This window comes from Ovis aries, chromosome 1 (genome assembly GCF_016772045.2).
Source record: "Ovis aries strain OAR_USU_Benz2616 breed Rambouillet chromosome 1, ARS-UI_Ramb_v3.0, whole genome shotgun sequence".
NCBI lineage: Eukaryota > Metazoa > Chordata > Mammalia > Artiodactyla > Bovidae > Ovis > Ovis aries.
The window spans coordinates 236818236-236886553 of record NC_056054.1 but is presented as its reverse complement, the minus strand read 5'-3'; the positions used below and the strand labels follow the sequence as shown (position 1 = coordinate 236886553).

The following is a 68318-nucleotide window of genomic DNA, read 5'->3' as shown; positions in this document are numbered from 1 at the left end:
ATCGTTATGATCTATACACCTCCAGCTTCTAGCTCTTGCTCTCTATTACATTTTCTCATCTGTCTTTTCTCTTGATCTCTTAGTGGAGTGTTTCTGTATTTTTTTTTTTTCACCCATAGTCTCTTCTCTGGTGATATCAGCTAGTCTCATGGCTTTCAATAATCTGTAAATTGAAATCCCAATTCACATCTCTGGTCTGAATCTTCTTAACTCCAGATTCGGTATACATATACATCTATATACATACTTTACAATCCCAGTTTGATTTAAATAAATACCTCGAACTTAAATTTCTGATCTTCTGTCAAATAACTACTGATCTTTTTTTGTTTTGTTTTGTTTTTTTTAAAAATTTATTTATTTTAATTGGAGGTTAATTACTTTACAATATTGTATTGGTTTTGCCATACATCAACATGAATCTGCCACAGGTATAACTGCTGATCTTCATCTGTCTCATTTCTGCAGATAGCATCTCCTTATTTCCAGTTATTCAGGGGAAAAACAAACAAAAGCAAAGTAAAACCAAAACAGATAAACAAAAACTCACTATTATTTGTCCCTTTTTTTTTCTGTCACAGATATCATTATTAAATCCTCTTAGCCAAAATATATCCTGTATCCAACCCTTTTTAAAATTCTACTTCCATTGCTAACACCCTGATCTAAATCACTATCAATTTTTGCTGGAAATAGTCCAATAGGATTTTAATTTCTCTCTCCTTTTTCATTTTGAATCCTTAGAATCAATTTGCAAGATGTTAAACAGAATGATCTTTTAAAAAATGAAAGATCATGTTACTCCTCTTCTCATGGTCCCCCAAGATGTTTTGTCTTCACTAGGGCAGTAGCCAAGATGTCTGAAGAAAACTTTTAGGTACATATGCCTCAAACTGCTAAATGAAATGTGTAATTACTCTTTCTAAATTATGAATCGGTTGAGGGGAAGAGTAGAGGAAATTTCAGAGACAAAAGTGTTCATAAAACACAAACCCAGAGATTCCTACTTGAGATTTCTCTGATATTGTAAGTGACATATTAAGTAGCACATATCTTAGGTTATCAGAGCACCTTCTGTAGCAGGAGCTATTTGTCCTATAGCCCAGGTACAGGAAAGTAATTTTGTTTTACAAGGTAGGTTTTGAATCTATAATCTGACTTGAAAGCATAGATTTTATTATTCTTCTTCTGTGGCAAAGAGATCAGGAGATGACTGCCAATTAAAAGAGTTTCTCACAGGTGCTGCAAGGAGGAGGCATGTCACACCATGCGGGTACCACATGTTGAAGCACCAAAGTTGATCAGGATGCACAAGAGGCTTATTGTGGTTTCCGTGGGAAAGAGTATAGGCAAGGCAGGATAAGCAAGGTTAGGATTGGCTAATTTGAACAATTTCAGGGCACAGTTGGGTATAGGGGCTGTCCCTGGCTGGTACTTGGCCCTGTAGTGATTAGGTGATTAGGCCCTGGGGTAATTAAGATAAAGAGACTTCAAGGGAATGGATTCTGAACTGACTGGTTTGTATATGAAAAATGTGCTCACAGGCAAGTTGGTGGCTTGTCTCTGTGTATTAGCTGACCCTGAGAGGGGTAGTCCCTCCATGATCAGAAAGACCTCAGATATTGAAACACCAATATACAGAGAAAAGGAAAAAAAAGAAAGACAGAAAAAACATGCTTATTACAAGTCCCAAAGTATGCCACTGGATAGCAACACTTCAGTTCTTCCACAGACTGAATCTGCAATTGACCAAATAGTGGGCTCCTCCAAAATCATCCTTGCAATGGCTACAAAAAGTTTTGTTTTCCCTCATTTTTGGTTTGTTTGTTTACTTAGCTAGTTCAAGAGTTGAGTTTTTGTTTTTGTTTTTTTTTTTTTTAGTTGGAGGGTAATTACATTACAATATTGTGATGGTTTTTCCCATACATCAAAATGAATCAGCCACAGGTATACATGTGTCCCACCCATCCTGAACCCCCTTCCCATCTCCTTCCCCACCCTATCCCTCTGGGTTGTCCCAGAGCACTGGCTTTGGGTGCCCTGCTTCATGCATCGAACTGGCACTGGTCATCTAGTTTACATATGGTAATGTACCGGTTTCACTGCTATTCTCTCAAATCATCCCACCCTCACCTTCTCCCACTGAGTCCAAAATTCTGTTCTTTACGTCTTGTCTCCTTTGCTACCCTGCATGTAGGATCGTTGGTACCCTCTTTCTAAATTCCATATATAGGCATTAATATCCAGTATTTATCTTTCTTTTTCTGACTTACTTCACTGTGTATAATAGGCTCCTGGTTTATCTACCTCATTAGAACTGTCTCAAATGTGTTCCTTTTTATAGCTGAGTAATATTGAATTGTGTGTACGTAACCACAACTTTCTCATCCATTCATCTGCCAATGAACATCTAGGTTGCTTCCATGTTCCAGCTATTGTAAATAGTGCTGCAATGAACATTGGGGTACATGTGACTCTTTCAATTCTGACTTCCGTGGGGCATATGCCCAACAGTGGGATTGCTGAGCCTCTGTGTATCCTAACTGAGAAGAAAAATACACCAGATAGAAGTTAATGAATGTTCTGTGCTTAGTCGCTCAGTCGTATCCTACTCTTTGCGACTGCATTGACTGTAGCCCTCCAGGCTCCTCTGTCCATGGGGATTCTACAGGCAATAATACTGGAGTGCGTTGCTGTGCCCTCCTCCAGGGGAATATTCTTGACCCAGGAATTAAGACAATATCTCCTGTGTCTCCTGCATTGCAGGAGGATTCTTTACTGCTAAGCCACTGGGGAAATTCCAACAGCAAAATAAATTGAATCTAAAATATATTTTCAATATATATTACCATACCAGAAATTTAAAAATAATTCTGACTGATTAGAAAAAGAGCAGTGTTCCTGGGATGATCTAAAGGAGAAAATGTATGAAACCTTTAAAAGTGCAATTCTAGGACACAAAAAGGAAACATTTCTGTATTCATTTTATGGGATAGTTTCTCCAAAGTTAGAAGGATAGTAGAAAAGGAGAACCTACAGATTGAATTTACTTATGCATAGCAATGAAAAATTCTAAAAACATATAAGCAAAGAGAATACATTACAGAGTATAAGAACAATATATCATGACTTGTTTATATTAATATTAGGAATAAAGGAATTATTCAATATCTTTGTTAGTAGTAATGAGAAAAATCATATGCTTGTCTCTAAATATCTCAAAGAGAAATAAAAGTTCACATTCACTTTTTAACCTTTAAACAATATTCATGTAATAGTAATAGATTTAAATGGCTAAACAAGTTATTATAATCCAAAATTAACTTCATGATAATATCAAAATTAAATAGAACTTATGAATATCATTACCTTTACTATATTTCATTTTCTGGGTAGATCCTATCCATCTTAATTAAATAAGAAAATAAAATTTAAAAATAAAACAACTGGAAAGGACTTAAATTGTTATTGTTTCATATGACTTGGGTAATTTAAGATAACCAAATAAAAAGCTATTAAAATAGATATGCAGAAAGGTGTTTAGAAAAGTTTAGAAAATTAATGAAAATTTTTATACTTCATATAAACACGAAGAAAAGTTAGAAAATATTTACCAACATTATCCTTTCTTTTTCAGATTATTCCCTGACCTCATTTCCTCTTCCTCCCCATTTCTCAACCAAAATGAGCAGTGTGCATATTTTATTAAGTCTCTTCATTTGAGTAAGTTCTATGGTCTACTAAAAAAAATGGAAGCAGTGACAGATTTTATTTTCTTGGGCTCCAAAATCACTGAGAATTGTCTCTGCAGCCATGAAATTAAAAGATGTTTGCTCCTTGGGAGGAAAGCTATCATAAACCTAAACAGTGTATTAGAAAGCAGAGACATCACTTTGCTGACAAAGGTCCATATAGTCAAAGCTATTGTTTCTCCAGTAGTCATTACCAATGGTAAGAGTTGAACCATAAAGAAGGCTGAGTGCTGAATAATTGATTCTTTTCAATCATGGGGCTGGAGAAGACTCTTTAGAGTCCCTTGGACTACAAGGAGATCAAACCAGTTAATCCTAAAGGAAATAAACCCTGAATATTCATTAGCAGGACTGATGCTGCAGCTGAAGCTCCAATACTTTGGCCATCTGATGCAAAGAGCCAACTCACTGGGAAAGACACTCATGCTGGGAAAGACAGAAGGTGAAAGGAGGAGAGGGCAGCAGATGATAAGATGGTTAGATAGCATCACTAACTCAATGGACATGAAATTGGGGAACTGCTGGGAAGTAGTAAAGGACAGGGAAACCTGATGTGCTTCAGTACATGGGGTTGCAAAGACTTAAACAAAATTTAGCAACTGAACATCAACAACAAACATCTACTATGACTCTTACAGAAGCTTCAACTTTGGGATATTCTTTCTCTTTTGAGGAAGTAGGTAATTTTACTTCAGTCTCAGGCCCTTCAGTTTATTCTCTCTTTTGTGTAGTTTTTTCATACATACTCTCACATTCCCCATTCTCTGTAAAGTTTTGACAAGAGCTTTTGAAATAATTCTGCTGTAATGTAGAGCTTACTTTTCTATTTACAGGTAATTTGGAGTTTGAGATTGTGTAGTATTATTTGTTATACTCAATGAATTGTATGGTTTTTTGGGAGGATATTTCCTGATGTTTGAAACTTACATGGTCACCATTATTCTTGACTACTTGGAAGACTAACAGTTGAAAATTAAAACCTAAAAGATGGCTTTAACAACATATCAAACTCAACTGAAGTGAATATTAGAATAACAGATAGATATAAAGAAGTAGAGTGCATCAAAGAGAGAGAGAAAGATATGGAAGATTTGAGACAGAATTAAATGCATGAAGACTGAAGAGAATAAATACTGGGGACCAATTTGCATTTTTTCCATGATGTGTGAAATATGGTTATGGCATATTTATTTTCCCATAGCTGTTCATAATTTTCTTTCTATATCTATTGTCACTGCTGTTTTTATTATCAATTTGTAGCAATGTTGCATATAGTAAAGAAATTAATCTTCCATTGTTGAGTTGTCATTTTCTTTTGAGATGGTCGTTTTATATTTTGACAAAATGTGAGTGCATTCTACAAAATTTGCTATTTTAAAACTGTTAAGTATTCTTAAGAAATTTGCATGTCTGATTCTATATTTGCAATCATAATTTTTGAAGGCTTGGTAGAAAAATATCTTAGTATTTTATATTGATAATTGTATATTAATAAAATTAATTTAAACTGTTTTTACTTTTTATTAATGGTTATACTAGAAAAAGTTTAATTACATAAATGGCATTTGTGGTTCATGTAGTTCTAATAAGAAGGATATAGATTCCATATTTAGATATATTCCATATACATTTTACTATCCTATTTATGATTGAATATTTCATTATATGTGTAACTACAACTTATTATTAAAGAAGATACTAAGAAGAAAGCAAACATTGAAAAGAGTTTTAAATTCTTTGCAAAAGAGACATTGTCATTCCTTTACAGTTAAAGAAAGTTTTATTTATTGACCAAGCATGTACTGTATGGCTACTCTGCACCAGCCTCTGGGTTTGAGATTGGGCATGTGGCCACAAAACAAGCTCTCAGTGTTAAGTCTCTGTTTAGAGAAGAAAGAGAATAATTAATTTTTCTTTCTTAGAAAAGAAAGAAAAAGATTTTTCATTGTTAGTTTATAGAAATGCAAGTGATTTCTGTGTATTAATTTTATATCCTGTGACTTTACTAAATTCATCGATTAGCTCTAGTAATTTAGTATTTTCTAGGTATATCATGTCAGAAAGAGAAATTAAGACAACAATCCCATCCACTACTGCAACAAAAAGAATAAAATATCTAGGAATAAACCTACCTAAGGAGACAAAAGACCTCTATGCAGAAAACTATAGGACACTGATGAAAGACATCAAAGATGACACAAACAGAAGAAGAGATATATTATGTTCTTGGAGCAGAAGAATCAATATTGTCAAAATGAATATACTACCCAAAGCAATCTGTAGATTCAATGTAATCCCTATCAAATTACCAGGGACATTTTTCACAGAACTAGAACAAAAAATTTTTACAATTTGTTTGGAAACACTGAAGACCCCAAATAGCAAAAAACAATCTTGAGAAAGAAAAACAGAGCTGGAGTAATCAACCTGCCTGACTTCAGACTATACTACTGAAAGGGTTAACTGCTAGGCAGGTCTCCTAGGGAGGCCAGAGGTCCCCAGGCCACAGGAGGGAGAAAGGTGCAAGTGGCAGACTTTTTTTTTTCCCCCTATATTCCTTCACTCCCACTTTAGTCAGGATTTAGGAGGTTCCTTTAATTCTGTGTTGCTATGATGACAATGGGTTCCACCTGAAAGTGACTTTTTTCCAACCTTGAGCTACTAACTGCCCCCCAAAACAATACATCTTACTCATGAAAAAAAAATTTTTTTTAAGCTATGTTAATGAAATTATGTGTCTTGTTTGGAGTTGTGTCTTGTTTGGAGTTCTGCTTTCTTTCAAGACTTATACAATATATCTCACCCAGAGATGTTTTGTCCACTCCCCTTGGGCAGATATGTATGTTGTGGGAGAGAAGCCTGGTGCAACTCTCTCAGTCTTGAGGCGTTTCTTTTTTCTATTCTCAACAGCTAGCAGAAAAGTATATAATTCCCTGCTTAAAACTAGCAAGATGAGTCATCTTTCTACCTCCTTCTGATGTCTATGTCAGAAGCTTTTTCTGTCACTATTACTTTAATAAAATTTCCACAACACAATGCTCTGGGTGATTTAGACTGTCTTTGGTCCTGGAGTTAAAGCTTTTGCTTCAGAGACCACAAATTCAGCAGAACACCATATGCTTTCATCTATCATCTTGGGGGCTAAGCTATAAAGTCTATCACTACAAAGCTACAGTCATCAAGATAGTATTTTTCTGGCAAAAAAAAAAATATATATATATATATATAGATCAATGGAATATGATAGAAATCCCAGAGATCAATACATGCACCTATGGGCACGTTATCTTTGATGAAGGAGGCAAGAAATATACAATGGAGAAAAAACAGCCCCTTCAATAAATGGTCCTGGGGAAACTGGACATCTGTGTGTAAAAGAATAAAATTAGAACACTTCCTAACACTTTACATGAAAATAAACTCTAAATGAATTAAAGATCTAAATGTAAGACCAGAAACTATAAAACTCTTAGAGGAAAACATAAGCAGAACATGTTGACATAAATCGCAGCAAGATCCTCTTTGACTCATCTCCCAGAGTAATGAAAATAAAAACAAAAATAAACAAATGGGACCTAATTTAACTTAAAAGCTTTTGCACAGCAAAGGAAACTATAAACAAGATGAAAAGATAACCATCAGAATGGAGAAATTAATTGCAAATGAAGCAACTGACAAAGAATTAATCTCCAAAATATACATGCAGATCAATATCAGAAAAACAACCCAATCAAAAAATGGGCAGAAGACCTAGACAAACATTTCTCCAAAGAATATATACAAATGGCCAATAAACACATGAAAAGATTTTCAACATAGCTCATTATTAGAGAATGCAAATCAAATGAGGTATTACCTCACACCAGTCAGAATGGCCATGATCAAAAAATCTATAAACAATAAATGCTGGAGAAGATGTGGAGAAAAGGGAACCATATTGCACAGCTGGTGGGGATATAAATTGATATAGCCACTATGGAGAACAGTATGGAGATTCCTTAAAAAGCTAGGAATAAAACTAGCATGTGATCCAACAATTCCACTATTGGGCATACATCCTGAGAAAACCATAATTCAAAAAGAAACATGCATCCCAGTGTCCATTGCAGCACTATTTACAATAGCTAGGACATGGAAGCAACCTAAATGTCCATTGACAGATGAATGGATAAATAAGTTATAGTACATACATACAATGGAATACTACTTAGCCATAAAAAGATATGAATTTGAGTCAGTTGTAGTGAGGTGGATGAACCTAGAGCCCATTATACAGAGTGAAGTAAGTCAGAAAGTAAACCAAATATTGTATATTAATGCATACATAAGGAATCTAGAAAAATGGCACTGATGAACCTATTTGGTAGCACAGTGGTAAAGAATCTTCCTGCCAGTTCAGGAGATGTAAGAGATGTGGGTTTGATCCCTGGGTCAGGAAGATCCCCTGGGATAGGAAATGGCAGCCTGCTCCAGTATTCTTGCCTGGAAAATCCCATAGACAGAGGAGCATGACGGGCTACAGTCCATTGGGTTAGCACAGCACAAGGAAAGAAACCTATTTCCAGAGGAGGACTAGAGATACGTAGAAAACGGACTTGTGGATACAGTGGGGGAAGGAGAGGATGGCATAAGTTGAGAGAGTAGCGCTGACATATATACATTACCGTGTGTAAAATAGATAGCTTGTGGGAAGCTGCTATATAACACAGGGAGCTCTATACTCTGTGCTCTGAGCTCTGGTGTTCTGTGATGACCTAAAGGGGTGGGATGGGGCTGTGGGAGGAAGGTTCAAGAGGCAGGGGCTATATGTATACTTATGGCTGATTCATGTTGTTATACAGCAGAAACCAACACAACATTGTAAAGCAATTATCCTGCAATTAAAAATAAATTTGAAAAATAATTAAAGCATGCCAAGTACTTTGATAGAGTTGAGTTTGTAAAGGTATAGATGCACAGCTCAGAGTTCAGCTTGTTTTGATGCTCTTTTCAGAGAAGCATAGATACTACCTCATATTGTAAACCCACTGCACTCATCACTTTTCCTGTCGCAAAACTGAGAGAACTGCAAAGAACAGTGATAGCATTCACTATTTCTTCTTCATGCAAGCATTCCAGGTCTTGGCACTCAGAGGTTGCAGCCTGACATAAATTAAAATCCTGACTGTGGGAAAGATGTTTCCCAAGATTTTTTATGCTCCTTTATCTACAGCCATGTGGGCCAGTCCATGGAGGAAGTAGTTGATTTGTCCACTTCTTAACTCACAATTCTCTCCTGCTTCCCATCATACAACCCATGGCTCTGCCAGGTTGAGACACTAATTTGCAATATTGCCTTATTTCAAGTGACTTACGTGTATGTGTCATAATTTATGTTACGTTTGCTTGTGTCTTTCTGAAGCAGTAAATATTGCTTTAGCTAAATCCCTTTGGTCCATCAACAACTAATGAGAGCCTAATTGATGAACAGATTGCTTGAGGTCAAGGCATTGTTCCTAGATGGAGTGAGAAGATCAAGGGGAGTAAATGCAACCACTTTCTTTGTGGTGTTCTCTCTCCATGAGATCTTTCACAATATCCACAATATTTCAGAGCAGATTACTGAATCCTTGTAAAAAAAGATTGGTATTAATAAAAACAAAAATAAACCTGAGATCAATTTTGTGAGAATCACATACAGTTTCCTCAAATCACAACCATTATCTAAGCATGTGAAAAACTCCTTAATTTGCTATTGGAAACCTATTTAAATTTTAGCACTTAAATAGGTCACAGAAAAGAGCCTAGATTTAGTTAAATTCCAAAAGCTTTTCCACAAACATTTTGGAAACTTCCTCATGGCTAAAAATTTGGAAATCATATGCATCTCCTGCCTTGCTGAATATAAGTGAAAATGAATATCCGAAAAAAAGTCAAGAATTTAGTCCATTGACAATCTCTTCTGTGAGTATTTTTACAGTGTTGTGTGTGATGCTCTGCTGTGCCATTATTTTAATCTCCTTTTTCTGTTTTATAGTGTACAGATAGATCAATGTAAGGGAAACATATCCTTTTCCTAGCGCTTAACATTGCTTCCTAGCACTTGCCTTGTGCACAGTGCTTGTCTATACTCAGTGTTTTCTCCCAGATAAGGAAGAAGATTTTCCCCATCAGCTCACTCTTGAGAGCCTGACTTGTTTGACTCTTACAGAGTGTGCATTATCTAGAAGAGAGTGATCCAGGTGGAGAGTAAGGAGAAAAATCAACATATTCATGTAAAACCTATACTCCTTTAATTCATAGAATTCTGACTAGAATTCTTTTTCTCTACTTTTCAGTGGATTAATAATCCTTCAACAGCCAAGAAGATTTTGACTCTCATAGTTGATTATACCTTTATTCTACTATACTGTCTGCTCTGGTTATTCTTGGCCTTTTCTATGTTGCCACCCACTTTGCTAGAGCAGTGGTTTTTTAGGGTTCATGCATTAAATTGCTGTGCTTCATATTTCAATCCAGCAATTTAGGCAGCACCAAGGAGTAAATTGTTTTAAGTAGAGGATGAGTGAAGTGACATCTATCTGGGCATGAAGTGACATCTATCTGGGCATGATTTTTTTTTTTTTTTTTTGCCATACCTCATGGCTTGTGGGATCCTATTTCCTGATGAGGAGTTGAACCCAGATGCCCTGCAGTGAAAGCACAGTGTCTTAACCACTGGACATGAATTTAGATTGTATTCCTTTCTTACTGTAATTTTAATAATAATATGTATATTGATAATAACAGTAATGATAACATTCAATTTAATGAAGACCTCCAAGATGCCAAAATTTGTGCTTAGATCTCTATACTTAATAGTAATTTAATTCAAGCAACAGCCCTATTATATAACTGACAGGCTTTTATTATAAATGAAATTATTGCATCAAGAATAAGCTTACCTTTGACCATACAAGTAGCAATTGAGTCAGTTTCAATGACCTTATCTTTAAGATTATAAACATGATATGCTTATTATATTTTAAAAATAAATACCTTTATTACATAGGTTATGATGTAACTTAGCCTTCTCTACTTTGATCCCTACTCAGAATCTTCAACTTTTTGCTCTATAGCATATAATTGTGAAAGAATTCCCTCCCTTAATCAAAACATCCATCACCCACACATTTACCTTTTTTTTGTTGAGAACATTTAAGTTCCCTCAGCTAATTTCAATTGTATAAGTGTCAATGATAGTCATCTTTGTAGCACATTATATCTTCAGATCTTATTCATTTTATATTCTTCCTATTGTGAAAATTTCTACCATTTTACCAACTTTGCCCTTTTTCCTTCACCCATGTCAGTCCCTGGAAAACACTTTCTTGTTCTCAATATGGCTTAAAAAAAAAAAAAAAAAAGAAAGAAACAGATTCTACATATGATTGGTACTATGCAGTGTCTGTCTTTTTCTCTCTGGCTTATTTTACTCAGCATGATGCATTCCAGATTCATCCATGTTTTGTAAATGATAGGATCTCCTTTTGTAAAGGCTAAATATGTGTATTTTTTCACATTTTTTGATCCATTTATTTGTTGACACTTAGGTTATGTAGAGTCTTCTCTTGTGTTGTTGGAAGAGGATGTTGGCTATGACCAGTGTGTTCTCTTGAGAAAACTCTGTTAGCCTTTGTGATGCTTAATTTTGTACTCCAAAGCCAAACTTGCCTCTTACTCCAGGTACCTCTTGACTTCCTACTTTTGCATTCCATTCCACTATGATGAAAAGTAGATTTTTTGGGGGGGTGTTAGTTCTAGAAGGTCTTGTAGGTCTTCAAATAACTGTTCAACTTCAGCTTCTTTGGGATTAGTGGTTGGGACATAGACTTGGATTACTGTGATACTGATTGGTTTGCCTTGGAAATGAACAGAGATCATTCTGTCATTTTTGAGATTGTACCCAAGTACTGCATTTCAGACTCTTTTGTTGAATATGAGGGATACTCTATTTCTTCTAAGGGATTCTTGCCCACAGTAGTACATATAGTGGTCATCTGAATTAAATTCACACATCCCAGCCCATTTTAGTTCACTGATTCCTAAAGTGTCTATCTTCTCTCTTGCCATCTTCTGTTTGACCACTTGCAATTTACCTTGATTCATGGACCTAACATTCCCCTTTCCTATGCAATATTGTTCTTTACAGCATTGGACTTTACTTCTGTCATCAGTCACATCCACAACTGGGCTTTGTTTTCACTTTGGCTCCATCTCTTCATTCTTTCTGGAGTTACTTCTCCACTCTTCTCCAGTAATATATTGGGCACCTACTGATCTGGGGAGTTTATCTTTCAGTGTTGTATTGTTTTCCCTTTTCATTCTGTTTCTTCTTCTCAAAGCAAGCATACTGAAGTGGTTTGACATTATCTTCTCCAGTAGACCACATTTTGTCAAAACTCTCTGCTATGACCCACCTGTCATGGTTGGCCCTACACACAGGGTTCATAGCTTCATTGAGTTAGATGAGGATGTGGTCTATGTGATCAATTTGGTTAGTTTTCTATGACTCAGATCACGAACTCCTTATTGCAAAATTCAACTTAAATTGAAGAAAGTAGGGAATACCACTAGACAATTTAAGTATGACCTAAAGCAAATCCCTTAGGATTATACTGTGGAAGTAACAAATAGATCCAAGGGATTAGATTTGATAGACAAATTTCCAGAAGAACTATGGCTGGAGGTTCATGACATCATGCAGAAGGCAGTGATCAAAACCATCCCCAAGGAAAAGAAGTGCAAAAAGGCAAAATGATTGTCTGAAGAGGCCTTACAAATAGCTGAGAAAAGAAAGGGAGCTAAAGGCAAAGGAGAAAATGAAAGATATACCCATCTGGATGCAGAGTTCCAAAGAATAACAAGGAGAGATAAGAAAGCCTTCTAAGTGAGAAATGCAAAGAAATAAAGGAAAACAATAGAATTGGAAAGACTAGAGATCTCTTCAAGAATAGTAGAGATAACAAGGGAACATTTCATGTAAAGATGGGCACAATAAAGGACAGAAATAGTATGGACCTAACAGAAGCAGAAGATATTAAGAAGAGGTGGCAAGAATACACAGAAAAACTATACAAAAAAATCTTCATGACCCAGATAACCAGGATGGTGTGATTACTCACCTAGAGCCAGACATTCTGGAATGCAAAGTCAAGTGGGCCTTAGGAAGCATAGCTATGGACAAAGCTAGTGAAGATGGGGGAATTCCAGCTGAGCTATTTCAAGTCCTAAAAGATGTAGCTGTGAAAGTGTTGCAACAAAACTGCCAGCAAATTTGGAAAACTCCACAGTGGCCACAGGACTGGAAAAATGTCACTTTTCATTCCAATTCCTAAGAAAGACAATGCCAAAGAATGTAAAAACTACCCCTCCATTGCAGTCATCTCACACACTGGCAAAATAATGCTCAAAATTCTCCAAATGTGGCTTCAACAGTATGTGAACTGAGATCTTCCAGATGTTCAAGCTGGATTTAGAAAAGGAAGAGGAACCAGAGATCAAATTGCTACTATCTGCTGGATCATAGAAAAGCAAGAGAGTTCCAGAAAAACATCTACTTCTGCTTTATTGACTATGTCAAAACCTTTGACTGTGTGGACCACAACAAACTGTGGAAAATTCTTCAAGAGATGGGTATACCAGACCAGCTACTTGCCCCTGAGAAATCTGTATGCAGGTCAAGAACTAACAGTTAGAACCAGGCATGGAACAACAGACTAGTCCAAATTGAGAAAGGAGTATATAAAGGGTGTGTATTGTCACCCCATTTATTTAACTTATACGCAGAGTACATCATGCAAAATGCCAGGCTGGATGAAGTACAAGCTGGGAATCAAGATTGCCAGAGGAAATATCAATAACCTCAGATATGAAGAATACGTCATCTTATGGCAGAAAGTGAAGAGGAACTGAAGAGCCTCTTGATGAAAGTGAAAGAGGAGAGTGAAAAAGTTGGTTTAAAACTCAACATTCAAAAATCCCTAATACCCAAACCAGAGAAAGATGCTACAAAAAAAGAAAACTACAGGCCAATATAACTGAAGAACTTAGATAAAAAAAAATCCTCAACAAAATTCTAGCAAACAGAATCCAGCAATGTATTAAAAAAGATCATACTTCATGACCAAGTGGGCTTCATCCCAGGGATGTAAGGATTCTTCAATATTCACAAATCAATCAATGTGATACACCACATTAACAAATTAAAAGGTAAAAGCCAAATGATTATTTCAACAGATGCAGAGAAAGCTTATGACAAAATTCAGCATCCGTTTATGATTAAAAAAACCCAAACAAACAGAAAGCTGGCATAGAGGGAACATATCTCAACATAATAAAAGCCATATATGATAAAACCACAACAAACATTATCCTCAATGTTGAAAAATTGAAAGCATTTCCCCTAAAGTCAGGAACAAGACAAAGGTTCCCACTCTCATCACTACTATTCAACATAGTTTTGGAAGTTTTGGCCACAGCAATCAGAGCAGAAAAAGAAATAAAAGGGATCCAGATTGGAAAAGAAGAAGTAATACTCTCACTGTTTACAGATGACATGATCCTCTACATAGAAAACCCTAAAGACACCACCAGAAAATTACTAGAGCTAATCAATGAATATAGCAAAGTTTCAGGATACAAAATTAATACACAGATATCCCTTGTGTTCCTATACACTGACAATGAGAAAGAGGAAAGAGAAATTAAGGAGACAATTCCATTCACTGTTGTGATGAAAAGAATAAAATATTTAGAAATAAATCTACCTAAAGAGACAAAAGAACCATACATAGAAAACTATCAAACACTGGCAAAAGAAATCAAAGATGACACAAATGGATGGATAAATATACCATTTTCATGGATCAGAAGAATCAATATAGTGAAAATGTGTATACTACCCAAAGCAATCTATAGATTCAATGCAGTCCTTATCAAGCTACCAATGGTATTTTTCACAGAACTCGAACAAATAATTTTACAATTTGTATGGAAATACAAAAACCTCGAATAGCCAAAGTAATCTTGAGAAAGAAGAATGAAACTGGAGGACTCAACCAGCCTGACTTCAGACTGTACTACAAAGCTACAGTCATCAAGACAGTATGGTACTGGCACAAAAACAGAAATGTAGATCGATGGAACAAAATAGAAAGCCCAGAGATAAATCCATGCACCTATGGACACCTTATCTTTGATGAAGAAGGTAAAAATATACAGTGGAGAAATGACAATCTTGAACAAGTGGTGCTGGGAAACTGGTCAACCACCTGTACAAAAATGAAAGTAGAACACTTTCTAACACAATACACAAAAATAAACCCAAAATGGATTAAAGATCTAAATGGAAGACCAGAAACTATAAAACTCCTAGAGGAAAACATAGGCAAAACACTTTCTGACATAAATCACAACAGCATCCTCTATGACCCACCTCCCAGAGAAATGGAAATAAAAGCAAAAATAAACTAATGGGACCTAATTAAACTTAAAAGCTTTTGCATAATGAAGGAAACTATAAAGAAGCTGAAAAGACAACCTTCAGAATGGAAGAAAATAATAACAAATGAAGAAACTGACAAAGAATTAATCTCTAAAATATACAAGCAGCTTATGCAGCTCAATACCAGAAAAATAAACAACCCAATAAAAAAAAATAGGTCAAAGAACTAAACAGACATTTCTCCAAAGAAGACATGCAGATAGCTAACAAACACAAGAAAAGATGCTCAACATCACTCATTATCAGCGAAATGCAAATCAAAACCACAATGAGGTACCATCTCACACTGTTCAGAATTAGTACAGTTCAGTTCAGTCACTCAGTCGTGTCCTACTCTTTGTGACCCCATGAACCATAGCACACGAGTTCTCCCTGTCCATCACCAACTCCTGGAGACTACCTAAACTCATGTCCATCGAGCCAGTGATGCCATCCAACAATCTCATCCTCTGCTGTCTCCTTCTCCTCCTGCCCTCAATCTTTCCCAGCAGCAGGGTCTTTTCAAATGAGTCAGCTTTTTGCATCAGGTAGCCAAAGTATTGGCATTTCAGCTTCAGCATCAGTCCTTCCAATGAACACCCAGGACTGTTTCCCTTTAGGATAGACTGATTGGATCTCCTTGCAGTCCAAGGGACTCTCAAGAGTCTTCTCTAACTGGTCAGAATGGCTACCATCAAAAAGTCTAGAAGCAATAAATGCTGGAGACAGTGTGGAGAAAAGGGAACCCTCCTACACTGTTGATGGGAATGAAAACTAGTACAGCCATTGTGGAGACCAGTATGGAGATTCCTTAAAAAACTTGAAATAGAACTGCCATACAACCCAGCAATCCCACTGCTGGGCACACACATTGAGGAAATCAGAACTGAAAGAGACGCATGTACCACAGTATTCATCACAGCACAGTTTACAATAGCTAGGACATGGAAGCAACTTAGAAGTCCATTGGCAGACAAATGGATAAGAAAGCTGTGGTACATATACACAATGGAATATTACTCAGCTATTAAAAAGAACGCATTTGAATCTGTTCTAATGAGGTGGATGAAACTGGAGCCTGTTATACAGAGTGAAGTAAGTCAGAAAGAGAAACACCAATACAGTATATCAACACGCACATATGGAATTTAGAAAGATGGTAACAATGATCCTATATGCAAGACAGCAAAAGAGACACAGATATAAAGAACAGACTTTTGGACTCTGTGGAAAAAGGCGAGGGTGGGATGATTTGAGAGAATAGCTCTGAAACATGTATAATACCGTATGTGAAATAGATCACCAGTCCAAGTCCAATGCATGAAACAGGGCATTCAAAGCTGGTGCACTGGGACAACCCTGAGGGATGGGATGGGGAGGGAAGTGGGAGGGGGATTCATGATGGGGGACACATGTACACCTATGGCACATTCATGTCAATGAATTGCAAAAATCACTACAATGTTGTAAAGTAATGCCTCCAATTAAAATAAATTAATTAATTTAAAAAAGAACAAGAAACTAAAATTATGGCATCAGGTCCCATCACTTCATGGCAAATCGATGGGGAAACAATGGAAATGAGAGAGTCATTTCCTAGGCAGGTTGATAAGAAGTCTAGGGGTCCCCAAGGAGAGAGGGGTCTGGAATTCTCAAGGAGGAAGAAAGGACAAACTTTTTTCCTTCTCTACATTCCTTAGGATTATATAACAACAATGTATTATATATTCTGCCTGAGGACAGTCTCTGGATTAAACCTTCTGGCTAATTCTGTAAATTATGAGAGTAGACCTGCTCTTTACAAGGATTATATAACAACAATGTATTATGTATTCTGCCCGAGGACAGTCTCTGGATTAAACCTTCTGGCTAATTCCGTTATCTTACAATGTAAACTTGGGAGTAGGTCTGATGAGGTCTTTACAACCTCCAGACATTCTTTTGATTTACTGGAGAGTATATAACTGCATTGCTAACATTAGCAAGTGGGTACTCGTTCTACCCCCTTCTGATGCCTATGTCAGAAGCTTTCTCTATCTCCTTTATACTTTAATAAAACTTTATTACACAGAAGCTCTGAGCGATCAAGCCTTGTCTCTGGCCCTGGATTGAATTCTTCTCCTCCGGGGGCCAAGAATCCCGGTGTCGTGATTCAACAACAACCTTTCATCTTGGGGGCTCGTCCGGGATCCTTCAAGACAAGGTAAGGATGCTTGAAGCTCTAGTTCTTTGTTCTCTTAGCAAACACGTTTTCTGCTGTGCTTTACTAACTCTACGGTGTGCTTGTGTGAATGAATGACATGCCCTGTGCGAAGCAAGTGAGAAGCCCTGCTCTGCAGTTCCAAGGTGATCTCATATGGCTTATGGCAAAAACCTGTCTGGGGTTTCTACCGACCTGCCAAGGCCAAGAGGCACCCAATGTCTCTTTTGGGAACAGACCAGAAATGGGCAAAGCATGTGGACCGAACTCTCCTTTCTCGGTCAAATCTTTCAGTCTCTTTGACCATTTCATAACTCCTTGGGAATTAGAAGTACTAACCTAATGTATCGGATCATAGACTTTCAAGGGACTTGTGATCTATACTGTTACTGTGTACTGTGGCAAACTTGGACTGGTAGTCAAGAAAGCGCCTAGCCTCGCTAGGAATCGAAAGTTTGGAAGCTAGATGGAGCTTTAGCCCCAAGAACATCTCTGAGGTTAAAGGTTACTCAGATTGGGACTGCAATGGGTTTTTTCCTTTGGTAACGCTGGTTGTTAGCAGACCAGGGGAGGCTCTCATACTGGTGTGGTGATGCTTGAAAAGAACATCTCAGCTTTATGTTCATATCGGTCTTATTGTGGTCAGGAATATACTCAGGGTCATGCACAGGCACTCAGGTGATGAACATTTCCCCCAGTGGTCTTAGCTTGGGAGGCATTCTGGAAGGTTAATCTGATTGCACCCCGGGTGGCATCAGAGGCAAGCACGGTTAAAGGTGAAGAGCTGGACATCAGATAGAGATGTTATCAGGTCTACCCCTGGTACATCCCCACCCCATCTCGGTGGTAGAACCGGGAAGGTTGAGACGGCGCCTGCGTCGGTGAGGGACAGACTAAGTCTGACCAGGAAGGAAAAGCTTTTGGTGTAAAGTCTGTCTACACCCCCATCTAGAGCAGGGAGGGAAGCCTCCGGTAGAAAAATGGCCCTAGTCGCTTTTTTTCTCTTACAGATGGGAGCTAACAATCCAGCATCACTCCTTTGAACTGTATCTTGAAAAACTGGGGTAGATTCGATCCCCAGGGCTTAAAGAAGACACATCTTGTCTTCCTATGTGATACTGCATGGCCACGGTATCCACTGGAGGATGGCGAACAGTGGCCGGTTGGAGGGTCTCTTAAGTATAATACTGTTTTACAATTAGACCGGTTCTGTAAGGAACAAGGGAAATGGGTAGAAGCAGCATATGTGTTGTCCTTTTTCTCTCTGCAAAATATGCCAGACTTATGTCCTAAGGGTATAGATTTGGGCGTGAAACCTTCAGCTCCCTCCTGTCCTCCTACTTTGCCCCTGTACCCGGGGTTCCAAGCTGAGCTAACTGAAAGCCAGAAAACCCCCCCTCAGAACAGCTGCTTTGACTCAGTGGAAACCCAAACTGAGATTCAAACTACTTTGGTCTCAGTGGAAATCCAAACTGAGATTCAAACCGCTTTGGTCTCAATGGAAACCCAAACTGAGATTCAAAGTGCCCAAGTGGAGGTCCAAACAACTCCTGTCTCAGTACGACCTCAGACTACTCTGGTTTCAGTAGAAACTCAGACCATCGAAGTAAGAGATGAGATGGAGGACAGGAGACAAAGAGAAAAAAAAAACCAAACATGTTTCTCCAGTCTATCCCTGGGATCATATGTGCAGAGCAGCCAGAGAGACTGAGGAACAGCCACGCAAGCTGTTGCCTCTTTATGAAACACCCACCAGGAGAAATAATCAGTCTATGAGAGTTAATAAGCCTTTTTCTTATCAAGAAATACAAAGAATCAAGGAGGATCTGGGAGACCAGAGGACCCAGCTTTTAAAGGTGTTACTCTGCTTTATGACCTTACTTGGAAAGATGTGATGTATATCTTGGGACAAATGCTGACTCCCGACTCAAAGACTCGAGTTTTGGGAAAAGCAGTTGCTTATAGAGATGAATGGCTTGGTAATGAATCAGTAGGGAAGAGGGAGGACTAGATAGCGGCCCTCCCCACTGGCAATCAGGCGGTCCCAACTATAGAACCAGACTGGGACTACAACACAGCTAAAGGAAGATGGGATCAGAGTCATTTTGTCAGATGCATCCTTGAAGGACTCAGGCAGGCACATTCTAAGCCTTTAAACTATAGCAAATTGGCAGACATAGAACAGGAGGAGAAGGAAGCTCCTAGTAAATTCCTAGATAGACTAAGAGAAGCTCTTCACAGATTCACTGATTGATCCCGAAAGTGAAGAAGGAAAAGTGATCTTAAAAGATAGATTTATCACTCAGCTCCAGATATCAGCCATAAGCTAAAAAATGGGCGTATGGACCAAATCAGTCTTTAGATACTCTGTTACAACTGGCTCAGATGGTCTATTATGGTAGGGAATATGAGGAAAAGAAAGAAAGGCAAAGAAAGACAAAGGAAACTGGAAACCTTCACAATGGCTATGAAAAATGCTCTTAAGCAGCTGGAGAAAAATGCCCAGAGGGACCCAGGTGAAAAGGGATAGGCTTGCTATTGCTGTGGAAAGGAGGGGCACCTCAAGCGGGATTGCCCTCAGGCACCTAAGCTGCCCCTGGCTCCATGTCCGGTCTGCAAAGGACCACACTGGAAGAGAGACTACCCTCAGAGGCGTAGGTCTCCGGGGTCGGACTCTCAAGACAATCAGGACTGAAGGTGCCTGGGGGTCCCCACACAAGCTCCGGCCCTAATTACACCTGAGGAACCCCGCGTCTTAATAATTGCGGGGGGCCAATCCGTCGATTTCCTTTTAGATGCTGGGGCAACTTACTCTGCTTACTGAAGCCCCTGGCCCACTTTCTTCCCAATCCGCTTCCGTAATGGGACTGTCTGGACGAGCCAAAAGATATTATTTCAGTTATTCTTTATCTCGCAACTGGGATTCTGTGCTATTTTCACACGAGTTTCTGATCCTGCCAGAATCTCCCTTACCCCTTTTGGGGAGGGATATACTGAGCAAGGTCCATGCCTCTGTTTTTATGAATATGGAGCCCTCCCTTTCTCTTCCTTTAGTTGAACAAAATGTAAATCCTAGAGTATATGGGCTGATGGAAAATCTGTGGGTCGAGCACAAAATGCTGTTCCTGTAGTTGTCAAGCTCAAAGACCCACACTTATTTCCACATAAAAGGCAGGGTCCTCTGAAACCTGAGGTTAAGGAAGGGTTAAAACCCATCATTGAAAATTTAAAGGAACAGGGACTACACTCCTATTTTGGGTATAAAGAAATCAAATGGTAAATGGAGACTAGTTCAAGATTTACATATAATAAATGAGGCTGTAGTTCCTTTACACCCCTTGGTGCCTAATCCTTATACTCTATTGTCTGAAATTCCTGAATGAGCCAAATATTTCTCAGTAATTGATTTAAAAGATGCCTTCTATTCAGTGCCTTTGGCAGAGGAAAGTCAATTTTATTTGCCTTTGAAGACCCTACGCAGCCAGCTTCTCAGTTAACCTAGACAGTTTTGCCCCAGGGATTTCATGACAGTCCTCACTTATTCGGACAAAGTTTGTCACGGGATCTACAAAACATTAATAGCTCTGAAGTGGTGGTGTTACAATATGTAGAGGATATTTTGCTCTGTGCTGAGACAGAGGAAGCTTGTTTGCGAGCCTCAGAAGATTTCTTAAACTTTCTGGCAGGCTGTGGTTACAAGGCATCAAGAGAAAAGGCTCAGCTGTGTCAACAATCAGTTAGACATCTGGGCCTAATCATATCAGAAGGGACTAGGGCTATAGGCCCGGAGAGAATTAAGCCTATACTAAATCATCCCCTACCTATGACTTTAAGACAATTGAGAGGATTTTGGGGAATCACAGGTTACTGTCGCATTTGGATTCCGGCTTATGGGGAACTTGCCCGGCCTTTATATAAACTTATAGCTGAAACTCAGCAGGCCCAAACTGACAAACTGGTTTGGTCACCAGAAGCTCAAAAGGCTTTTAAGGTTCTTCAAACTGCTCTCCTGCAAGCTCCAGCTCTGAGCTTGCCCACAGGGTCAGAATTTAATTTGTTTGCCACTGAAAGGAAAGGTATGGCGTTCTGAGTTTTGACACAACCCCGAGGGCCTCACCAGCAACCTATTGCTTATCTAAGCAGAGAATTAGATGTAATTTCACGTGGGTGGCCCCACTGCCTAAGAGTAATTGGGGCAGCGGCTTTATTAGCACCTGAAACTTTAAAAATAATTAAAGGATGAAACCTTACTGTACTGACTTCTCATGTGAGTGGAATCTTAAATTCTAAGGTTAATATTTGGATGACAGACAAAATCTCTCCCCTTCTGGATTATAATGAAGTGGGAAGTATCCTGGAGAGGACTGGGAAATTGATTTTACTCATATGCCAAAAGCTAATGGATATTCTTGCTTACAAGTTTGGGTAGATACTTTTACAGGATGGATTGAGGCTTTTCTCTGTCGTAGTGAACAGGCTAAGGGGGTTATAAGGATTCTCTTCATCAGTGGAAGGCTTCCCGTGGTGGACATCTCCAAGAAAAGGACTTTCTCCAAGTCTGTGAATACCTTCGACAACAATCACATGCGATGCCTCTTCTTCATCTGATGACATCTACCAACCCTAAAATGGACTGGTGCAACACGTTGCACTTTAACTATGGACATAATGTGACTTTTAATTTTGATTTTAACTTGTTTTAATGACTATGTTGCCTTACATCTGTAACTGTGTAACTGGATTTGTTTCTAGCCGCATGAAAGCTTTTAACTTACAAATGGTTGCTCAAACTCCTGCTACTGCTGCACCTTCCTCCAACTACTATTTGGGGCCCCTGGATCAGATATCCTCAATATGAGGATTAGGAGAATATGTTGCCTCGCCAATTTAGGGACAATGCCCCTTCTCAGCTGGGAAGCAGTTATGGAACCAGAATGATGCCCCTTTTCCCTAGGCAACATAATTCTCCTAAAAGAAAAGGGGGAATGAGAGAGTCATTTCCTAAGCAGGTTGATAAGAAGTCTAGGTGTCCCCAAGGAGAGAGGGGTCTGGAATTCTCAAGGAGGAAGAAAGGACAAACTTTTTTTCCTTCTCTACATTCCTTAGGATTATATAACAACAATGTATTATATATTCTGCCTGAGGACAGTCTCTGGATTAAACCTTCTGGCTGAAGTGAAGTGAAGTGAAGTGCAGTTGCTCAGTTGTGTCCGACTCTTTGCAACCCCATGGACTGTAGCCCACTATGGGATTCTCCAGGCAAGAATCCTGGAGTGGGTTGCCATTTCCTTCTCCAGGGGATCTTCCTGACCCAGGGATCAAACTCAGGTCTCCCGCATTACAGGCAGACGCTTTAACCTCTGAGCCTAGACCTGCTCTTTACAAGGATTATATAACAACAACGTATTATGTGTTCTGCCTGAGGACAGTCTCTGGATTAAACCTTCTGGCTAATTCCATTATCTTACAATGTAAACTTGGGAGTAGGTCTGATGAGGTCTTTACAACCTCCAGACATTCTTTTGATTTACTGGAGAGTATATAACTGCATTGCTAACACTAGCAAGTGGGTACTCGTTCTACCCCCTTCTGATGCCTATGTCAGAAGCTTTCTCTATCTCCTTTATACTTTAATAAAACTTTATTACACAGAAGCTCTGAGCGATCAAGCCTTGTCTCTGGCCCTGGATTGAATTCTTCTCCTCCGGGGGCCAAGAATCCCGGCATCGTGATTCAACAACAACCTTTCAGAGACAGTGACAGACTTTATTTTCAGAGGCTCCAAAATCACTGCAGATGGTGACTGCAGCCATGAAATCAAAAGACACTTGCTCCTTAGAAGAAAAGCTATGATAAACCTAGACAGCATATTAAAAAGCAGAGACATTACTGTACTGACAAAGGTAGTCAAAGCTATGGTTTTTCCAGTAGTCATATATGGATATGAGTGTTGGACCATAAAGAAAATTGAGCGTTGAAGAATTGATGCTTTGAACTTTCACGTTGGAGAAGACCCTTGGACTGCAAGGAGTTCAAACCACTCAAACCTAAAGGAAATCAGTGCTGAATATTTATTGGAAGGACTGATGCTGAAGCTGAAACTCCAATACTTTTGTCACCTGATTGGAAGAAGTGGCTCATTGGAAAAGACCCTGATACTGGGAAAGATTGAAGTCAGGAGAAAAAGTGAACGACAGAGGATGAGATGGTTTTTTGGCATCACTGGCTCAATGGACATGAATTTGAGTAAGTTCCAGGAGTTGGTGTTGGACAGGGAAGCCTGGCATGCTGCAGCCCATGGGGTCACAAAGAGTTGGAGACGACTGAGCCACTGAACTGAGCTGAGGTTGTGTAACAAAAAAAGCAGCCCAAGTTAGCCTTATCCTGTTTCTACCAAGATACTCTGTTGTTTCCTAAAGACAACAGAACTACAAGTCATGCAGCCAAAACATGCACAATATAGAAATTTTTTACCTCAAGTAACAACTGTAACTAAATTACCCTGACTATTTCCCACCTACACACACACACACACACACACACACACACACACACACACACACACGCACGCACGCAGTATCAAATCAAAGAACTAAGATGTGACTGGAACCTGAATGTTAGAATCCCTTCAGAAGCAAAGAGTCTATTTTCCAAAAAGATTCAATGCTGAAGCCCCTTTACCATCCTTACCATAAATGGTCACATTCCAAAACCTAATCAAAACCTGCCCCATAAGCATTTGTGCATATGAGCTTGTTCACTCTAGCCTTTTAAATTTTGCCCTGAACCCTGAATTGTGGAGACAGATTTGAACTTTGCCTATGTCCTTGCCCTTCACCCTGACAATAGAGCTTTTTCTTTTCTCAGAAGCCATTACCATACTATTGGTTTCTATGCAGGTTGGGCAGCAAATCCTTGCTTGGTAAGAGTCATGTCCATACTTCACTACTGTAAATAATGCTGCAATAAATATGGGTGTGCAGATATCCTAACATTGGTCTTGGCAATGATTTTTTGGATTTGACACCTAAATAAGTGCAGCAATAATAATAATAAAAGTGAGACTGCATCACACTAAAAAGTTTCTGCACAACAAAGGAAATCATCAACAAAATGAAGAGGCAACCTGTGAAATGGGAGAAAATATTTGCAGATGACTCTCTAATACAGAGTTAATATCCAAAATACACAAATAACTCATGCAACTCAATTTTTTTTTAAAAAAAGCTTTCTTTTGAAAGAAAAGTATTTGGTTAGACATTTTTCAAAAGTATTTGATTAGACATTTTTCAAAGGGGGCATACAAATTGTTACTGGAAATAATCAACACTCTACAATAGAAATAGAAAAGAGTTTTACTTGAGCCAAACTGATAATATAGCTCAGGAGAGCTATATCACAAATCTGTATTTTGAGAAGCACTTGAATTATGCTCCACCACAGTATAAAATGGGAGAGACTTATATAGGAAAAACTGCAAAGTTATAAAATTCTTTGTCAAGAATTAGGATTGGAGGCTGTCAAAAAGTAAGGGTGCTTGTTAAGCAAGAATTGAATGGAGTCTGAAATGGTTGCATAATTACAAGTGGAGACCTTGAGACCATAGGATTGAAACTGGTAGCTGCTAATGAAAGTGAGTGGAATCTTTTGAGGACATCTCAGCTATCCAACTCCCTGTGTTCCCTCTCTCTTAAAGTATAAAGCTTTGCTTCAGACCTCACCTGAGTATCAAACATCTCCTTCAAAATTAATAGTTAGGAAACTGTGAACATATAGTAAGAAAGAATAGTCATTGGGCCAAGGAACTAGAAACACCTTTTGTTGTTTTGTCTTTATTGGGGTATAATTGCTTGACAATGTTGTGTTAGTTTCTGCTGTACAGCTAAGTGAATCAGCTATATGTATTCATATATCTTCTCCCTCTTGGACTAACCCCCACTTCACTCACTACTCTGGGACACAGAGCACTGAGCTGAGCTCCCTATGTTATACAACAGGTTCCCACTAACTATCTGCGTTACACATGATAGTGTATATATGTCAATCCTAATCTCCCAGTGCATCCAATACTCCCATTTCCCACTTGTGTCCACATATCTGTTCTCTATATCTGCATCTGTATTTCTGCCTAGCACATTGAGTCATCTATACCATTTTTCTGCTTCCACATATATGAGTTAATATTTGATATTTGAATTTCGCTTTCTGACTTACCTCATTCTGTATGACAGACTCTAGGTCTGTCATAGGAAAGACTAGAGATCTCTTCAAGAAAATTAGAGATACCAAGGTAACATTTCATACAAAGATGGGCTCAATAAAGGACAGAAATGGTATGGACCTAACAGAGCAGAAGATATTAAGAAGAAATGGCAAGAATACACAGAACTGTACAAAAACGATCTTCATGACCAAGATAATCACGACAGTGTGATCACTCACCTAGAGCCAGACATCCTGGAATGTGAAGTCAAGTGGCCCTTAGAAAGCATCACTATGAACAAAGCTAGTGGAGGTGATGGAATTCCAGTTGAGCTATTTCAAATCCTGAAAGATGATGCTGTGACAGTGCTACACTCAATATGCCAGCAAATTTGGAAAACTGAGCAGTGGCCACAGGATTGGAAAAGGTCAGTTTTCATTGCAATCCCAAAGAAAGGCAATGCCAAAGAATGCTCAAATTACCGCACAATTGCACTCATCTCACACGCTAGGAAAGTAATGCTCAAAATTCTCCAAGCCAGGCTTCAGCAATAAGTGAACCATGAACTTCCAGATGTTCAAGCTGGTTTTAGAAAAGGCAGAGGAACCAGAGATCAAATTGCCAAGATCCACTGGATCATGGAAAAAGTAAGAGAGTTGCATAAAAACATCTATTTCTGCTTTATTGACTATGCCAAAGCCTTTGACTGTGTGGATCACAATAAACTCTGGAAAATTCTTCAAGAGATGGGAATACCAGACCACCTGACCTGCCTCTTGAGAAACCTGTATGCAGGTCTGGAAGCAACAGTTAGAACTGGACATGGAACAACAGACTGGTTCCAAATAGGGAAAGGAGTACGTCAAGGCTGTATATTGTCACCCTACTTATTTAACTTCTATGTAAAGTACATTATGAGAAACGCTGGGCTGGAAGAAACACAAGCTGGAATCAAGATTGCCAGGAGAAATATCAATAACGTCAGATATGCAGATAACACCACACTTATGGCAGCAAGTGAAGAGGGACTAAAAAGCCTCTTGATGAAAGTGAAAGAGGAGAGTGAAAAAGTTGGCTTAAAGCTCAACATTCAGAAAACGAAGATCATGGCATCTGGTCCCATCACTTCATGGGAAATAGATGAGCTATTTCTGGAAGCAGTGGAAGCAGTGTCAGACTTTATTTTTGGGGGCTCCAAAATCACTGCAGATGGTGATTGCAGCCATGAAATTAAAAGACCCTTACTCCTTGGAAGGAAAGTTATGACCAACCTAGATAGCATATTTAAAAGCAGAGACATTACTTTGCCAACAAGGTCCATCTAGTCAAGGCTATGGTTTTTCCAGTGGTCATGTATGGATGTGAGAGTTGGACTGTGAAGAAAGCTGAGTGCTGAAGAATTGATGCTTTTGAACTGTGGTGTTGGAGAAGACTCTTGAGAGTCCCTTGGACTGCAAGGAGATCCAACCAGTCCATTCTAAAGGAGATCAGTCCTGGGTGTTCTTTAGAAGGACTGATGCTAAAGTTGTTAACTCCAGTACTTTGGCCACCTGATGTGAAGAGTTGACTCATTGGAAAAGACCCTGATGCTGGGAGGGATTGAGGGCAGGAGGAGAAGGGGACGACAGAGGATGAGATGGCTGGATGGCGTCACCAACTCTATGGACATGAGTCTGAGTGAACTCCAGGAGTTGGTGATGGACAGGGAGGCCTGGCGTGCTGCGATTCATGGGATCACAAAGAGTCGGACACAGCTGAACGACTGAACTGAAGTGAAGAAGGTGGACTTTGGGGCCAGAGGACTGGAATTGAATGTAGATCCTTCAAGTTGGTAACTGTGTGATATTTTAAAGGATGAGAACTTTAAATATTAATAATTTGCAAAACTCATCATTTATATTGGGATTAAATGCTGTAATACCTATAACAGTGCTTGGAATGGTGCCTAGAAGCTAGTAATCCACTGAATAAAGCAACTTTTACCATGTTAACTATGAAAGGTAAGACAGAATCTATCTTAAAGTCCTTTTTAGAGCACTCTTTAGAAAGAATAGGAAAAAGGTTTAATTTTCTATAGAATATACTCTCTGTGAGAAGCTACTTAAACCTTAGAAAATAAAGAATTAATGAACTAATGCAATAAAGATTATGTCAAATTGGAATAATTTTATAAAGTTGGAAAAATAACTGTGGAGAAACAAGTAGTAATAATGTCTGATTTTTTAAAAAACAGTATGGGAATTACCAAAACTAGTCATTCCTTAAATATTTGTTGCCAACAAAAGATAGCAGCTACAAAGTTTTCCCCCAAAATTGAACCAAATTGATCAAACACTAAATTTTGATTATAAAAATGATATTCAGAGATCGCCAGTCACATTTTATGATTAAGAAAAATACATTTTTCAACAAATGTCCTGTTCATAAAAACAAAATTTTACTTTTGATTGTGGATCAGAAGTGCCTGCCTTATTTTAGTATATGACCAAGAATCAATGGTTATGGTACAGGGAACTTTACTCAATATTCTGTATATTCTTTTGTAATAATCTATATGGCAAAACAATCTGGAAAAGAATGGACATATGTTCAACCGAACCACTTTACTATACACTAGAAACTAATATGTAAATCAACTATGTGCATGCTAAGTCACTTTAGTCATGTCTGAGTCTTTGTGACCCCAAGGACTTGTAGCCAGGTTCCTCTGTCCATAGGATTCTCCAGGCAAGAATACTTGAGTCGGTTGCCTTGCCCTTCTCTGGGGGATCATCCCGACCCAGGGATCAAACCTGGGTGTCTTATGTCTCCTGCATTGGCAGACAGGTTCTTTACTGCTTGCACCACCTGGGGCACCCCAAAAGAAAATAAAAATTAAATAAAACATTAAAAAAATTTAATGGTAAATAAATCAGTGATTGTTTTTCTGTCTACAGCTACAGACTAGCCCCAAAGTGCCATTTTCCAGTTCAATTTGAAGATGTGTAAACTGCATTAAAATGATTTTTATACCCCAAAATTCTTGAAAGATGTGTAAATCCTAGAAGAATTTGTATCTCTGGAGACAGTACTAGAGGGAATTTAGCTGCAAGACTGACCCAGCAGGTAAGATGCCCAGCATTTTTACTTATTAGGTTTTCTTTTATCTTTTATTAAAAATTTTTGATTCTTACTTCTAAATTATAAATACAATCTGTCAGTATTTTTTCTTTTACTTATTTTGAGGAACACTGAGGTGAACAATTTTATACTCTAATACTTTTGTAAAATGCTGATACAATTTTCTGTATAGTATATAAGCATTTTTAAGAAAGAAAATCAATAAATTATAGCAATAACTATAATTAGGAAATCAAAGTATTTTATTTAATCTGAGTATATTCAGAATATTATATATTCAGAATACTTAGCAGCTGCTGCTGCTAGGTTGCTTCAGTTGTGTCCGACTCTGTGCGATCCCATAGACCGCAGCCCCCCAGGCTCCCTCGTCCCTGGGATTCTCCAGGCAAGAACACTGGAGTGGGTTGCCATTTCCTTCTCCAATGCATGGAAGTGAAAAGGGAAAGGGAAGTCGCTCAGTCGTGTCTGACTCTTAGTGACCCCATGGACTGCAGCCTACCAGGCTCCTCTACCCATGGGATTTTCCAGGCAAGAGTACTGGAGTGGGGTGCCATTGCCTTACTATAATATGTATCTTACTAGAAACAAATACAGATCATCACTGAGAGAAGGCAACCTGATCCTAGGTCTCAATTTATTCCAAAAATTAATTTTTCATTTCAATAATCAATAGAAAGCTAATATAAGCAGATATATAATGAGGAAAGTAAGAACTAGTTACTGGGGGAAAAATCACCCAGATTCAGATATCATTATCCTTAGAAAAAATGTTTTAGTAGAATCTGTTTAATAGAAATAAAAATATTTTTAAAAACTTAGAAATATGCTCATGGAAGAAGCTGTAAATTATAGATTATTCAAAAAATAAAGAAATAAAGCTTCAATATATAAAAGTATTAACCTTCAAAGTTAAGCATTTAATATAGACTTTAAGATTATTTGTAGAGCAGTTTTCGATTCATGGCAAAATAGGGAAGATAAAAATTTCCAGACTACCCTCTGCCACACATACATAGCCTCCTTCATTATCAACATCCCCACCCAGAGTGATTCATTTGTTTCAGTTGATGAACTTATATTTACACATCATCATCATCCAAAGTTCATGGTTCACTCTTGGTTTTACAATGTAGATATTTGTTATTATATTGACTGCAATACAATTTAGACACTGGAAGACAGACCAGAAAAATTGTAATACTGAACAGCTAGATTAAAAGAAAATACAAAATGAAAATAGACATTTAAACATATGGAGGAAAAGACTAATATGAATGTATCTTTCTAATCTGAGGACAAAATGAGGACATATATTTACAAATAAAATTAAAGAGAATTCACTACCAGCCTACTGTCACTTTGGAGTTTTAAAGAGGATGATTTCAGGCAGAAGAACATTAACCCCAGATGGAGGACCAGAAAGACAGGAAAGGGCTCTCACAGTATGGTCCACGATGTTAGCTAACACTTGCTGTACTCTCTCTCAGAGGGAAACAGTGGACCACAAGAGACAGCTCCATCTGCCTCTATTCCCAACAAACTCATGTTCAGGTTCCCTCACACACCAAAGGAAAAAAAAAAAAAAAAGCTAGGAAATTTTTATTAATCCTTTTTTAAAAAAAGTTAACGTAAAGCTATGGCAAAAAATGAACCTGAACTTTACTAACACAGCTGGAACAATCTGCAGTGGCGGCGTCATCTGTGGGAAAAGAGATTTAATGTAGTTGATTTTCTGTGGTTGTTAGTGGGTCACTAGTCTCATGGTTATGAAAGCTGCACATTTTTTGGAGGAAAACCAAGAAACTACTGAAAGTTTGCTTCTCCATGCAGCAACCCAACACAAACCAAGCATCTGGGGATCTTTTCACCATACCAGAATCAGAGTGGGTCATATTTTTGAGGACTGTGCAATATTCAATCATGTAACAGAAACTTATAAGCAGGAACGTTAGGTACTCAGTGAGAGTAGTATGTTTGCCTCTAAGAGACTGTTTCATTTTGAAGACATATGGTACCATCCTCTGGCTGAAAGCACTGATTCCCTTGTTGAAATTTGCTAGAGATTACAGTGGATTTGGCTTAATTTAAAGCTTCTTTTATTCTCATAAGAATTTCATGAAGTTGTCTCACCAAGGGTATACCCCACAGGAATTTCCAGGGAAAAATAGACTTTCTTAATGCAGTCCCAAATAGAACAGCATATTGTATGGGACACATGAATTCTGACTATTGGTACTTTGTATACTTTGGATTTCCCAGAGAGTTGGGTATTCAATCAGCCAGATCAAACCCTGGAAGTTCTGATGAGTGAGCTTTACCCAGCAGTCAATTTAAAGAAGAAAATCATACAGTTATCTTAATAAGTGTGAACTGTTTACAGATAATACTCAGCATCTATAAATATGAAACAAATAAGAAATGGTGAATAGAAGAGAATTTCCTAACTTTGAAAAAAAGTATGCAAACAAAAACACTTAGAAGAAACATCATTCTTATTGGGTAGTTACTGAAAGTTTTCTCTTGAAAATTGGATGCACACTACCGCTACCAAATTGTACCTGAAGTCCTGGTCAGTACTCTGAATGATGAGTGAGCAATACTATTTTTCAGTGTGATAATCAGTTTGCCTTCTCTTAAATAGGCCAGTACTTCAGGCATATCCAAGACAAAGTTGGTAGTGTTTGTAAAAACCTTTTGAAAGTCTGAAAATTTTAATTTATCCAAACATTACTGTGCAACAAAAAAGAAAAAAACATGGGTTACTAGATACATATCTTATGGCTGGTAGAATAATCATTTTGTCGCAATGTGCTCAGAAGCACATTGCAGGAAAATTAGCCTAGAAGAAAATGATAAAATTTTACTGTTCCTGGAAAGATAAGGACTAGACCTAGAAAAGATAGAGCAGTACTGAAAAAAAATTTAAAAATTAAAGTTTCACATTGCTTATATTCTTCCAAGATCAAACATCTCTTCAGTATGAGAGCTGTCTCCTTCCCATCACAATGTTTGATGACATACTTAGGTATTTAAAATAGTCTTACTGATGAAAAAGAGGATCAAACACCTGCAGGTTACATAAATATGCAATTCATATTATAATAAAAGATCCTTTAACAAGGTTTATGAGGAGAGTACTGATTATTTTTGTTTTGAAAATTTTAATTTATATTTAGTCTATGGACATCTATTACTAAAATTTACTTGATATTAATATTTTTATTCTTTTACCAACTATGCAAATTATGTTATATATTTAAGGATTTTTAAATTTAAGAATGCCTTTTCTGCATTGTGTTTTATTTCCCATTAAAATGACTTATACAATCAACATATCCTAATATCGTTCAGCTCTTAGAAGATCCAGATGTCAAGATCAAACTCAAGGTTTCATCTTTAATATATCCTGTTCAGAATTTTCATTTCGGTTTACCATCATATTGAGAAAATGCACATTAACCAGTTCTGTCAAAATCATTCATTGTCAGATTCTGGAGTGAATATATTACTACAGATAGATCAGTTAAGAAAGCAATGCTTTCCAAACAACTCATGCCTCTGGAATCAAGCCATCTGTTCAAATTTGTTAGTTGGAGTTCTTTGCTCCCTGAGACGTTTAGGAAATGTCACATTTACAAGACTCCAACTCATGGTAGTTCAGAGCTGGCTAAAAAATATCCAGGGATTCTAGATGTGACACTTCACCTTTGCTAGATGATAACCACAAGTTGTGTGGTTTACCTCTGTCATCACTTGTTAATATGATGTCTTAAGAGAGTATGGCCTCATGTATGTTACTTGACTTCAGAATTGCAGTCAATCAGTATATTAATTGGCTACATGAAAACCTGTAGTAAAAATCTGATCAATATAGAAAAACATAAACCCTAGTGTTGTAGGAAAAGCCTGCAAAAAATTCACAGTAAGAATGTGTGTTTTATAGATCAGTCTTCCTAAATCCGCATGCATGTAATTGTTGTTATTGTCAATGGATGTTTTTTATACATTAGTCTCAGAGTGGATTCACTCATTTTTGTTTCTCAGAATATATTATTTTATTTTTCTGTTATTATTTTTTTTTAGGCCATGCCAAACGGCATGGGGGATTTAGTTCCTTTAGTCCCAACCAGAGATCGAACACTCACCCCTTGCACTGGAAGTGTGGAATGTTATCCACTGGATTGCCAGGTAAGCGAAGTGAAGTTGTTCAGTCATGTCCAACTCTTTGCAACCCCATGGACTGTAGCCTACAAGGCTCCTCTGTCCATGGAATTTTCCAGGCAAGAATACTGTAGTGGGTTGCCATTTCCTTCTCCAGTCTGCTATTTTTATCATTTTAAAAAGTCTAGGTTTCTTACATTCCTTTCATTTTCCTTGTTTGATAAATGTTATTTCAGCTAGAAGAAATATGTGCTTGTATTATTATTATGTATATTCTCTAAAATTTTTACCTAAGCCTAGTCATTCACTTGTGTCCGACTCTTTGTGACCCCCATGGACTGCCACATGCCAGACTTCCCTGTCAATCACCAACTCCCAGAGCTTACTCAAACTCATGTCCATGGAGCTGGTGATGCCATTCAACCATCTCATCCTCTGTCATCCCCTTCTTCTCTTGCCTTCACTCTTTCCAAGCATCAGGGTCTTTTCCAATGAGTCAGTTCTTTGCATCAGGTGGCCAAAGTGTTGGAGCTTCAGCATCGGTCCTTCCAATGAATATTCAGGACTCATTTCCTTTAGATTTCACTGACTGGATCTCCTTGCAGTCCAAGGAACTCTCAAAGGTCTTCTCCAACACCACAGTTCAAAAGCATCAATTCCTCGGCACTCAGCTTTCTTTATAGTCCAAATCTCACATCCATTACTACTAGAAAACCCATAGCTTTGACTAGATGGACCTTGTTAACAAAGTATGTCTCTGTTTTTTCATTTGCTGTCTAGGTTGGTCATAACTTTTCTTCCAAGGAGCAAGTGTCTTTTAATTTCATGGCTGCAGTTACCATCTGCAGTGATTTTCGGGTCCAAAAAAAAAAAAGCCTGTCACTATTTCCATTGTTTCTCCATCTATTTGCCATGAAGTGATGGGACCAGATGCCATGATCTTAGTTTTCTGAATGTTGAGTTTCAAGCCAACATTTTCACTCTCTTCTTTCACTTTCATTAAGAGGCTCTTTAGTTCTTCTTCGCTTTCTGCCATGAGGATAGTGTCATCTGAATATCTGAGGTTATTGATATTTCTCTTGGCAATCTTGATTCCAGCTTGTGCTTCATCCAGCCTGGCATTGCACATGATGTACTCTCATGTAAGTTAGATGAGCAAGGTGACTATATACAGCTTGACATACTCCTTCCCTGATTTGAAACCAGTCTGTTGTTCCATGTTCATGTCCATGTTGCTTCTTGACCTACATACAGATTTCTCAGGAGGCAGGTAAGGTGGTCTGGAATTCCCACCTCTTGAAGAATTTTCCACAGTTTTTTGTGGTCCACACAGTCAAAGGCTTTGGTGTACTCAATAAAGCAGAAGTATATGTTTTTCTGGAACTCTCTTGCTTCCTCTATGACCCAACAAATGTTTGCAATTTGATCTCTGGTTTCTCTGCCTTTTCTAAATACAGCTTGAACATCTGGAAGTTCTTGGTTCATGTACTGTCGAAGCCTGGCTTGGAGGATTTTGAGCATTACTTTGCTAGCATGTGAGATGAGGGTAATTGTGTTGTAGTTTGAACATTCTAACAGAAGCAGAAGATATTAAGAACAGGTGTCAAAAATACACAGAAGAACTATACAAAAAGATCATGACCCAGATAATCACAATGATATGATAACTCACCTAGGCCAGACATCCTGGAATGCGAAGAGAAGTGGACCTTAGGAAGCATCTCTATGAAGAAAAGATGATGCTGTGAAAACGCTGCACTCAATATGCCAGCAAATTTGGAACACTCAGCACTGGCCACAGGACTGGGAAAGGTCAATTTTCATTCCAGTCGCAAAGAAAGGCAATGCCAAAGAATGCTCAAACTACCACACAATTGCACTCATCTCGCATGCTAGTAAAGTAATGCTCAAAATTATCCAAGCCAGGCTTCAACAGTACATGAACCATGAAATTCTAGATTTTAAAAAACTGGTTTTAGAAAAGGCAGAGGAACAAGAGATAAAATTGTGAACATTCATCGGATCATTGAAAAATCAAGAGAGTTCCAGAAAAGCATCTAGTTCTGCTTTATTGACTATGCAAAAGCCTTTGACTGTGTGGATCACAACAAATTGTAGAAAATTCTGAAAGAGATGGGAATACCAGACCACCTGATCTGCCTCTTGAGAAATCTGTATGCAGGTCAGGAAGCAACAGTTAGAACTGGACATGGAACACACTGGTTCCAAATAGGAAAAGGAGTACATCAAGCTGTATATTGTCACCCTGCTTATTTAACTTCTATGCAAAGTACATCATGAGAAACACTGGGCTGGATGAAGAACAAGCTGGAATCAAGATTGCTGGGAGAAATATCAATAACCTCAGATATGCAGATGACACCACCCATACGGCATAAAGCAAAGAATAACTAAAAAGCCTCTTGATGAAAGTGAAAAGGAGAGTGAAAAGTTGGCTTAAAGCTCAACATTCAGAAAACTAAGATCATGGTATCCAGTCCCATCACTTCTTGGCAAATAGATGGGGAAACAGTGGAAAGAGAAAGAGACTTTATTTTTTGGGGCTCCAGAATCATTGCAGATGGTAACTGTAGCCATGAAATTAAAAGACACTTGCTCCTTGTAAGAAAAGTTATGACCAACCTAGATAGCATATTAAAAAGCAGAGACATTACTTTACCAACAAAAGTCTGTCTAGTCAAGGCTATGGTTTTTCCAGTAGTCATGTGTGGATGTGAGAGCTGGACTATAAAGAAAGCTGAGTGCCAAAGAATTGATACTTTTCAACTGTGGTTTGGAGAAGACCCTTGAGAGTTCCTTGGACTGTGAAGAGATCAAGTCCATTCTAAAGGAAATGAGTCCTGAATATTCATTGGAAGAACTGATGCTGAAGCTGAAACTCCAATACTTTGGCCACCTGGTGCAACAAACTGACTCATTTGAAAAGACCCTGATGCTGGGAAAGATTGAAGGCAGGAGAGAAGGGGGCAACAGAGGATGAGATGGTTGGATGGCATCACTGACTCAATAGACATGAGTTTGAGTGAATTCTAGGAGTTGGTGATGGACAGGGAAGCTTGACATGCTGCAGTCCATGGGGTGGCAAAGAGTTGGTCACGACTGAGTGACTGAACTGAACTGAGCTGATTTCATATTCCCTGCTTCCATGGTGGCTCAGATGGTAAAGAGTCTGCCTGCATTGCAGGAGAACGGGGTTCGTTCCCTGTGTTGGAAAGATACTCTGGAGAAGGAAATAGCAACACACTCCAGTATTCTTCCCTGGAAAATCCCGTAGACAGAGGAGCCTGGCAAGCCACCATCCATGGGGTCGCAAAGTGTCAGACAAGACTGAGCGACTTCACTTTCTTCTCTTCTTATTTCATATTTCAGGCTGTTACAAATTGCAATACTTTATTTGTAATTTTCATTTTCTTCTTATTGATATCAGGAATATAGAAGCACAATTGCTTTTATATAGAGATCTTATATCTCAATACCTTGCTTTAATTTGCTTAGTAGTTCTAAAACTTCTCAATGAAGTATTTATGACTTTCTATGTAGATAATCCTGCCATTTGTGAATAATTGTCCTTAAAAATCTGCTTAATTTTTATGCATCTTTCTTATCTTATTGCACTACCTAGGACCTCCAGTATAATGTTAGGGAAAGAAAGAGTGGTGAGAAAGGATATTTTTTTGTTTTTTCCAGTGTTCAGATTTTAATTATTTGATATCATCTACTATTTAAGTGTTTGATATTAGGTCTGTACTTTGAAGTTGCTTTTTACCAGTGTGTATATTCTCATCTTCTTCAGGTTTTTAAGTTTCACTGGGACAAGAAAATAATTGCTGAATTTTGTCTAATATGGATGCTACATAAATTAATACGATTGTAAGTTTTTCCCCCCTTTATTCAGTTTATTTGGTTGTTTAATCTGCAAGGTTAAGTTTTGTACTCCAGAGATGAAGTCCATAATGGCATACAATACTTTATTGCCTTTTTTACTTTTCATTACTTTTTCTTTCTCTCTTTTTAAGAACAGATCTTTATTCCAATTAGAGACTCTTAATTGTGCTCCATATGCATGAAGGTACATGACAGTTAGCAAACGACTTTGTAAATAAAACCCCTCATTTTTATCAACTGCCATCATGACTCCTCTGCTCTCTGCTAAAGAGAAGGAGAAAGCATCAATGCAAAGATCTGTCAGGTGGGGTAGAAATGCACAACAAAGAACACAGCACAAAGTCCTTTCATGTGTGAATTCCCCCCGCCAGCCCACAAGACCAACACTGTATCATTCGTTTCAATCTATTACCAAGCCTATTATTTTGATAAAGGTCTTTGAGAACCTTTGTTTGCAGGGCAGGAATAGAGATTTAGACATAGAGAATGCACATGTGGACACAGAGGGAGGAAGGGAAGGGTGAGACAAATTGGGAGCACAGGCCTGACATTTATGGGAACCTCCTGTATAGCACAAGGAACGTAGCTTGGGGCTCTGTAGTGACCTAGAGGGGTCAGATGGGGTGGGTGGTAGGGAAACTCAAGAGGGAGAGGATATATGTATACGTATAGATGATTCACTTAGTTGCAAAATGAATCTTAGTTGTAAAACTAAGTTGTAAAAAATAAAATGTTGTAAAGCAATTAAACTCCAGTTTTCAAAAGGTAATGATTTGGAAAATGTGAACATGTAGCAACAAAGAATAGCTGTTGCGCCAGAAACTAGTAACACTTTAGAAAATAGATCAGCCTTATAGCAGGGATATAGAACATGATAACATGCCTCCCAGAACACGATAACCCTGTCTGAAACACTTCTAAGTTGCTTTTTTAAAAATATGTGTGTATTTATTTGCTGGCACCAGGGTTAAGGTATAGCATATGGGCTCTAGTTCTCTGACTAGATTGAACCTGGGTGCCCAGTACTGGGAGTTCAGAGTCTTAGACAATGGACCTCAGGAAAGTTCCTCCTAAATTGTTTTTACAGACACCAGACTCCCACACTAGGAAACTGTTAACCACAAGTACATAAACCTCAGACTGGTTAGTACCACAAGGTTGATGATGTTGATCCAAGTATCTCTCTCAGCCAAAAACCAATCAGAAAAAAGATTCAAAGTCTTATCAGGCACCCTGCAACCCACACCATTAATGTTGCCTTTAAAAACCCTTCCCTGAAAGTCATTAGGGATTTCAAGTATTTTGAGTATTGACTGCTCATTCTCCTTGCTTCAGTTCAGTTCAGTCACTCAGTCATGTTCCACTCTTTGTGACCCCATGGACTGCAGCACACCAAGCCTCCCTGTCCATCACCAACTCCTGGAACTTACACATACTCATGTCCATTGATTCAGTGATGAAATCCAACAGTCTCATCCTCTGTCATCCCCTTCTCCTCCCACCTTCAATCTTTCCCAGCATCAGGTCTTTTCAAATGAGTCAGTTCTTCACATCAGGTGACCAGAGTAAGGAGTTTAAGCGTTAACATAAGTCCTTCTAATGAACATTTAAGGCTGATTTATCTTTAGGATAGACTGGTTGGATCTCCTTGCAATCCAAGGGACTCTCAAGGGTCTTCTCCAACACCACAGTTCAAAAGCATCAATTCTTTGGCGTTCAGCTTTCTTTATAGTCCAACTCTCACATCCTTACGTGACTACCGGAAAAATCATAGGCTTGACTAGATGGACCTTTGTTGGTAAAGTAATGTCTCTGCTTTTGAATATGCTCTCTAGGTTGGTCATAACTTTTCTTCCAAGGAACAAGCATCTTTTAGGCAAATCATTCAATATCACAGTAATCCAAGTCTATGCCCCAGCCAGTAATGCTGAAGAAGCAGAAATTGAATGGTTCTATGAAGACCTGTAAGACCTTCTGGAACTAATACCCCCAAAAAATGTCCTTTTCATTACAGGGGACTGGAATGCAAAAGTAGGAAGTCAAGAAACACCTGGAGTAACAACCAAATCTGGCCTTTGAGTACAGAATGAAGCAGGGCAAAGGCTAATAGAGTTTTTCCAAGAGAACTCACTGGTCATAGCAAACACCCTCTTCCAACAACAAAAGAGAAGATTCGACACATGGACTTCATCAGAGGATCAACACTGAAACCAGATTGATTATAGTCTTTGCAGCCAAAGATGGAGAAGCTCTATAGAGTCGACTAAAACAAGACTGGGAGCTGACTGTGGCTCAGATCATGAACTCCTTATTGTAAAATTCAGACTTAAATTGAAGAAAGTAGGGAAAACCACTAGACCATTCAGGTATGACCTAAATTAAATCCCTTATGATTATACAATAGAAGTGAGAAATAGATTCAAGGGACTAGATCTGATAGACAGAGTGCCTGATGAACTATGGGTGGAGGTTTGTGACATTGTACAGGAGACAGGGATCAAGACTATCTCCAAGAAAAAGAAATGCAAAAAAGCAAAATAGATCTCTGAGGAAGCCTTACAAATAGCTTTGAAAAGAAGAGAAGTGAAAAGCAAAGAAGAAAAGGAAACATATACCCATTTGAATGCAGAGTTCCAAAGAATAGCAAGAAGAGATAAGAAAGTCTTCTTCAGTGATCAGTGCAAAGAAATAGAGGAAAACAATAGAATGAGAAAGAGTAGAGATCTCCTTGCTTGGCACCATGCAGTAAGTGCTGTACTTTCCTTTACCACAATCCAGGGTCAGTTGATTGACTTTGCTATGTGTTGGGGAAGCAGACTTCAATCTATGTTCAGTAACACTAGCAGATGATGTTCTGAGGATGACCATTGTTTTCCTTTAATTTTATACAGTTCAGAAAGTTCAACTTTCAATGATGCAGGAACACGTCCAAAACCACATGTACAATGGCCACCTGGCCCGATTTTGGATGCCTGAACCACAGTTTTATATCTTGTCAGAACAAAGAACAGACATCAAACATGACTGGTACATTCCTTCAAGGTTTCAAAAGAGACAGAATAGCATGCACGTAGGAAGACAGCACAACATTGGCGTTTGGGAAGAAAACCTCATCTTCAGTAGTACTACCATTAGTGACATAGGAAGGGGAGCCTTTATCTCTACCTTCAAATTTGGACATCCTAAACAATCTGGTGACTGCATTCTTTTTTTTTTAATTGGTTAAAACAGATGGATGTTTGACAGGCCGTAAGACAGATTGCTCTACTTGGCAGAAAGTTCAAGCCAAACCATGTATAATCCAGGATGACTTATGCATATCACAGAATATGAAAATTTCTTCCATCAAAATGATCAACAAGTACATGAAAATGTACTCAATATGACTAACCATCAGGGAAACAACAATTCAAATAGTGAGATATCACCGCACACCAGTTCAGATGGTGATTTTTTAAAAAGCCATGAGAGAAATGTGAAGATGTTGAGAAAAGGGAAGCCCAATCCCATGTTGGAAGGAATGTAAACTGGTTCTTCCACCATGAAAAATGTTATGAATTTTCCTCAAGAATTTATTTTTAATTAATAGCATGTTAATGCAAAAATTTAGTTTTCATGTATCTGTTTTAATCTGAGAAAGGTTTGCTTTTTGATAGGCAAGATATTGTTCACAAATTTTATTACTTATACTATTACTGTGACTTATTACTAAATTCACCTGGATGTTTTAAAAATTAAAGTATGTATTTTAAGAGAGAAACTGTAGAACAAAGTAGAAGAAAGAGACAGAGGCAGATAGAGAAGTGTAATAGTTGATCTTTAAACATTTCACCCTGAGTCTTAACCTGCTCTTTCATCCTGTCCAAGGCCTTCTCCCTGTTGTCAAATAATAAAACAACAACTATATGAAAATTTGTTTGTTTTTGTTTTGACACTGAGTTAATTGCCAGGCAGAGAACACATACCAGGTAAGAAATTCAGTGAGTGATTTTCAGAGGAGGAAAAGCAGACATTTCTAAGAACTAAAGAGAGAAAGGGCATATTCCACAATGATTATGGTCATTAAGAACTGAAATGCAGGTGTTTACGTAGTACTGATGAGTCCATAGGTCAGTGTGCAAGGCCCCTTGATCAATTGACAGGAAAGAATTTCTAGTTAAATTTGCGTCAGTCAGTCAGTTCAGTTCAGTCGCACAGTCGTGACCGACTCTTTGAGACCCCATGAATTGCAGCACGCCAGGCCTCCCTGTCCATCACCAACTCCCAGAGTTCACTCGAACTCATGTCCATCGATTTGGTGATGCCATCCAGTCATCTCATCCTCTGTCGTCCCCTTCTCCTCCTGCCCCCAATCCCTCCCAGCATCAGGGTCTTTTCCAATGAGTCAACTCTTCACATCAGGTGGCCAAAATATTGGAGTTACCGCTATAGCATCAGTCCTTCCAATGAACACACAGGACTGATCTCCTTTAGAATGGACTTGTTGGATCTCCTTGCAGTCCAAGAGACTCTCAAGGGTCTTTTCCAACACCACAATTCAAAAGCATCAATTCTTTGGTGCTCAGCCTTCTTCACAGTCCAACTCTCACATCCATACATGACCACAGGAAAAACCATAGCCTTGACTAGAAGGACCTTTGTTGGCAAATTAATGTCTCTACTTTTCAATATACTATCTATGTTGGTTATAACTTTATTTCCAAGGAGTAAGCATCTTTTAGTTTCATGGCTGCAATCACCATCTACAGTGATTTTGGAGCACAAAAAATACAGTCTACAACTGTTTCCACTGTTTCCCCATCTGTTTGCCGTGAAGTGATAGGACTAGATGCCATGATCTAAGTTTTCTAAATGTTGAGCTTTAAGCCAAGTTTTTCACTCTCCACTTCACTTTCATCAAGAGGCTTTTTAGTTCCTTTTCACTTTCTGCCATAAGGGTGGTGTTATCTGCATATCTGAGGTTATTGATATTTCTCCTGGAAATCTTGATTCCAGCTTGTGCTTCTTCCAGCCCAGCATTTCTCATGATGTACTCTGCATAGAAGCTAAACAAGCAGGGTGACAGTATACAGCCTGGATGTACTCCTTTTCCTATTTGGAACCAGTCTGTTGTTCCATGTCCAGTTCGAACTATTGCTTCCTGACCTGCATACAGATTTCTCAAGAGGCAGGTCAGGTAGTCTGGTATTCCCATCTCTTTCAGAATTCTCCACAGTTTATTATGATCCACACAGTCAAAGGCTTTGGCATAGTCAATAAAGCTGAAATAGATGTTCTTCTGGAACTCTCTTGCTTTTTCCATCATCCAGCAGATGTTGACAATTTGATCTCTGGTTCCTCTGCCTTTTCTAAAATTAGCTTGAACATCTGGAAGTTCATGGTTCATGTATTGCTGAAGCCTGGCTTGGAGAATTTTGAGCATCACTTTACTAGTGTGTGACATGTGTGCAATTGTGCAGTAGTTTGAGCATTCTTTGGCATTGCCTTCCTTTAGGATTGGAATGAAAACTGACCTTTTCCCGTCCTGTGGCCACTGCTGGGTTTTCCAAATTTGCTGGCATATTGAGTGTAGCACTTTCACAGCATCATCTTTCAGGATTTGAAATAGCTCAACTGGAATTCCATCACCTCCACTAGCTTTGTTCGTAGTGATGCTTTCTAAGGCCCACTTGACTTCACATTCCAGGATGTCTGGCTCTAGGTGAGTAATCACAGCATCGTGATTATTGGGGTCGTGAAGCTCTTTTTTTGTACAGTTTTCTGTGTATTCTTGCCACCTCTTCTTAATATCTTCTGTTTCTATTAGGTCCATACCATTTTTGTCCTTTATTGAGCCCATCTTTGCATCCAATGTTCCCTTGGTATCTCTAATTTTCTTGAAGAGATCTCTAGTCTTTCCCATTCTGTTCTTTTCCTCTATTGTTTTGCATTGATCACTGAGGAAGGCTTTCTTATCTCTCCTTGCTATTCTTTGGAACTCTGCATTCAGATGCTTCTATCTTTCCTTTTCTCCTTTGCTTTTCACTTCTCTTCTTTTCACAGCTATTTGTAAGGCCTCGCCAGACAGCCATTTTTCTGTTTTTCATTTTTTTTCCCATGGGGATGGTCTTGATCCCTGTCTCCTGTACAATGTCACAAACCTCCGCCCATAGTTCATCAGGCATCCTATCAGATCTAGGCCCTTAAATCTATTTCTCACTTTCACTGTATATAAGGGTTTTGATTTAGGTCATACCTGAATAGTCTAGTGGTTTTCACAACTTTCTTCAATTTAAGTCTGAATTTGGCAATAAGGAGTTCATGATCTGAGCCAAAGTCAGTTCCCAGTCATTTTGGTTGACTGTATAGAGCTTCTCCATCTTTGGCTGCAAAGAATATAATCAATCTGATATTGGTGTTGACCATCTGGTGATGTCCATGTGTCAAGTCTTCTCTTTTGTTGTTGGATGAGGATATTTACTATGACCAGTGCATTCTCTTGGCAAATGAAGCCTTTGCCCTGCTTCATTTCGTATTCCAAGGCCAAATTTGCCTGTTACTCCAGGTGTTTCTTGACTTCCTACTTTTGCATTCCAGTCCCCTATAATGAAAAGGACATCTTTTTGGGTGTTAGTTCTAAAAGGTCTTGTAGGTCTTCATAGAACCATTCAACTTCAGCTTTTTCATTGTTACTCATTGGGGCATAAACTTTGATTATTGTTATATTGAATGGTTTGCCTTGGAATGAACAGAGATCATTCTGTCATTTTTGAGACTGCATCGAAGTACTGTATTTTGTTGACCATGATGGCTACTCCATTTCTTCTAAGGGATTCCTGCCTGCAGTAGTAGATACAATGATCATTTGAGTTAAATTCACCCATTCCAGTCCATTTTAGTTTGCTGATTCCTAGAATGTTGACATTCACTCTTGCCATCTCTTGTTTGACCACTTCCAATTTGCCTTGATTCATGGACCTAACATTTCAGGCTCCTATGCAATATTGCTCTTTAAGCATCGGACCTTGCTTCTATCACCAGTCACATCCACAGCTGGGTATTGTTTTTGCTTTGGCTCCATCCCTTCATTCTTTCTGGAGTTATTTCTCCACTGACCTCCAATAGCATATCAGGCACCTACCAGCCTGGAGAGTTCCTCTTTCAGAATCCTATCATTTTGCCTTTTCACACTGTTCATGGGGTTCTCAAGGCAAGAATACTGAAGTGGTTTGCCATTCCTTTCTCCAGTGGACCACATTCTGTCAGGGTTACTTAAATTCATGGTTCTTTAAGAAAATTAGCCTCAGAAGTGTTAAACAGAGAATTAAGTTTTGATTCTCTCCTGGGCAAGTAGTTCTGTAATTTAAAAATTTTCCTTTTATACTATCCACCTTCTATACAGAAATTCCCTTAACAACACATACCAACGTAGTTATCCAAGTTCTTTTTCTTCCTTTCTAGAAAGTGGAACAGTAACAGAATCACACATTTTACATAAATCAGCAGAATTAGCTTGGGTGCACGTTATGACATCTTCATTTCCAATATTATTTAGTGGTGTTATGTAACAATTGAGGTTATATATTACCAATCAAGGTTATATATTAACCAAATAGAATTTGAAATAGCAAGTTACATATTAAGCTGAGAAATGCACTTTTGAAATTGGACTTACAAAGTCTACATCAGTGCCTTTCATTTTACAAAGTGCATTATCTTTCCTGGGTTTACCCAACAGTGGACCTAAGACTTGGCTTAGGCTTGGGTGCTGCAGTTTTCCATTATTCACTCCAAAATTACTCCAGTCACTACATAGCCATTAAGATGATCAATTTGTATATGATTGACTTTTAATAAAGCTATAATAAAGATATCATTAAAGATATATCAAATTTTTTTATGGATCCCTTTGTTTTCCTCTCTTTCCTGGTGTCTCAAATGGTAAAGAAACCGTCCGTAATGCAGGAGAACCCGGTTCAACCCTTGGGTCAAAAGATCCGCTGTAAAAGATCCCCTGGAATACCCACTCCAGTACTCTCCTGGAGAATTCCATGGCCAGAGGAGCCTGGTGGGCTACAGTCCACGGGGTGAAAAAAGTCGGACACAACTGAGCAACTAAGACACACACACAGAGGGAGTGTGTGTCTGTTCTATTTTCCAGAATCTTTGAGAATATTCTTCTCTAAATTGGTGTTACACAGTTATTTTTCTCATATGCAAATGCAGGGAGATTTGATATGAACTGTCAAAATGTGAATGTTATCCTTTACAAACTGCACACTGGAACTTCAGCTCTTATCCTCAGCACTAGCCTTCTGTACCTGCCATATAACAACCTACTGTGCCAATGAGGAAACTCCATGGCCGAGAAGTTACATAATAACTAGGTGGTGTTTGCCTCTATTGAGTTTCAGGCTTTGAAATGATATCTAATACTGTCTTGCTTAAGAAACAGAACAGTTACAACATGGGGAAAAAATATTTTGTCTTTCTGATATTGGGAGTCCTCTTAGCAGCTTATATTTATGAACCTCTTCCAGATAATGTTGAAGAACAGTGGAAAATAATGCTGTTAAATACTTTTTTAAAAACTTCATCATATTTGGTAAGTGAAAATATTTATTAATCAAGAAAGTCAAGTTTTCTAAGATTCTAGCTTTGTTTCATTTTGTTTTTACAAGTTCTTCATAACCTTGGCTTCCTGTTGTCAAATTCTCCTGACTGCTATACAGCTGAGTTATCTCAAAGCAAACTGTAACAAGATGACCAAGGAGGCATTCAGGTTGTATTTCTAAAGTGATCTATTCTGCTAGCAGTAAAACTGTGTGTGTGTGCATATGTGTGTGACAATCTTGTTTTACTTTTTCTACTCTTGTGTGCTTTTGAGAGGGTAACAGGCAGGAAGGACAGGGGTCTCCAAATGGAGAAAATCGGCTGCAAGTGCCAGACATTTTTATCTTTCTTAAGTGGCAGGAGGAAACACACTAGCATATATTTTTCCTTCTCTATACAAATTTAAAGAAGGTTTCTCTTAAAATACTGTGTTGCCATAATGACATCTGGTCTCACCTGAAGTTAACTATTCTCAAACCTTGAGCTAACCAATGCATTTTTCCATATGGAAATATTTGTCTTAAGCTATGTTAATGTACTATGCATTTACCCCAGACTCTGTCTTCAAGTTCGTTCCACCTAATGGCTCAGAAACTACTTGACAAACAGTTATGCTATACTCAGATATTGTTCCCCTAATCTATGTAAACGAAACTATTTGTATGGTAATCTGCCCTTCTACAAGATTCAAGTCAATTGTTTTATGGCCTGGGATGAATCGTCTGGTGCCGAGATTATCCCAAAATACATTTTATGGGTGAAGGGCCTGGTGCCATTCTGAGTTTTGAGACATTCCTTTCTTTCATTAACAGACTGCTGGTGACTATATAACATCCAGCTGAAGACTAGCAGAGGGTACTCTTTCTGCTCTCTTCTGATGCCTATGTCAGAAGCTTTCTCTATCTCCTAAAGTTTAATAAAACTTTATTACACAAAAGCTCTGAGCGATCAAGCCTCATCTCTGACCCTGGATTGAATTTTTCTCCTCCGGAGGCCAAGAATTCCGGTGTCTTTTCGTGGGTCGACAACAAGCTTTCACTTTCAGAATTTCATACAAAATTCGGAAGTCATGTGCTTGAACTACTCTGTAGTTACCTATGACATTTAAATACTAGTAATGGTTTTGGAACACAATATATGCTGTAGACATGCAAGTAGGTTCTCATGGTATAGAAAAGCTGACTGTAAATGCCTAATAAAAAACATGAGAGGTTTGTTGTTGTTGGTCAGTTGCCCAGTCGTGTCTGACTCTTTGTGACCCCATGAATTGCAGCACACCAAACTTTTCTGTCCCTCATAATATTCCTAAGTTTGCCCAAGTGTTCAAGATCCATATAGTCAAGAATGAGACGTTTAGCTGAAGGCAATCAGTTACCACCACTGGATTTGTTATGACTACTTATTTGGAAACCTGATCCAGTTTACTCCTCTAACATTCTCACTAAAAAATTAGCCTCCTCCCTCTGTCTGTCTCTCTGTCTGTCTCTCTATACATAAAAAAGGAATCAACAAAGATTGTTTGGTGGCAGATTGAAAACTGCTAGAGTTCTGACCAGCAGAAACCTTTAATCTCAACAATCATATTTCCAGGAATGGAAAGCTCACTACTGTTCTATGTAGTCCACTCCAGTTTTTAAAAAATAATTTTAAATAAATTTTATTTTTTAAATAGTAATGTACCCATATATTTCAAAAATCAAAACAATATGAAAAAAGTAGACACTGAGAATTCCTGCTCCCATTCTTGTCTCTTTCCATTCTTTTCTCCCAGGCCTTTGGAGAACACCAGTTTTATTAGCTATTGTGATCTTCCTGGGGTTGCTTTTTACACATGATGCTAATAATAATGAATATAGCAATAAAAACATGTTTTTGTCTCCTTTTCATTCTTCCATAAGAAACAACATAACAAATATTCTGTTGGGTTTTTTGCATTTCTCATTTAATCATATATCTAATAGATCTTTTCACATCTTCATGTAAAAAGTCCCCTCATTCTTTTACATAATGCAAAGGATTCAGTAAGTGTGTAAAAATATAGTTCACTTATTCAGCCCTATTGAGGTGCAAAGTTTTGTTATTTTTTAGTATTTTGATATTACAAGCAATAAAATAGTAATACATGAAAAACTTCCAGAGGTTGCATTTTGTCTATGATAAATCCATGAAATGGGATTGCTGAACCAATTGGAATTTTGCTAATTATTGCAAAGTCATTCTGTATTATTTTCCACTCCAACCAGCAAGGCATGAGAGTATCCGTATTCTCTCAATTCTCAACAAAAATATGTTGTAATTTTTTCTTGACTTTTTTTTTATCAAATAAATAATAAGTTGTATCCTAGTACAATTTTATTTTGGGTTTCTCTTAGATTCTGCCTAAGAAGCTCAGGAAACGGAAACTTTGTTTCCTGCAGATAGTCCTTTAAGCTGATTCATACTGCTACTGTCAGGTGAGTGTATGCTCCTCGGTTCTTTGTCTCGCCACATCAAAGATTTGGAGTGATGCTACTATTGTGAGACAAGTCTGGGAGTGCTCCAACAAGGCTAAGGAAATAACAAATGTCTTCCTCTTTGTAACTACCAGCTTTGTTTCAGTGTCTATATGTGCACTAGTGTTCATGATAATGGCTGACATGTGTTCTCCATTATGGAAGCAAAATAGTAGTCTAGCCCCAGTTTGTGTGTATCAAGTAGAGCTAGCTAAATAATTTTTCAAGCCTGGTGCTAAATGAAAACCCGAGAACCCTTGTTCAAAAGGCAGGGAGAAAAAGGCACAAAGATATTTAATCATAAAGCTTTTCCTTTAAAAACATTTATTACTCATGATATATAATATATGTGAGCTTCCCAAGTGGCACAATGGTAAAGAATCTACCTGTCGACGCAGCTGATGCAAAAGACAAGGGTTCGATCCATGGGTTGGGAAGATCCCCTCAGGTAGGAAATGGAAACCACTTCAGTATTCATGCCTGAAAAATCCCATGGACAGAGGAGCCTAGAGGGCTACAGTTCAGGGGTTGCAAAAGCCAGACACAACTGATCACACACACACAATGTTGAGCTAGGTATGTTTGGGCTTCTCTGGTTGTTCAGTGGTAAAAAAATCTGCCTGCCAATGCAGGAGATGCAGGTTTGATTTCTGGGTTGGGAAGATCCCCTGAAGGAGGAAATGTCAACCTACTTCAGTATTCTTGCCTGGGAAATCCCATGGCCAGAGGAGCCTGGCAGAATACCATCCATGGGGTCACAAAAAGTCAACCACGACTGAGGAACTAAACAGCAGTAACAAATAATACAGGTAATAGTGAATACATGAATAACAACATATACAAATTACAAAAAATATGTATGTAATTTATGTGTTACAATGAATAATAATAACATTAATGTAATGCTTTTTATTTATTAAGTGTCTTCTCATTTTTCTATAAAGTTATTCATCAGGTCAACAGGATCTGTACTTTTAGCAACTTCATTTTCAATACATATAACTGAAATTGAAACCAATTGCTTATGGCAAACACAAGATCACATTAATTTTTAATAATCTGTATATTTTAGATATTAACCCCTTATCAGTTATATCATTTATATAACATCTGCTCCCATTCAGTAGACAGCCTTTTCATTTTGTTGATAGTTTCCTTCACTGTGCAAAAGCTTTTTAATTTGATGTAGTCCCATTTGATTATTTTTGTTTTTGTTTCCCTTGTCTGAAGAGACATTTCCAAAAAAATATTGCAGAGACTGATGCCAGAGAGCATATTGCCTATTTTTTAAAGAGTTTTATTGATTCAGGTCTTACATTTATGTCTTTAATATATTTTGAGTATATTTGTTAAATGATGTGAGAAGATAGTCCTGTTTGATTCTTAGCATGTAGCTATACAGTTTTCCCAACACCATTTATTGAAGAGGTTGTCTTTTCCCCCATTGTATATTTTTGCCCTTTGTCATAGATTAATTTCCCATATAAGTGTGAGTTTATTTCTGGTCTTGAGATTCTAATCCATTGATGTCTGGATCTGTTTTTTTCCAGTATCACAATTCTAATCCATTGATGTCTCGGTTTGTTTTTTTCCAGTATAGTCCTTATTTGATCAATATAGTTTAGTCGTATAGTTTGAAATCAGAGAGCATGATACCTCCAGCATTGTTCTTTTTTATCAGAATTGTTTGGGTTATTCAGCGTCTTTTGTACTTCCATACAATTTTAGAGTTCTTTATTCTAATTCTATGAAACATGCCATTGGTATTTTGACAGAGATTGCTTTGACTCTGTAGATTGCCTTGGGGAGTATGGTCATTTTTACAGTAATAATATCAATTCTAATTCATAAGCATCATATATCTGTCTGTGTCATCTTCAATTTCTTTCCACATGTCTTACAGTTATCCAAGTCCTAGTCCCATGTTGCCCTACACTTCACACTCCCTGGATGGCCAGTCCAGTTGATCTGAGCACACACTGACTGCTGCCTACTGTGTCTATGAGTCTGAGCATTTAAAATTGTGTCCTTTCATTTATTTCTGATATTGGTAAACTGCAACTTTTTTTTTTTCTGATTATTTTGACTGGAGGCTGATCAATTTTATGGGATTTTTTTTTTCAAGGAATAAATCTTTAATTTTCTTTATCTATTTTGATTTTATTGATTTCCAGGTTTCCCCCCTCCCTTTATTCTTTCCTTCATACTTTGAGTTTAATATGCTAATCTAACTCTAAATTTGTAGTGGAGGAAGCTTAGATCAGTTCCTTTAGACCTTTCTTCTCCTCTAATAATGCATTTAAAGCTAAGAATTTTCCTTCAGTCAATGCTTTTTCTGCACTCTACAAGTTTTGATATGCTATAATTTCATTTTCAATTGCTCAAAAATATTTTTTCAATTTGTCTAGAGGTATCTTTTCCTTGGCCAATGAATTATTTAGGAATATGTTGTTTAATTTCCAAATGTGTAGGGATTCCTCATACACTATTATGTTTCCAGTTTTTATTTTACTTATGCTATGGATTGACAACTATTCTGTATGATCTTAATTTATTTGGCTTGTTGAGATATTTTTCCCCAAAATTTGTCATATGGTACATCTTTGTGAAATTTCTTTATGCAGTTGAAAGAATGTGTATTCTGTTTTCATTAGGTGGAATGTCCTCAATACATTAATTCTGTTGAGTTGATAGTTTTTAAATTTTCTATATGCTTACTACTTTTCTATTTGCTTTTTCTATCAAAATGTGAGATAAAATGTCAATTTCCAGCTAATAACTTTGGATTCTTTGTTTGTTTCTCCTTTCAATTTTTCAGTTCTTGATTCCTGCATTGTTAAGCTCTGTTACTGTTTGCATACACATTTTAGTATTGCTTTGTCTTGGAGAACTAGGCTTTTTGTTATTATGATTTCCAATACTGTGCCTTTTTTCAGAAGCCTATATTATAATACAGTCTTGTTATCAGGGTGGCAGGAGATTGATAGAAGAAACCCCCTCAGAAAACAATATCAAGTCTGAAGTCCCTTATATTATATGGCACATACCAATTAATATAGCCAGTCCTCTTATCAGTGGATTTTGTATCTGTGGATTCAACTTGTGTGTGCCTGCTAAGTCACTTGTTATGTCTGACTCTGTGCAACACTATGGACTGTAGACTGCCAGGATCCTCTGTCCATGGGATTCTCCAGGCAAGAATATTGGAGTGGGTTGCCATGCCCTCCTCCAGGGGATCTTCCCTATCCAAGGGATCAAACTGGCCTCTTCTATGTCTCCTGCATTGGCAGGTGGGTTCTTTACCAAAAGCGCCAACTGGGAAGCCTGGACTCAACCCACCAAAGATCACAACCCTAGGATATGGAGGGCCAATTGTATTTTGCTTTCATAGCAAAAATGTATTAAGATTTTTATTTTACCTTCATTTTAATAAAATTAGAAATGAAAGAGGTTAAAACAGTGCTTATTCCACCATTTTTTGGTATTTGCCATTCCTTTTGAATTACATATTTGAAAACTGAGTATTTCTGTTCCTTAAAGCCTCAGTCATTCTAGACCTTTAATGAAAAAAATGTTGGAGTATTTTGTCTATTGAATTGTTAATGTATTTCTTACTGTAATCAGTTTGTTATATATTCTAAAGACTATCATTTTCATAACTGCAAGTTTATTATTTACATTGTGCTTTGACTTTTCAACCACTTTACTAGATTTTTAAAATATTACTGTTAAATTTAACAAAACTTATCAATATGCCTTTCATAGCCTTTGGGTTTTGTTTGGCTTTTAATATGTGTGTGTTGTATATTTTATTAAATTCTTCTTAAGGACTCTTCTTTCCTTTCATTCAACCTCTTGGAGTCTAAAAGGATAGGAATAGCAAACAATCTGTATTTTTCTATCACCACATTTTGTTTTTCTCTAGACTAAGCTTACTTAATCTGACTGAAATGTTTTCTCTTCAGTTAATCATCCAAACTCTATTTTCCTTTTAAGTCTTAGTTAAAGTTAAAAACCTTTTCCTCACCTTGACAATTATTCCAAAGAATTTTTCCCATATTTATATTACAATGTACTTTTATAACTTGTGTTTCATTTGACTGTGATTTTTTTCTTTTCTTTTTATTTTTGAGGATGAATGGCTTACCTAATTCTACTGGTCATTGACAACAGAATTATATATTCCATATTAATATCTATTGGGTGAGTGTATAAGTGAGGATTGGAGAAGGCAATGGCACCCCACTCCAGTACTCTTGCCTGGAAAATCCCATGGACAGATGAGCCTGGTAGGCTGCAGTCCATGGGCTCCACAAAGAGTCAGACTGAAGCGACTTAGCAGCAGCAGCAGCAGCAGCATAAGTAAGGATTAATGTCACTTAAGTTATTCATCATACAGTAGTAAAGCATCTGGGTTTGTATATCTTCTGGTGGTATAATCATTGATTTTTCTGACTATAACTAAGAGTTTTGGGGTCATATTGAGTATTTATGTACACCTCTTGACTCAAAACATTTTTTACAGTTAGAGTATATGTGTATTTTTATTTCATTTTAGGCCCTGTTTGCTGAAATATTGGGGCTAAACCATTTCATGAAATCGATGACACTCTTTTCAAGAATTCAAGGTTTTCCACCAACATCAGATGAAAACATAATTGTGAGAGATACAACATTCAATGATATTCCTGTCCGTATATATGTGCCCCAACAGAAGACAAAATCATTAAGAAGAGGCTTGTTTTATATTCATGGTGGTGGCTGGTGTTTGGGTAGTAATGGTAAGGGTGATACATTGGTAGATTCATTTTATATAATGTAAATGATGATTCTCATATTGGGAGCTACAAATTAAATATCATGCTCTTGCTTCTGAAATTATTTTCAGGAAAGCAACATGAATTAAGTTTTTGAAATCTCAGTCTGAATAAAATGTTATTAACATTCAGAATTTAACACATTTTTTGTTACAAAAATTAAGACAGTTTCTGATCTTACCACTCACTGACAGAACGTACAAATTTCGCAGAATGAAGATTAAGCACCTTAGCAAATAAAAACTCTTTTTGTCTTTTGAACTCATTAACATATTGCTGAAAATGTCTTATTTATCCTTTAAGACTCAAATGATTATTTTCCAAGTTCCTAATGGTCCAATATAGATGTGAAAAAGCTTTCCAATTACTTAATTAAATATTAAGGTATAGTCAGCTTTCTTGAAATCATCTCCTGCTTAACAGTATAGGACTAAATAATGAGTTGCATTTTATTTTTTTTTTTTTCCCTTGAAGAACATTTTTATCCTTTCCCAGATCAGGTTGTACTCCAGAAAAACAGTTTAGTTTTTATGTTGAAAGGAGACATTTAGTACATTTTTTTCCTGTATGTTATCACAATGGATAGCACTATGGATTGAAAGTAGGAAGACGATGTTCAAGGCCCAAGGTCCAGTGTATTGAGAGTATGGTTGGCAAGGGTAAGACACGCCACTGTGCTCTGAAACGGAAAACTGATCAGGGGCAAGTGAAGGATCACCAGACTTCATGATTCACATTCTACTGACATGTGAATATGTAAATTGATCAACAGGAAGCTAAGTATTAGACTTTTTTCTTTAGGTAATATTTTAAGATAAAGGGAAGAAATATAAAGTCATCACAGTAAACTTTATTCTTGACAGTATCATTTTTAAATTCTTATAGTGGTCCAGTCAGAGAAGGCAATGGCACCCCACTCCAGTACTCTTGCCTGGAAAATCCTATGGACAGAGAGGCCTGGAAGGCTGCAGTCCATGGGGTCGCTGAGGGTCGGACACGACTGAGTGGCTTCACTTTCACTTTTCACTTTCATGCATTGGAGAAGGAAATGGCAACCCACTCCAATGTTCTTGCCTGGAGAATCCCAGGGACGGCAGAGCCTGGTGGGCTGCAGTCAATGGGGTCGCACAGAGTTGAACACGACTGAAGTGACTTAGCAGCAGCAGAGGTCCAGTGTTGCGGTCTTTTACAGACTGGGACCTGGGGACTGGAGTTGACAAAAAGAAAGAGAGAAAAAGAGAGAGAGAGAGCAGTATCTCTCGGGTTATGTGGAAAACCGATAAAGCCCATGCACAGGACTTGTACTGCTCAGGAAGGCACAGGGCATCCTCTCAGGGAGGTCTTGAAAGCCTAGTGGAGAAAGTGAGCTTGGTAGGCTTCCACGGTCCAAAGAGAATGAAGACAGAAAGAAGGACAAGGGGGACCCAAGTCTCTAGTGGAACAAAGGTATTTCATTAGCAGAAATGCATGCTTATATATCTTCAGTAAAATGATTACTCAGCCATTACAAAGAATGAAATTCTACCAGTTGCAATAAAATGGATAGTCTAATACATACAAGGTCGCTGAAGAGAATCAGCAAAAGGAATCCAAGCCGGTGCCCTTTCCCATGATCTCAGTCCTGAGAACTGCATGCCTCTCTACTCTTTCCTGTATTCCAGAAACTGATAAGGAACAGAGAGTCCTTGAGAAATGGCACACAAAGGAAAATGCAATATATTGGATCCCTTAAAGTTGAACGTCCCCTAACAGTCCAGTATTTTTTCTTTTATTTCAGATTATTATACCTATGACCTTCTGTCAAGATGGACAGCTGACAGACTTGATGCAGTTGTCATATCAACCAAGTAAGAGCTGTGTTATTTGATTTTAGGCCATATGCCTTACATATCAATATACACACAACTATATAGAGTGTCTTATTATGGCAAAAATTAATCTGTGCCTCTGATGACATTGACTATGGACAGAGAAACCTAATGTCGGAAGCTGTCCAGTCCAGCAGTTGAGAGAAAAGGCATGCACCATATTTGAAGAAGGAACAGAGGTCAGAAAGGAAAGATGTTGTTCAAATGAAGTTAGCCAACAGTATCACATGGATTTAACTACTACCTCTGGATCTTTCCCTATAATTAGCAGAATGTTAAGGAAATTTTGGAGTCAGAGGATTGGGGTTGACTGTCAGCTCTGCAGATTGGTAACTGATTGATATTATAAGGGATATTGAACTAAGTATTAGTGATTTGCATATTTCATCATTGACATGGGGACTACATATTATAATACATGTAACAGTGCTTAGAAAGGTGCCCAGAAGTTAGTAATCCATTGATATTACCCATATTTACCATGAAAGTAAGATAAAACCTATCTCAAAGTCCATTCTAATACACAATTTAGAAAGAGTAGGAAAAGGGTTTAAATTTTCTATAGAACACACTCTGTGAGAACCTTTTTAAACATAAACTTCAGAAAATTCAGTTAATGGACTAATGGAATAATTATCATATTAAACTGATATATTTTGACAAAATAACAGTAATTCTAGAGAAACAAGTAATAATAATGATATTTTTTTAAAAAAGTAGAATATTTACCAAAATTAGTCACTCTGCAAATATTTTTTTCTGGGAAAGGTAGCAGCTAATAAGTATTTCCCCAAGACTGAACCAAATTTAGCAATTGGACTTTACATTTTGATTATAAAAATGGCAATATTTAGAGATTCTTAGTCAAATTTTATGATTAGGAAAAACATGTCTCCAACAAATATGTTGGTAAAAGCAAAATTTTACTTTTGATTTTGGGTCAAGAGTCCTGGAAAACCAATGGTTATAGCACAGGGAACTCTGCTCAATATTCTGTGATAAACTATATGGAAATGAATCTGAAAAAGAATGGATATATGTATCTGTGTAATGGAATCACTTTGCTGTACACTTGAAACTAACACAACAATGTTAATCAAATATAAGCCAATATAAAGCAAAAATTAAAGAAAAAATTTTAAATGATAAGAAAATCAATGATTAAGAAAGCATTGCTTTCCTATCTACAGCTACAGACTAGCCCCAAAGTACCATTTTCCAGTTCAATTTGAAGATGTGTACACTGCATTAAAATGGTTTTTAGACCCCCAAATTCTTGAAAGCTATGGTGTAGATCCTGGAAGAATAGGTATCTCTGGAGACAGCGCTGGAGGGAATTTAGCTGCAGCAGCGGCACAGCAGGTAAGATGCTTAGCATTTTCACTTATTGTATTTTCTTATCTTTCATTTACTAATTTTTGACTCATACATCAGGATTATAAATATAATTTGTCACTAATTTTATTTTATGTATTTAGGGAACATTGAGAAGAATGATTTCATAGTTTGATACTTCTTTATATATAAAATGCTGAAACAATTTCCTATATAGTTCATTGGCACTTTTAATGAGAGAAAATCAATAAAGGGTAACTATAAGTATAACTAAGAAATCAGAATATTGTATGTAGTCTAAGTATATTCATGACATATGTTCAGAATATTGTATATTATAATATACTTTAATATGCGTATATATGCTTACCAGAAAGAAATATAGGTCATCACTGAGAGAAGTCAACATGATCCTAGGTTCCAGTTTATTCTTAAAACTGATTTTTTTTGTTAGCAATCAACAGAGAGTTGAAGGTAAGCAGATACACAAAGAGGAAAATAAAAACAAATTAACAGGAAAAAATATCACTCAGATTCAGATATTGTTATTGTTAGAAAAATGTTATAGTAGAATCTGTTTAAAATAAATAAAACTGTATTTTAAAATTTGGAAATATGCTCATGAAAGAAGCTATAAAAACTAATATATCTGAAAAATATACAAAATTTCAATAAATAAAAACATTACCCATACAAATTAGGCTTTAAATGCAGTTGTTTTAAGATTTTATACATTTTGAGCAATTTTAGATTCATATAAAAATTGAGGAGAAGATGAGGAATTTACAGTCTACCCTCTGCCACACATTCACAGACTCTTTCATTATCAACAACCCCACCCAGAGTGGCACATTTGCTACAGTTAATGAACTTCTATTTACACATTATAATCCTCCAGAGTCCATAGTTTATATTAGGGTTCATTCTAGGTTTTACTATGTAGAAGTGTTAACATATTGACTGCAATACAGCAATATAGAAAATTGGAAGAGAGATCAGAAAATTGTTTGTAATATTGAACAGAGAGATTAAAAGATAGAAAATACAAAATAATGAGAATTCATTAAATATATGGCAAAAAGACTAATATGAATATATCCTTCTAATCTGAGGACAAAATGATGACTTTTTTTAGAAATAAAATTCCAGAAAATTCACAATTAAAATAAAATTCCAGAAAATTCACAATTCAATACACTCTCCCTTTGGATTTTAAAGAGGATTGTTTCAGGCAGAAGGAAATTAACCACTGAGGGAGGATCAAAAAGGTAGGAAAAAATAAAGAGAAGGAAAAAAGGTGAATATATTCACAAGCTAAAATGAAAATGAACATGACTCTATAAAACAATAATAATTGTGTCCTGTGATATAAAAATAGAAATCAATTAATTTGAAAAATAATAATTACCTATGCATAGAAGGGCTAATTAGAATATTGAAATATTCCAATAACTTTATATTCTGTAAGAAAGTAATAAAGATATAATTAATATTCAGTTCAGTTCAGTTCAGTTGCTCAGTCGTGTCCAACTCTTTGAGACCCCATGAAACACAGCACACCAGGCCTCCCTGTCCATCACCAACTCCCAGAGTTCACTCAAACTCATGTCTATCGAGTTGGTGATGCCATCCAGTCATCTTCACATTGATAAAGTAATGAATTTTATGTTTATCCTTAGTGGACATATAAAAAAATTTTATAAAAATGTTCCAATGAAATGATATCACAGGAAAATTGAATAATAAAAATTATTTCAAAGAATACAAAAGGGAAAAAGAATAATAGAATAGATGAGATAAATAGAATGCACAATAATACATAAATTATGAATTTAAACCAAAAATGTTAATAAATGTTTTGATGCAGATGTATTAAAAATTCTGGTAGAATACAAAAATGGAAACAATCAAATTTTAAATTCCAACAGAAGTTGTATGAATAGGATGTTTTAAAACACAGATATAGATAGGTGCAACAAAAAAGATAGTAAAAGATATGTCAAGCAAATACTGATCAGTATACTTATTTTATAATCATATTAAATAATCTTAGAGGAAAAAAACTATTCCTGGAATTAACATGCAACATTTCTAACTATAATTCCATTTACTGGAAGATGAAAAAAAACCCACATCCATTTACATGCAATTAATAACAGTCTGAAAACACAGAGCAAAGCTGATAGGAAATAAAGGAAAATGAACAAGTTAATAGCAAAATTGGAAGAATTTTACTAATCTCTTTCAGTAATAGAACAGCATGGTTGATAAATTTAAACAGTGAACATAAAATAATAAACAGAAGAATGTACACTTCTTTGAAACACACAAAACAGTTTTCTTAATCAGGCACATATGCAGGGTTATAAACCAACTCTCAAACAATTCAAAGAACTGAAATCAAATAGACCCCTGCTATTCATAGCATAGTATGTGGACTAGCAGTATGAGCAGCATCTGGGCACATATTGGAGATAGAGAATCATTGGTCTTACCACAGATGTCCCGAATAACACTATGCATATGTAACAAGAATTCCAAGTGATTCTAAGTATGCACAATAAAATTTGAGAAATCAAATTATTTTGATTATATCTCTGTCCACAGTTAGCATAATGCTTTGCACTACCAATAAAATATCAAGAGAAAACTCTGTATGTTTTGAAAGTAAGATGCTCATTCCTGATTAATCCAAGTGCGAAAGAAGAAATCATAATGAAAATGTGAAAATATTTGACCTGCATTATAATAGATATGCATTTTACTGTGTGAAACACAGATATATCAACATCTAGAGGAAAATATAAAGCCTTAACTAAATATAAAAAAAAAATTGCTAAAATTGACAGGTCAATATCCATTTCATGAAATTAAACAAAGAAAAGAATGCCTAAAAAATAAAAACAAAGACAAAATAAAAAGGGATAAAAGATAGATGAGAGCACAAAAATGAAATTAAAAATAAACACAATAAGATCAGCAAAGTCAACAGAAATAGTTTCTTGAAAAAAGCGGTACAGTTGATTAGTCTGGGTGAGACAGACCAAAAAAAAAAAAAAAAACAGATGAGAATCTTTATTAAGATTTATTAGTTGATATAAGGAAGAAAAGGAGACTATAGCTATATATCTTACAGATATTAAAAATACAATAGTATACTTTGAACACCTTTAGAGCAATGCATTCAAATTTACATGAAATTGAAATATTCACCATAAAAAGAACTGACTCTAGGGGAAATATGAAACAAGGATTATATTATTATCATGAAATAAACTGAATGGTCATTTTTATATTTTTACATACACACACTCCAGGATCAAGTAGTTTTAAACACAAACTCTAAGAGGTATTTTTAATAGAAATATCTACTAAAAACAAATTCCAAAAGTTGTAAAAGTTGCATTTTGGGAGGCTGATGTATCTTGATTCGTAACCTGACAAGGTCAATTTGAGAAGGAAAAATGATAAACATCTACATTTGTGAACACAGATGCAAAATCCTGAACTAAAATACTATTCAAAAAATTAAACAATACTTTAAATGGTTAGTATATCATGACTATTTTGAGTTCATTCTAGTAGATTGTGATAGGTTTAACATTAAAATACCTTTAATACAATTCTCCAAATTAATAATTTAAAGAAGAAAATAATGGTTATCTTAATAAGAGTAAATTGTTTAAAGATAATATCCCGAATCTATAAATATGAAAAAATTAGGAAACAGTGAATAGAAAACAATCTCCTTAATTTGAAAAAGTATGTATACAAAATCACTTAGAAGAAACATCATACTTAATAGGTAATTCATAAAAGTTTTCTCTTGAAAACTGGATACACACTACCTGTACCCAATTGTACCTGAAATCCTGGCCAGTGCTCTGAATGATAAGGAAGCGATACTATTTTTCAGTGTGCTAATCAGTTTGATTCTTCCTGAGTATGTCATTGCTTCAGGCATATACAAGATAAAGTTGGTTCTGAAAATTTTAACTCACCAAATATAACTATGCAGTTCACTAGATACATATTTTATGACTGATAAAATGATCAGTTTGTACCAGTAACAGAAGCACATTGCAGGAAAATTAGCTTTGAAGAAAACTATAGAATTCTGTTTCTGGAAGAAGATGGGGACTATATTTAGAAAAGCACAAAAATTCAAATTTTATTTGAACTATTGTTTACATATTAAATTTGAGTAATAATTTAAAATATCAAATACATTCAAATATTAAAAACTTCATAGTTCTGTATAATTTAAACTTATCCAGAATCAAGCATCTCTTTAAAACTCAAGCTATTTCCTTCCCATCTCAATTCTTGCTAACATATTTAGATATTTAAAATAATTCTAACAATAGAAAAATACGTTAATCACTCAGTCGTGTCTGACTGTGACCCCATGGACTGTAGCCTGCCAGGCTCCTCTGTCCATGGAATTTTCCAGGCAAGAATACTGGAGTGGATAGCCATTCCCTTCTCCAGAGGACTTTCCCTATCCAGGGTTTGAATCTAAGTCTCTGGCATTGCAGGTGGATTCCTTACCATCTGAGCCACCAGGGAAGCTCAATAATAGAAAAGAGAAGATCAAGTACATGATTATGAACTTATAGAACCTCAGATTATAAATCCAGGCTCCATAAGTGTGAAATTACGTTTAGTAAAAGATCCTCTTTAAAAAAAAATGATTCTATTCCACAGTCTATGAGGAGGATACAAATTAATTTTGCTTTAAAAATTAAAACATATTAACTTTATGAACATCTAATATACAAGGAGGCCTGGCATGCTGGAGTTCCTGAGGTTGCAAAGAGTCAGACACAACTGAGTGACTGAACTAAACTGAACTGAATACTAAAATGTACCTGATGTTAAGATTTTTATTTTTTATCAAAATGTGTTATTGAATTATATTTTTAAGAACCTTAATAATACATTAATATTGTGGTTAATTTTTTCATTAAAAGGACTTATTAAAACAATATATTATAATTTTTTCCAGCTCTTAGAAGATCCAGATATCAAGATCAAGCTCAAGGTTCAAACTTTAATATATCCTGCCCTTCAGAATTTTGATTTTGATTTACCATCATATAGAGAAAATGCACATTATCCAGTTCTGTCAAAATCGCTCATGATCAGATTCTGGAGTGAATATTTTACTACAGATAGATCACTTAAGAAAGCAATGTTTTCCAACCAACACATTCCTCTGGAATCAAGCCATCTGTTCAAATTTGTTAATTGGAGTTCTTTGCTCCCTGAGAAGTTTAAGAAAGGTCACATTTATAAGATTCCAACTCATGGTAGTTCAGAGCTGGCTAAAAAATATCCAGGGATTCTAGATGTGAAAGCTTCACCATTGCTAGCTGATGACAGCAAGTTGCGTGGTTTACCCCTGACCTATGTCATCACTTGTCAATATGATGTCTTAAGAGATGATGGACTCATGTATGTTACTCGACTTCAGAATTCTGGAGTTCGAGTGATCCATAACCACATAGAGGGTGCATTCCATGGAACACTTTCTTTTCTTTTTACTAAAGTTGGTTATAGAGCAGCTGATCAGTATATTAATTGGCTACATGAAAACCTGTAATAAAAATCTGATCAATATAGAAAAAGGTAAGCTCCAGAATTTCAGGAAGAAAGGACAAATGCCCAGAGTACTCACATTAGGAATACGTGTTTTACAGATGTATAAACGTATTATAGACGTATAGTTTTTCTAAATCTGCATGTAGGTAATCGTTGTTATTGTCAAGGAATGATTTTTACAGGTTAGTCTCAGAGTAATTCACTCACTTTTGTTTCTCAGAGTATATTAGATTTTATTTTTCACTTTTAGCTATCATTTTCAAGCATCTAGTTTTCTTACATTCCTTTCATTTTACTTGCTTCATAAATTACTTTAGTTAGAAGAAGTGTCTGCTTGTTTAATACCAACCATTTACTCTGCGTGGTTTCAGGTACTTGGATAAGATCCATTTAATGCTGGCATGAATGAAGTTGTTATTCTTTCTATGTATTTTTGTCCCAGTTCTATATCAACTGTCCACCACTGTAAAATTTATTTTCTAATGCACAACTCCTTAGTCAAGGAAAACAACATAAATAATTGAGATATAAAGATATCTCAATCTCTTGATATTTTGATGAGAGGTGCTGACAGATTATTTTAGCCAGACAAAAGCAACATTTACTTTTGGATAATCTGAATCCTTTTTTTTTAGTATAAATTTATTTAATTGGAGGCTAATTACTTTATAATATTGTATTGGTTTTGCCATATATCAACATGGAGTCAGCTAAGAAAATAGCTCCAAATATGAGTAGCTGAGCAGTAGTAGAAGCACAAGGAAACAAAAATGCATATGTGTATACATATTGGACTTCCTGGTGGCTCAGACGGTAAAGCGTCTGTCTACAATGCGGGAGACCCAGGTTCGAGCCCTGGGTTGGGAAGATCTCCTGGAGAAGCAAATGGCAATCCACTCCAGTAATATTGACTGGAAAATCCCATGGACAGAGAAGCCTGGTACATTACAGTCTATGGGGTCGCAAAGAGTCGGACACGACTGAGCAACTTCACTTTCACTTTCATACATATATGTTTGCACATATGCTCATATACCAATGTATTTAATCTACATCTACACACATATATATATACACACACACACACACCCACTCCAGTGTTCTTGCCTGGAGAATCCCAGGGATGGGGGAGCCTGGTGGGCTGCCGTCTATAGGGTCGCACAGAGTCGGACACGACTGAAGCGACTTAGCAGCAGTAGCGCATATATACATGTCCTCAAATGTATACCAAACGACACTATAGCATTATAAATTTAAAAATAGTTTGGGAAAATAAATTATTGAGTAGTGTGATAGGTAAGTTTGAAGATGTTTTATATAAAATAAATTTATTTTTTGAAATTGTATGTGTGCCTCTAAATACAGAATTTATGAAACATAATTAATTCAATTATTTGAAAAAAGTGCTGTAAAAATATTTTGTTGAATACTTCTGTTACTGGTGTTTGTCATTATCCTCTGCCTACCTCAAAGTATTCTGCAGTGGAAAACGTCATCAAATAAAGACAGTCCAGTGTTCGAGTTCAGCATACTAGAAAATATTTCCTTAACTGAATTAGTGCATTTAAAATGAAACAAGCAAAAACACTGCTGAATAAGTGAATGGATGTTAATTAGACCAAAACAGAAGTCCAGAGACAAATCATGCATTATTATGTTATTTTCTTAAATTTATATCTGATTTTTTCATATTTAAACCTGTTCAAAATTACAATATTTACTTGTAATTTTCATTTTCTAGTTGTTGACATCAGGGATATAAAAGCCAGTTGCTTTTATATATTGACCTTGTATCCCAAGCCCTTGCTTAATTCACTTAGTAGTTCTGAAAGCTCTACACTAAATGATTTATGATTTTCTATGTAGATAATTGTTTCAACTGTGAATATGAGTTTTATCAATAATTATTAACAGTCTTCATGCCTTTTATGTTTCTTTCTGGTCATATTGCTCTGTCTAGGATCTCCAGTAAAGTGTTAGGGAAACAGTGGCAATAATGGATACTCTTGTGTTTTTTCCAGCATTCAGATTTTAATTATTTGATATTAAGTGTATTATCTAACAGCTTGATATTAGGTCTACATTTTAGAGTTTCTTTTTACTAAATGTGTTTATTCTCTTCTTCAAGTTTGCTTTTTGAATTTGGGACAAGAAAATAATTGCTGAATTTTGTCTAATATAGTTGCTACATAAATTGAAATAATTACATGCTATTTTCTCTGTATTTATCTGGTTGTTTAATCTACAAAGTCAATCAATTTTTGTACTCCAGAGATGAATTACACAAAGTCATAAAATTCTTTATATTTATTACTTTTTTCTTTCTTCATTTCTTAAAGAACAGATTTTTATTCCAATTAGAGACTCTTAATTGTGCTCCTTCAGCATCAGGGTACATGACAATCAGTGAATGACTATGTAACTTAAACTCCTCATTTTTGTCAATTTCCCATCCTGATGCCTTTGCTCTCTGCTGAAGAAAAACAGAAAACAGCTGTAGAAAGTTCTGTCAGGTGGGGTAGAAATGCACAACAAAGAATACCACACAAAGTGCTTTCATGTGTGCATCCCTACCACCAGACGGACACTGTCTCATTCCATTCAATCTATTGCCAAGCCTATTTGTTTTGATAGAGGTTTTTGAGAAATTCTCTTTGCAGTGCTGGAATAGAGATGTAGACATAGGGTATGGGCGTGTGAACATGGTGGGAAAGGGGAGGGTGGGACGAATTGAGAGAGTAGGGTTGATGTATGAAAGTAGATAGCTAGTGGGAAGTTGCTGTATAACACAGGGAGCTCAGCTTGGTATTCTGTGATGACAGAGTGTTTGGATATGGGGGAGGGAAGGAAGACTCAAGAGGGAGGGGATATATGTGTAAATATAGCTGATTTACTTCATCATACAACAGAAACTAAGACAACGTAAAAGCAATTATACTCCAATTTTTAGAATGCTGATGATTAAGAAAATGTGAACATGTATCAACAAAGAATAGTGATAGGGCCAGCAAACTGATAACACTTTAAACAATAGATCAAGCGTATAGCAGAGACACAGGATCTCCCAATAGAACATTGATAACAGTGTCTGAAGCACATTCCTAATGTACTTAAAAAAAAAAAAAAGTGCTTCTGTATTTATTTTGCTGCACCAGTCTTAGTTGGGGGCCATGGGATCTTTCATCTTCATTGCTGCGTGGGGCATCTAGTTCCCTGAGCAGGGTTCAAAGCCGGACTCCATGGATTGGGAGGCCAGAGTCTTCAACATTGGACCACCAGGGAAGTCCCTCCTGAGTTGTTTTTATAGACACCAGATTCCCACAGATGGAAACTACTAACAACCAGCATATGGACCTCAAACCAGCTGGGAAAACAAGGTTGATGATGTTGACTCCCAAAATATCACCCTCAGCCAACAATCAATTTAAAAAGATCTGAAAGATACTCAGGCACCCTGCAACCACACCACCAGAATTGCCTTTTAAAATCCATCTCCAAAAACCAGTGGGGAGTTCAGATCTTTTGAGCACTAACTGCTCATTCTCCTTGCTTGGCACCCTGCATTAAATGCTGTGCTTTCCTTCACCACAATCCAGTGTCAGTAGATTGACTTTGCTGTGTTTTGGATGAACAGACCCAGACTCATGATCATTAACACTAGCAGATGATATTTTGAGAATGGCTGATGCTGTCCTTGAATTTTATACAGTTCAGAAAGTTTAAGTTTTCAGTAATGCAAGAATATATCCAAAACTACATCCACAAAGTGTCTACCTGGCTCCATTTTGGGTGCCTGATCCACAGTTTTATATCCTGTCAGAACAAAGAACAAATATCAAACATGATGGGTACATTCCTACAAGCTTTCAAAAGAGATGGACTAGAACATACACAATGAATCAGCATGATGTTGGTATTTGGGAATAAAACCTCATCAAGGGAGAACTAGCATCAGTGACATAGGAAGTGGAGGCATTTATCCCTGTCTTCAAAGTTGGACCTTCTACACAATCTAGCAATTTCATTTTTAAAAATTGGGTAAAGCAAGTGGATGTTTGACAGGTCATAAGACGGACTCTTTTGGGTTGGCATAAAGTTCAAGCCAAATCATGTATAAGCCAAAATGACCTCCCTATACCTCAATATATGTAAATTTCTTCCATCAAACCTATCAACAAGTACATGAAGAAGTACTCAATATCACTAATCATCAAGGAAATACAAATCAAAACCACAGTGAAATATCACCTCACACCAGTTAGGATGATGATTTTAAAAACAGACAAGAGGGAGATACTAGTGACAATGTGGAGAAAAGAAAACCTTGATCCAGTGCTGGAAGGAATGTAAACTGGTACTGTTACTCTGAAAAATGGTATGCAGATTCCTCAATAACTTTTTTTTTTAAAGATAGCATCTTAAGGGTGAACTTTAATTTCTACATATCTATTTTAACCTGAGAAAGATTTGCCTTTGGTTAAGAAAATTATTCCCCACAATTTCTATTACTTAGATCTATTACCATGACTTATTACTAGTTTCACCTGAATGCTTTGAAAATTAAAGTATATATTTTAAGAAAAGAAATTGTTGAACAAATCAAAACAAGAGAGACAGAGACAGACAGAGAGAGAAGAGTGATAGGTAATCTTTAAACATTTTCCCCTGAGTCTTAACCTGTTATGTAATCCTGCAGACTATATGAAAAATTTATATGTTTTTGTTTTAATGCTAAGTTAATTGCCAGGCAAAGACTGCATATTAGGCAAGAAATTCACTGAGTCATTTTTGAAGGAGGAAAAGCAGGCTTTTTGAGAACTGAAAAGTGAAAGGGCATCCACCAAAATGCCTGTGGTCATTAAGACCTGAAAGGTAGCTGTCCATGTAGTACTGTTGAGTCCATAGGTCTGTATACAAATGCCCTTAATCATTATTCATGAAAGAATCTCCAATTAGATTCAGGTCAGTTCAGTTCAGTTCAGTTCAGTAGCTCAGTCGTGTCCGACTCTTTGTGACCCCATGAATCTCAGCACGCCAGGCCTCCCTGTCCATCACCAACTCCCGGAGTTCACTCAGACTCACGTCCATCGAGTCGGTGATGCCATCCAGCCATCTCATCCTCTGTCGTCCCCTTCTCCTCCTGCCCCCAATCCATCCCAGCATCAGAGTCTTTTCCAGTGAGTCAACTCTTTGCATGAAGTGGCCAAAGTACTGGAGTTTCAGCTTTAGCATCATTCCTTCCAAAGAAATCCCAGGGCTGATCTCCTTTAGAATGGACTGGTTCGATCTCCTTGCAGTCCAAGGGACTCTCAGGAGTCTTCTCCAACACCACAGTTCAAAAGCATCAGTTCTTCGGTGCTCAGGTTTCTTCAGAGTCCAACTCTTACATCCATACATGACTGCTGGAAAAACCATAGCCTTGTGCTTTTGAATATGCTATCTAGGTTGGTCATAACTTTTCTTCCAAGGAGTAAGCATCTTTTAATTTCATGGCTGCAGTCACCATCTACAGTGATTTTGGAGCCCCAAAAATAAAGTCTGACACTGTTTCCACTGTTTCCCATTTATTTCCCATGAAGTGATGGGACCAGATGCCATGATCTTAGTTTTCTGAATGTTGAGCTTTAAGTCAACTTTTTCACTCGCCTCTTTCACTTTCATCAAGAGGCTTTTTAGTTCCTCTTCACTTTCTGCCATAAGGGTGGTATTATCTGCATATCTGAGGTTGGGTTATTTAAAGTTCATGGTTTGTTAAGAAAATGAGTGTCGGAAGTGTTCTAGTGAAATACCGCTTTAAGTTTTGATTCTCTCTCTCCTGGGCGAACAGATCTGTACGTTAAAATTTTTCCTTTTGTACCAACCAAACTCTATGCAGGAATTCCTTTGAAAACATAGAAAAAGTAGTTATCCAAATTCTTTTTCTTGTTCTCTAGAAAGTACAATCTGACAAAGAAAACACTTATTTTACCTTAAAGTCACCAGAGTTAAAGACCCATGTAAGACATCTTGACTTCCAATATTTTATAGTGGAGTTATTTAACAACGTTTAAGTTGAGGCTATATATTAACCAATATATAGCTTGAAATAGGAAGTTATATATTAAACTCAGAAATGAACTTTAAAAATTGGACTTACAAAGTCTACGTCAGTGCTTTTTATGTTACACAGTCCTTTACCTTTCTCCTGTTTATCAAACACCTTGGGCTTGGGTACAGCAAAGTTGTCCACCATTCTCTCAAAAACTATTCCAATCAATGCATATCTCTTATGATACTCTATTTACATATAATTGCTTGGCTTTTATTAAAGATATAGTAAAGATATATCAAAATTTTTTATGGCTTCCTTCACTTACTGCTCTCATAGGGGGAATGTGCTTCTAATCTATTTTCCAGAATCTTTGAGAAGGAATATTCTTTTCTATCTTGGAGTTCCACAAATATTTTTCTCCTATGCTAATGCTGGAAGATTTGACCTGGCCTTTATGAGAAGATATGAAATTTCCAGAACTTCCCTGGTTTCTCAGTAATAAAGAATCCACCTGCTAATGCAGGGGACATGGGCTTGATCCCTGGTCTGGGAAGATCCCACATGCGACAGAGCAACTAAATCCATGCACGCAACTATTTATCTTGTGCTATAGAGCCTGGGAAACATAACTACCGAGCCTGTGTGCCCTGGAGCCCATGCTCCACCACAAGAGAAGTCACCACAATGAGAAGCCTACACACCACAACTAGAGAGAGTAGCCCCTGCTCCCTGCA

The 68318-nt window shown here is 37.0% G+C and overlaps 1 protein-coding gene and 2 pseudogenes across 2 annotated transcripts; all 3 read left to right on the top strand.

Moving 5' to 3' along the window:
* Window positions 1–18600: 18600 nt before the first annotated feature.
* On the top strand, window positions 18601–36998 carry LOC105605979 (arylacetamide deacetylase-like; annotated as a pseudogene).
* Window positions 30545–31138, top strand: LOC101122831 (S-adenosylmethionine decarboxylase proenzyme-like; annotated as a pseudogene).
* Window positions 36999–45248: 8250 nt separating the features above from the next.
* On the top strand, window positions 45249–63866 carry LOC101115671 (arylacetamide deacetylase). 2 transcript variants are annotated; one of them, XM_042235523.2, is made up of 6 exons: window positions 45387–45429; window positions 47810–47890; window positions 52488–52710; window positions 54524–54593; window positions 55805–55976; window positions 60958–63866. In XM_042235523.2, exons 3-6 carry the CDS (start codon window positions 52524–52526, stop codon window positions 61552–61554), a joined length of 1026 nt encoding a protein of 341 aa, XP_042091457.1. In that variant the 5' UTR covers window positions 45387–45429; window positions 47810–47890; window positions 52488–52523; the 3' UTR covers window positions 61555–63866. The 2 variants fall into 2 exon arrangements, with proteins under 2 accessions (XP_004003292.3, XP_042091457.1); XM_004003243.6 differs by lacking the exon at window positions 47810–47890 and having other exon boundaries at window positions 45249–45429.
* Window positions 63867–68318: the final 4452 nt, after the last annotated feature.

Excerpts from the sequence above, each read along its gene's own strand:
- LOC101115671 (XM_004003243.6), top strand. The coding sequence starts at position 45,292 with ATGGGGAAAAAATATTTTGTCTTTCTGATATTGGGAGTCCTCTTAGCA. Across the intron at positions 45,430-52,487 it reads TAAAAACTTCATCATATTTG|GCCCTGTTTGCTGAAATATT; the intron begins GTAAGTGAAAAT and ends ATTTCATTTTAG. Across the intron at positions 55,977-60,957 it reads CTGCAGCAGCGGCACAGCAG|CTCTTAGAAGATCCAGATAT; the intron begins GTAAGATGCTTA and ends AATTTTTTCCAG.